Genomic DNA, 72,089 nt, shown 5'->3' on the forward strand with positions numbered 1-72,089 from the left:
TGGAGATCTCTTCTGAACAGCAAGTTACATCGCATCCCAGATATGCTCAATAATGTTCATGGTTGGGGAGTTTGGTGGCCAGCAGAAGTGTTTAACCTCAGAAGAGTGTTCCTGGAGCCACTCTGTAGCAAATATGGACGTATGGGGTGTCCTATTGTCCTGTTGGAAATGCCCAAGTCCGTCGAAATGCACAATGGACATGAATGGATGCAGGTGATGAGGCAGGACAGTTATGGACGTGTCATCTGTCAGAATCGTATCGAGACGTATCAGGGGTCACTCCAGCAGTTCACGTCCCATGTCGTTACAGAGCCTCCACCAGCTTGACCAGTCCACTGCTGACATGCAGGGTCCATGGACTCATGGGGTTGTCTCCATACGCGTATACGTCCATCCGCTCGATAAAATTTGAAACGAGACTCGTCCGATCACGCAACGTGTTTCCAATCATCAACAGTCCAGTGTCGGTGTTCATGGGCCCAGGCAGGTCGTAAAGCTTTGCGTCGCCCAGAAATCAAGGGTACACGGGCCTTTCTTGGGTTCCGAAAGCCCATATCGATAATGTTTCGTTGAATGGTTCGCACGGTGACACTTGTTGATGACCTTTCATTGAAATATGCAGCAATTTGCTGACGCTTTGCACTTCTGTCATATTTAACGATTCTCTTCAGTCGTCGCTGATTTCGTTCTTGCAGGATCTTTTTCCGGTCGCAGCGATGTCGGAGATTTGATATTTTATCGGATTGCTGATACTCACGGTACATAGGCCTATGGCCTATGTGGAAAGGTCGTACGGGAAAATGCCCAGTTCATCGCTACCTTGGAGACACTGTGTCCCGTTTCTCGTGCGTCGATCACAACACCACGTTCAAACTCACTTAAATCTAGATAACCGTCCATTGTAGCAGCAGTAACTGATCTAAGGACTGCGCCAGACACTTGTTGTCTTAAATAGGCGTTGCCACCGCACTGCCGTATTCTACCTGTTTACATATCTCTGTCATTGAACACGCATTCGTATACCAGTTTCTTTAGCGGTTCAGTATAGATCAGGTGTGATGAGAGATTAAGGACAGAAGTGATAGCACAGATCTTACTGAATAAGGGGTGACTTCAGATTTAATTTAATGTGTACACACAGCGGTAAGAAAGAGTCTGAAAACGCTGGGGGCTATTGCAATGTAGAGATAATGTAAGGGAAAATAAGCTGAAGATATGAATTGAAGTTTGTGTTGATGAGGGCACTCAACTTGGGTACTTCGTGCAGTGAGGTTGACCACTGTACTGCAGTGATATAATGGTTAGCATTTCTGCCTAACAAGCACGAAAACACGATTTCGAGTCCCAGGTGCCGCACAAATTTTAATTCATTTCTTCTACTTTGACAATTATTCTAGATAATGAAGAGTAATGTCTCAGGGAAATATTTAATTATAAGACTTGTAAGAGTGTAGCAGTGCAGGTTGTGCTCAGAAACAACTCTTAAGAAAAAAAATGGACTGGTTGTGCTATTTGCGACTTAATTAACATTGGAGTTTGCCAATCAGGTGGCTGCGTGGCATGCAAGAGACGTTGTCGCCAAATGTGTCCTTCATTTGCTTCCCTAAAACAGAACAATAGAGCAACACAAAAATTCTACATGCGACGGTAATAAGGACTGGACCTGAGCCAGAGGCCGAGCAGTCTCATACACTATCATCTTTGCCATGACAACGACTGACGCTAATTGTTCTTGGCGAGCCGCTTGAATTATCAGGTACAACGGCATGATTAGCTAACTTCAATGGTTATTAACACGGAAACGGCACAAAGTGCAGAATACTTTTCTTAACAGTTACCTGTAACACGACCTACCCCATAATATCCCTACAAGGTTTTCAGACAGTTTCTGACCACTCTGCATTTTGATAAAGGACCACAATTACTGGGTGTATTTCTGCAGACTGTCAACATGGTTTTGGAGAAGGTGAGCAGGGTTTTACTCTAAAGCTGTTTTATCAACATAACAACAACAGCGGTGCTGCTCTTTGCGAGTGTCGATGCATTAAAGGAATTTGGAGAGGTGCCATATCCAGTTTGGGATTGAAGAAAATGATTCGGAAGTTCGAAATAACTGGTGATTCGAGAATTGCTCCTCGAGGAGGCCGACAGCTAATGCTGCCACAAATTGCTGAAGAAGTTTTCATTGCCACATTTTTTGAACGCTGAATGCAATGTTCGATCTTGAATCAGGGCACGAGCTGACTCACGACAGCCGAAAATTCCATGGTCCACCGTTCGAAAGGCGTTACGAGCTGTTGTGAAGTGTTATCTGTACAAAATCTTTCAGTCTGTCCTGGATGCAGATAATAGTTACACTGAGCAACATTGCGAAGTCTGTGACCTGTAACGTGAACATGGTACGCAAATAACACTTTTACCATCTCATTGTTGTTGTTGTTGTTGTGGTCTTCAGTCCTGAGACTGGTTTGATGCAGCTCTCCATGCTACTCTATCCTGTGCAAGCTTCTTCATCTCCCAGTACCTACTGCAGCCTACATCCTTCTGAATCTGCTTAGTGTATTCATCTCTTGGTCTCCCTCTAAGATTTTTACCCTCCGCGCTGCCCTCCACTACTAAATTGATGATCCCTTGATGCCTCAGAACGTGTCCTACCAACCGATCCCTTCTTCTGGTCAAGTTGTGCCACAAACTTCTCTTCTCCCCAATCCTATTCAATATTTCCTCATTAGTTATGTGGTCTACCCATCTAATCTTCAGCATTCTTCTGTAGCACCACATTTCGAAAGCTTCTATTCTCTTCTTGTCTAAACTATTTATCGTCCACGTTTCACTTCCATACATGGCTACATTCCATACAACTACTTTCAGAAACGACTTCCTGACACTTAAATCTATACTCAATCTTAACAAATTTCTCTTCTTCAGAAACGCTTTCCTTGCCATTGCCAGTCTACATTTTATGTCCTCTCTACTTCGACCATCATCAGTTATTTTACTCCCTAAACAGCAAAACTCCTTTACTACTTTAAGTGTCTCATTTCCTAATCTAATTCCCTCAGCATCGCCCGATTTAATTTGACTACATTCCATTATCCTCGTTTTGCTTTTGTTGATGTTCATCTTATATCCTCCTTTCAAGACACTGTCCATTCCGTTCAACTCCTCTTCCATGTCCTCTGCTGTCTCTGTCAGAATTACAATGTCATCGGCAAACCTCAAAGTTTTTACTTCTTCTCCATGAATTTTAATACCTACTCCGAATTTTTCTTTTGTTTCCTTTACTGCTTGCTCAATATACAGATTGAATAACATCGGGGAGAGGCTACAACCCTGTCTCACTCGTTTCCCAACCACTGCTTCCCTTTCATGCCCCTCGACTCTTATAACTGCCATCTGGTTTCTATACAAATTGTAAATAGCCTTTCGCTCCCTGTATTTTACCCCTGCCACCTTCAGAATTAGAAAGAGAGTATTCCAGTTAACATTGTCAAAAGCTTTCTCTACTAATTAACTCTCTAAGTCTACAAATGCTAGAAACGTAGGTTTGCCTTTTCTTAATCTTTCTTCTAAGATAAGTCGTAAGGTTAGTATTGCCTCACGTGTTCCAACATTTCTACGGAATCCAAACTGATCTTCCCCGAGGTCCGCTTCTACCAGTTTTTCTATTCGTCTGTAAAGAATTCGCGTTAGTACTTTGCAGCTATGACTTATTAAACTGATAGTTCGTTAATTTTCACATCTGTCAACACCTGCTTTCTTTGGGATTGGAATTATTATATTCGTCTTGAAGTCTGAGGGTATTTCGCCTGTCTCATACATCTTGCTCACCAGATGGTAGAGTTTTGTCAGGAATGGCTCTCCCAAGGCCATCAGTAGTTCTAATGGAATGTTGTCTACTCCCGGGGCCTTGTTTCGACTCAGGTCTTTCAGTGCTCTGTCAAACTCTTCACGCAGTATCTTATCTCCCATTTCGTCTTCGTCTACATCCTCTTCCATTTTCATAATATTGTCCTCAAGTACATCGCCCTTGTATAAACCCTCTATATACTCCTTCCACCTTTCTGCCTTCCCTTCTTTGCTTAGAACTGGGTTGCCATCTGAGCTCTTGATATTCATACAAGTGGTTCTCTTCTCTCCAAAGGTCTCTTTAATTTTCCTGTAGGCAGTATCTATCTTACCCCTAGTGAGACAAGCCTATATATCCTTACATTTGTCCTCTAGCCATCCCTGCTTAGCCATTTTGCACTTCCTGTCGATCTCATTTTTGAGACGTTTGTATTCCTTTTTGCCTGCTTCATTCACTGCATTTTTATATTTTCCCCTTTCATCAATTAAATTCAATATTTCTTCTGTTACCCAAGGATTTCTATTAGCCCTCGCCTTTTTACCTACTTGATCCTCTGCTGCCTTCACTACTTCATCCCTCAGAGCTACCCATTTTTCTTCTGCTGTATTTCTTTCCCCCATTCCTGTCAATTGTTCCCTTATGCTCTCCCTGAAACTCTCTACAACCTCTGGTTCTTTCAGTTTATCCAGGTCCCATCTCCTTAAATTCCCACCTTTTTGCAGTTTCTTCAGTTTCAATCTGCAGTTCATAACCAATAGATTGTGGTCAGAATCCACATCTGCCTCTGGAAATGTCTTACAATTTAAAACCTGGTTGCTAAATCTCTGTCTTACCATTATATAATCTATCTGATACCTTTTAGTATCTCCAGGATTCTTCCAGGTATACAACCTCCTTTTATGATTCTTGAACCAAGTGTTAGCTATGATTAAGTTATGCTCTGTGCAAAATTCTACAAGGCGGCTTCCTCTTTCATTTCTTCCCCCCAATCCATATTCACCTACTATGTTTCCTTCTCTCCCTTTTCCTACTGACGAATTCCAGTCACCCATGACTATTAAATTTTCGTCTCCCTTCATTACCTGAATAATTTCTTTTATCTCGTCATACATTTCTTCAATTTCTTCATCATCTGCTGAGCTAGTTGGCATATAAACTTGTACTACTGTAGTAGGCATGGGCTTTGTGTCTATCTTGGCCACAATAATGCGTTCACTATGCTGTTTGTAGTAGCTAACCCGCACTCCTATCTTTTTATTCATTATTAAACCTACTCCTGCATTACCCCTATTTGATTTTGTATTTATAACCCTGTAATCACCTGACCAAAAGTCATGTTCCTCCTGCCACCGAACTTCATTAATCCCCACTATCCATTTCCCTTTTTAAATTTTCTAACCTACCTGCCCGATTAAGGGATCTGACATTCCACGCTCCGATCCGTAGAACGCGTTTTCTTTCTCCTGATAATGACGTCCCCTTGAGTAGTCCCTGCCCGGAGATCCGAATGGGGGACTATTTTACCTCCGGAATATTTTACCCAAGAGGACACCATCATCATTTAATCATACAGTAAAGCTGCATGTCCTCGGGAACAATTACGGCTGTAGTTTCCCCTTGCTTTCAGCCGTTCGCAGTACCAGCACAGCAAGGCCGTTTTGGTTAATGTTACAAGGCCAGATCAGTCAATCATCCAGACTGTTGCCCCTGCAACTACTGAAAAGGTTGCTGCCCCTCTTCAGGAACCACATATTTGTCTGGCCTCTCAACAGATACCCCTCCGTTGTGGATGCACCTACGGTACGGCCATCTGTATCGCTGAGGCACGCAAGTCTCCCCACCGACTGCAAGGTCCATGGTTCATGGGGGGATACCATCTCATGTGGAAACTAAAATGTGCGTCTTTCAGTTGTTTAACCGTTATTTCTCTTCCGCCTCTCCTTAAAAATTCCACGAAGTTTCATTGAGGTTCATTTACTTGTTTCTCATGGGGGCCCTTTCAAGCAGCGAAAGTTCAATTAGAACTACGTTGTACATTAATAATAAAGTTCACACAGTTGGATAATGTAGAAGGGCACTGAAATAAGCGGCAAAAGTGACTGGATAAGGATTGTTATTACTGGACTGGGAGATAACACTCAGTCGACCAATAAAAACCACATCCATAAATAATCAGAGAACATTTTTAAAATGAAGAAATAAAATAAGAAATTCAAAGCAAGCGAAAGATGCTGCCTAATGATGGCACATAGCAGTAAAAGTGACAGATCACCCTAGTTACGGCATGGAGGCGTCAGTGGTCCGGATGTGGTCGTAATGACGAGTTTACTCCATAACACCTCATGTTGTGGTTGGTCGCAACTACCCAGAGATTACGGCACTAAGGTGTTTCTGCGACTATACGTCAATCTTTCATCCACCTTCTCTGCCTGCAGGACTTTGTTGAATCGCTCAGCGGGGCAGAGCGCTTCCTGCGGGGTTTTAAATTAACCCTTGGGTTTCGAAGACAACAGCCGACTGAGCAGAGGGCTCTGCTTGTTATAGCCGACCTAGCTGAGCTCATCTCCGCAGTTGGCAGGTCACTGATTTCCATGAAGTTGCGAAACTGATTTCTATTAACAGCTAGGATCGCTTCTCTGGCGTCTCTCTTGTGTATCCATGCATGAAGGACCGTTAAAAATAAGCATAAAAGACCTTTTTACTAAGCTATGAAGTAATTGCAGTTAGAACCAGCAAAAAGTATGGACACGACCCTCATACTGGAACAAGATTGCTGTATATTTGGTATCTCCCGTGCATTCTTGCAACGCACATAAAATCACAAACAAAATTAAGGTCAAAATGAATTATTCATACAAGCTCATTATTGCTAGCTTCAAAAACTTCCTAAACTCTAATTAAACTAATTCTGATGTAGCAGCAATAGTTTACCACCTCTGGAAGGTTTCGTATCACATTTGGGTCGACAAACAAGCCCAAGCATTTAAAAATTCAGTTATTTTGTAGAGGAAAATAATGCAATACACAGCTACTACTTTTTACTCAATAACTTTATTTGCTGAGCAGTTTTAGAAAGAATATATTCATTGCCATGCAGTATGATTCGTTAGTATGACCCCACATCATAGACAAGACAGCTTCTGCTAAAAGCTCTCTGATTGTGAGTCTTCCTCATTTGATTGATGGCCAACTCACCATGCCTGATAAGACTCTCCGTGCACATGAAAAGCAGGCAACAAAGAGAGCATGTGACACTAAGGAAAAAAATATGATTGGCTGGCTGGAGTCCCTGCCATTCGACTCACTGAAACGTCAATCACAAAGTTACTGTAGTCAAAATATGTAGTGAATTCATTACATTGTTCGGAGAGTTTTTAAGATTACAGAACGTTCTCTTGTGGGCGGAGTAGTGATGATGCAGTAATCGGAAACCGACGAGCTCTGCACAGGGAGCCGAGTGCTGGCTACAGTGACAGGCCGACATGCACAAGTGTGCGAAGTAGCAAAGCGCTCTGATACTTAAAAGAAAGATAGTTCATTAGTTTTAACATCCCATCCCATTAGAGAGAGAGCACAGATCAATGGCAACTGCTGGAGAAGGAAACTAGCCGAATCCTTTTCAAAGAAACCTTCCCGGCATTCGGCTCTTCCGAAACAGTTAATTGTCGGTGGTTGGACGAGGATTTGAACATGGTTCCTGACGAATGAGAGTCCAACGCGCTGAGCACTGCACTACGTCGCTCTATGGCTAGTTATCAGCGCCAGTGTCAGCAGTGAGATTTGATGCAATGTTTACAATCAGAAACAGAGAATCATGAATGCAGAAAAATGAGGCTTTTGCCCTGGTGAAGGTTTTCATTTTGAGTTTAAGAAGTGGTAGCAGCTTACGAAGCATTTTTTCTGTTACTACCGTGTAATTAACTGTGTGCAGTCACCAATCCTGTCATTATACAGAAGTCCTTTTATAATAATCAGTATAATAGTGTAGGCTCTACTGCTGGCATAGGAAATGTTACACGGTTGCACCGTATGAGTCTTTCGCATCAGTTATAGGTAACGTGAAGCTCCTTCCGTCACAAATAATATTTTGCTTATAAATGATAAATTTTGTTTTATTTCATGTCTATAGCTTTATTACAAAGGAACAAAAGAAGAAATTACAGATTACATAATAAGGGAATTTAAGTAAACATATGCGGGTATAAGTGCAAGGAGGATCACATCACAGATAACACCATCAGCACTTGGAACCGCTTCAAGTGGAGCTTCCTCGCTGAAGGACGCTTGATAGAGCGACTGAGAGCTCGCCATGTACTTCCCTCCTCTTCGTGGCCATAGGGACAGTTTCAGATGGCTGAGGTCAACGAGGATTGTTTGCAAGTTGTGTTTTTCACATTAAAATTCTTGATTTGGATGCAGTCGGTTGAAAGATATTGCTGGTTTTCATGAAACTTTCTTGGATCTTTATGTCTGAATAGCTGGCACACAATTGTTCAATGGATGGCTAGGCTTGGCAGGCCGGTTTGTCCTTTCCACAGTGATAGCAATCTTACGACTGACGTCTGGCGAAGTAATACATGTTAGGTGATCCACCGTGGCAAGGAGTGCAGGATATTAATAAGCCTACACGTCTCATTCGGTATCTTGACGATCTATTTGACAAGAGCAGACCTGTACCAGCACGGGCATACATTTTCTCCTGTGGACTAACAGACCGATAATGCCGTTGTTCCTAAAATTTGTGCCACAGGAACCCTATCGATTAACTTCCTTGTGATGTAACATCTGACTTCATCTTCTAGCCTTGTGTTAGGGCAATGTTTCTTGTAGGTTAAGGCGCGATCGTATGTGACACATACATCTTCCGTCCACAAAATTCCGAAACTGGGTTTATTCCTGGCGTACAAACGACGCCAGAACAGTAATTACGGTGGCAGATTGAAGTAACTGTAAACAACAGACGTGCATTCGATCTTTCAAATGTGAGCAGTCAGTGTTAAGACGTGGGCGTGCGACCGTAACGTGTCAATGTTGTTGCGTCACAAATAGCAACGGAACATCATCTCTAAATTAGGTGTTAAAGGTATTGACCTGAATGTTTTGAAAAAGAGGAAAGTGTGTGGAGAGTTCGTCCTGCAGACTTTGACTCCCCAACAAAAACAACGGCGTTAACTCCGGCAGTGAAATTCAAAATGCGGACATTTCATTTCTGGAAAAAATCGCCACGGTTGACGAGGCTTGGCCTTATGAATATGAATATACTGTAAAACTAAAAAGAGTGGAAATTCGCTTGAGGGGTCAACGCGTTGACGACATAGCTGATAATTCAGCCAATGTGACATGCGACTTGAACAACATCCCAATGCAGGATTTTCCTGATAGTTTCACGTGGTTGTATGAACATTATTTATACTGTACTCGCGTGGGAGGGGGGTGGGTGGAAGGGCGGCATGTGGCTCTTTAAAGCCATCACTTTAACTTTTCTCTGGTTTTTATCAATCCACTCTTGAAACTTCTTGAGCTGACGGGGTAAATATTTTGAACTTGATGTTGCATCCAACTGCCTGAAAGAATCTGCCTACTGTAATTACCGTTGCAAGGGAACGCTTGTTTCATGTTAAAACAACTACAGGGAAACAGTAGCAAATCGTACAAATATGTTGCCAAAACTCAGTAAATAAAAATGTAAGAACAAGAATCGTAATGGCAGTCACCGATTTTCCCAGAAAATGTTAGTAAATAAAGACATTACTTACAAGGAAGCAGCAGGAGCTGCCTCGTAAGAAACAAGAACTGAAGTGTTAGTGGCTGCTTAGTCAGTTTACTCAAATGTGTTCACTTTTGTGTTTTTACTATCTTTTTTCTTCGTCTTCATTTATTCTCTGTTGTCGAACTGTGGCGTCTTGGGCCGTAACCAGTCTCCGAAGAAAAGACATAATATAACACAAAAGGCACAGTCCAAAACAAGAGAAGGAAAAAAGGAAGAACTATTAGAGTTTCACGTCCCATTGTCGTCGAGGTGCTTAGAGAAGGAGCCCAAGCTTGGATGAGGAGGGAAATCGGCAGTGTGTTTTTCAAAGGACCCATCCCGGCAATTGCCTTATGCGCTTCAATAAAATCACGGAAAGCGTAATTCTGGATGGCGGGATTGGGACAACCATCATCGTCCCGAATGCGAGTCCATTATGCTAATCACTGCAGCACCTTGCTCGGTTATACTGCTGGCAGAGTTAAATGCGTAATACAGTTCATTTTCTTCAGCAGTTTATGTACACCAAAAACTTTGTGAACCTGTCAGTTCCCAAAATTTTGAGGTGAAGCTGCTTCGTAGGATGAGGATCTGCCACGATGGAGCGGGGCACCAGAAAGTAATAACAAAAACTGTTCAGGGTGTCCGAAAAGTACCCAAAGTACCCGGGAGCCTTTGCACAGTTAGAGAAATATACAAGTATAGTTGTGTTATTGAAATCCCTGATTTGAAGTTGACGAAAAGCTTTATTATCTGCATTGTATTGCTTTCTTTCATTAATGCAGTTGATACGCTCCACTGCTGATCTGAGTGAATATAGATACACCGCTGAGGAGCGGTTAGTGGAGCGAGTGACCGGCTTAGTGGCCGAGTGGTTCTAGGCGCTACAGTCTGGAACCGCGCGATCGCTACGTTCGCAGGTTCGAATCCTGCCTCGGGCATGGATGTGTGTGATGTCCTTAGGATAGTTAGGTTTAAGTAATTCTAAGTTCTAGGGGACTGATGACCTCAGAAGTCAAGTCCAGTAGTGCTCAGAGCCATTTGAACCAGTTTTTGGAGTGTCTGTGGGCACAGGTTTACAGAGGGCAAACAGTAAGTGCATTTAGAGATCTGTTTGGCTAGAGACAACAGTATATTTTCGCTTGATGCCTTTAGATTGATTATTCTACTCATATGAACACTGTGCATCAGGTATCATTCGAATGATGCTAATAATGATTTGTTGCATTTTTATTATTTACCCAATATTGTTGCACGACACAGTTCCAACAGTTAAACGAGTGTGCTCCAACAGACCATGAATTGGACGAGTTGTGTGCTTGCAAACTACGGAGTGAGTCTACGAAAATGTTTGCGACACTTCGACAGCCTTGACAACGGTTTGTTCTCTGATCTTTCACTTACAGTGCCCTTGTTTTCATGACTGGACATACTTGTTTTATTTTGCACTATGGTTTAAAACGGCTGACGGAATGGCGCATACCAAAAGAGGAACTGGGCGGTGTGTTGATAAACTAGAGACTAATGCCGTGCGAAGTGGCCGCGCGGTTTGAGACGTCATATCACGGACTGCGCGGCCCTCCCACTGGAGGTTCGAGTCCTCCCTCGCGCATGGGTGTGTACGTTGTTCTTAGCATAAAGTAGTTTAAGTATTGTGTAAGTCTAGGGGCCGATGACTTAAGCAGTTTGGTTCCTTAGAAATTCACCCACATTTGAACCTGTTTTTACATAATATTGTAGTGAAATTGCAAGCCTGCTTCAGAAATTTGAAGTCTTTGGAATCTATTTGAAAAATCATTTAAGAAAACATGGCGCCACTGTAACAAAAAATATTGCTTAGTTAATGAGACAATAAGAAAGTGAACAGAGTGTTACATACTTTATTTGTCAGCATAAATGCATGACTTGGACGGAAGAAGGGCGTCAGTGAAAAGATGTACCAGTTTTGACATACTCGAGTTTCAGAAATTGCGGCTTTAAAAAGCTGTCCCAGGAGGTCACGTCTTATTTCTGTGATCTGCCGTGATAAGTGTGATTATTTGGAAGAATTCATTTTAATATTTTTGTAAATTAATTAATGTGCTGTTTGTTAGTTTGAGAAAGGCGCTTCACTCATAAATAGGTCCATTTTACACTACGTTCAAAAAAATAGACCATCTACATAAAAATGAACTTTTGTTGTTTGTCGATCTGTATATATATATATATATATATATATATATATATATATATATATATATATATGTGTGTGTGTGTGTGTGTGTGTGTGTGTGTGTACGTACGTGCGCGTTCATGCAACTAGTAAACCTCAAAGTTTTAATATTCTTATATGTAAGATACTTTTCCTTTTTTCCTACAATAGGTCCCTCGCTTTAGGAAAGTACCACATCGTGGAACAACTCCGCTTGACTACATTTCTTGAAGGTTACGTGAGTGCCCTTATAAATTCTTATATGAACATATTTCAAACATGGTTAATAACTCAGCTTGAAGATGAGGGAACGAAGGATTATTTCTGATTACAGCAGGATGTAGCTCCAGCACACTTTGCTTAATCTAGGTACGTAAGTTATTTGAAGTTGAGCAACATTTTCAACCATACAACAGGACCTCCTCAAGTCAGACAACTTGTTATAGGGAATAATTAAGTCCCACGAGGCTCGTCGGTGGTACAGGAGTAATTAAAAATATCGCAAAGGTGTTGAGGAAAGCCGCGCGGGATTAGCCGAGCGGTCTGGGGCGCTGCTGTCATGGATTGTGCGGCTGATCCCGGAGGAGGTTCGAGTCCTCCCTCGGGCATGGGTGTGTGTTTGTCCTTAGGATAATTTAGGTTAAGTAGTGTGTAAGCTTAGGGACGGATGACCTTAGAAGTTAGGTCCCATAAGATTTCACACACACATTACATTGTTGAGGAAGCTTTCGAAACATATTTCCTGAGATGCTCCGCAAGATGTTGAGATGAACAAGAAGCCGCACATACACATCAGTTGGATATATAGTTCTTAGAAGCAAACAATCCAATGCACAACATACTTTCTTGACCGTGGAGTACGGGACTTCTCAGATACGCTGAGCGGTGGTAAGCGTTGCATGTAATACTTTTACCACACTTAAGCTTGTTAGGAACTCCTATTACTCGAATAGTATATCGGTGCAGGAAATTACGTTTGGTAAAAGAGCCTACTAAAATAGGACGGAGATGAAGCTGTCTGTGGATTGAGAGATAATTGTTTTGTAAATTCGATACGCCGTGGCGGAGGCGCCGATGCATATCAAGCGGAGGACGGCCCGGCGCATGGCGCCTGCGCCTCCCCTCCCAGTATCTGATGGAAGGACTTTTTCGGCGGACCGCTGCTGGTGACGTCACACCAGAGATCCCCAGCGAGATAGCGGCGGTCGCACTGCACGGCACTATACGGGCATGTGGGCCCATCGCAGCCGGCTCCGTTGCGTTATTAACCCTAATTACCCGTGTACGCGAGTATTTAGGCTCGCCCGAGCTCCAGCGTAAGAGATGTGAGTCGTATAAATACCGCAATTTGATACGGGTATTAACGGCGGCTTTTCAATTTTATGGGAATCTCACCTTATCCGGCGAGTCTATCGAAACCGGCTGTTAGCAAGTAATTACAAAAACGGCGACTTGGTGCTCAGCGTCGCGTATGCAAATTATGCAGTCTGTGGAGTACTATGGAAGCAGTTACTGCAAATGAAAGTGGTTCTGTTGTGGTTTCACTTCGTTACATTATCGTTTCCTGCCGACACACACAGCGGCTGCTAACGACTATGTTGAACTATATTTTGCAGGTATAAAGATCAGAACTGTGTAAACGAAAAACGTTTTTCCCGCACAGTAGTATGGAGTCACGATCGTTCAAAGTTTCGAATGCACATTTCAGTCATCATGTTAACGGCGATCAGTCTTCTACTTAATTTTGATTCAGAGCTTTGTAAAGAAATTTCTTGCTCTTTTATTTGAAAATCGCTAATGTCAACTTTTACGACGCAATAATCAGAGGCGTTCAAATCGTAAGTATGTGTAAATCTTCCATTGAGGTTACGAGTCCCGAGACTTGATGACTGTGTAACACTAAACCTAAATGACAAATAAGAGGGTGCAAATTGGACTGGAAAATATGTATTTTCTCGCTTCCGAGACTTCACAAGAAATAATTTCGGAACGAAATTTATGCTGCTGTACAACTGTGAGCCGTACCGGAGCACGAATCAGCATTAACGACGTAAATATTTATAATTTTTTGTAGTGTATCTGCAGCTGTCTCTTTCTTACCGTTCACATTATACTTCACCGCCTTTCTCATTCCTGCGAGTGCATTACTTTGAAACTGCAAAGGAATGCCAGATTTTAATGTCCATATAGTGCATTCGAAATGGAAATTACAAATACTTGCGAAGGTTGAAGAAGGATATTGTCAGTTGTCTACTCAAAGTAACCATCTAGGCAACTACCTGGAACTTTTATTTATTTCATGGCAACCATAGTGCGTATTCTTGGTAAAACTGAGGTAGTGAAATGGAGGGAAAAGTTAATCACACAATACGTCTCTTGTCTTTTCAGTGATGTATACAGTCATATACAGGGTCGGTTCTAGAAAATTTTTACACACGATACAAGTATCATCTGGTACTTACGTACCTTCCCCAGCCTCACACCTTCCAAGATGCTACTCCAGGCGGGTGTAAAATGAATGGCCGGCCGGAGTGGCCGAGCGGTTCTAGGCGCTACAGTCTGGAAGCACGCGACCGCTACGGTCGCAGGTTCGAATCCTGCCTCGGGCATGGATGTGTGTGATGTCCTTAAGTTAGTTAGGTTTAAGTAGTTCTAAGTTCTAGGGGACTGATGATCTCAGCAGTTGAGTCCCATAGTGCTCAGAGCCATTTGAACCATTTTTGTAAAATGAATGTGCGCAACAGAAAAACTGAATGCGAAAATGCGATTTGGCCCTGTCTGACTACCCCCTGAAGCAGGTCTTAGGATCTCTTAATGGTGATATCTCCTCCTTGCTCTTTAACATATAAATTACAACAGAAACATAAATGAATGATTAAGGGAACTAGTAACTATAAAATGATAAATGCTGTTTCTGCTTGTACATTTATTGTAGATTAAAACCCCTTTATACATTACAAATGTTTATATGTCAATGTCCAATGGACATAAAGAGACACAAATGAGTTTCCTAAATAATAGCAGTGATCGTTTGCCCAAATATGCCCCTTTTTATGGCTATGCGATGTAATATAAATAACGCGAAGTGACTGTCTTCTTCTACGTACCAAACACTAGAAGACACTACTTTCAAAGATTATCTACAGTGGTGTGCAACCTCAGTGGAAATAAAACTTACGTGATCACAACTGTTTAGCCTTATGGCCCTAATAAACCGAAGCAATTAGCAATATCAGGAACTCCAGCAACAAAATAAACTCTTTCAAACACTAGGACGGCAGAAGGCGGTCCTCTGACTACTATACTCTAATACTATCTTCTCCTCTCTATGTTCTACAGACGAGAAACGCGAACTCCCAGCCACAAGGACGGAGTTCAGGTAACGCCTCAACTTGAGTATAGGCAGAAGAAGTGCTCTCAATCACTGAACGCTACGCACTCAACGACGACTCCCTACCCAGAGGCAAAGTCCAGAATCGTGTAAGTTCGCAACAGTACAGTGCCTAACCCTTCTAACTATAAAATCTCCTGAGAGCAAAGACAGCAAATCCGTCTGTACCAACTGAGCGACCATCAAACTCGGGCACTCAAAACGGAAGACTTCGTCTCTCCACCACTGGCTTCCCAGCAAAGCTCAGCTCCCCTCCCTCGTAACTCAGAAGGTGAATCATATTCTCGAAACCACGGAATATTCTCCCTCTCTACAGATTCTTCCGAACGCCGACCAACCATATTTTAGTCTTTTGTCGTCCAGCGCACGAAAATTTAGTAGGAAATACCTACACTCATACAATGGTATGCTTCTCAGAGTAAAAAATCCTCGGAAATAACCCAGCCTGTGATTTCCAAGGTAACGCTTCCTCGTTCCTCTTTGCTGCGTCCAAGATTTTCAGTGTTTCCGAAGTGTCATCCAGTTATCCTTCTGGACCCCGCTACTAACCGGCCGGCCGCCGCTGTATTGTGCTTCCGCGCTCAGGTGCCCAGACCGTCCGTCTTGGCACATTCTGTGTGAAGCGGGACCACCACACTTGTGCGGGCTTTTCCACCGAGGGCTTGAGTTACGCCTGCCGTTTCATTTCCACTGGCGTTCCACTCTCTACTAGTACAGGCAATCATTCATTACCCCGTTTTCATAATAAAGACACTCCGTCACCTTTCATACAACAAGCGTTAACAATTATTTACAAGGTGTACGTGACGATGTCAGTCTTCTTTAAATATTCATATATACGATGTACATCCTACCAAATGATACCTAACTCCGGTTGTAAATCACGGCAAAGTATGTAGATGAGTGCTTGTAAGGTGCTTAATTATAGCCACCTTACAACCTTAGACATTAGTTGCCCTTAGGCTTTTACTTATTTTATTCAAGTTGTAAATATTGTTACCCCTTCCATAGCCGATAGGTAACGTTTACGCTTTTCACACAGTGGAGCCGGATTAAATTAGGAGGAGGTGGGGTAAAGTGACTATACTAAGGGAAGTTAATACTCATGAAACCCTGGTTACTGACAGAAACTTCCCTCTTACATATTCTAAAACTACCTATTAGATGATGTCAGACTGAATATTGACGAATGAAAAATATAGAGGGTCATTCTTTTTAGCGTTTAAAAACCCCCAAAGCGATGCAGATGCGCTGAAACAAGCAATTTAATGTTAGACACATGGGGCCACAAATGTCGGGAAATACCCAAAAAGGGGACGACAAATGATGAACGTGTGACGTCACTACAACATACTTCGCCTCGCGTTCACCGGTGGAGCCTATCGGTCTGTCGCACCTGGTCATCTCAACCCAAGTCTAGTATTCACGTCGATGTGGCTCCGGGCCTGCGTGCGCCACTTTAATGCATGAGGCTCAGGGTTAAAGTCTTGCACCTGCCAGGAAATATATATTTTGCATTGCGTTAGAAAATTAAAAGTTTACGATGAGGTAATATTCATTATTTTACTTGCTAGTCTCGCTGTCTCCACTGTATAATGTAAAAGTACAGTACACTAAAAATCAACCGTATTGTGTCTCAAGTAAATAAGCATAAGATTCCAAATTGCATGGCTACCACTAAAAGACCTAACGTTCTTTGATAAATAAAGTATGTAAACAAAAAAAAAAGAAGGTACGAAAGGAAAGAAACACAAAATAACTATAGCCTTTGCTTGGCCACAGCGAGGACAATAATTTGCAACTTTCACTCTTACAAGCTACCACACTTAGCAAATGTATTCGAAAACAGAGTACCCCAGCGCAGCGATGTGTAGCACTGCTCCCTTGCGGTGACTGTAGACAAGTCCAATAGCTGCCCGTGCGGAGAGGTACGAGTATGTCCTCTGGTCACCTCACACGTTCAGCATTTGCCGTCAACTTTTGGAGTGTTTCCCAACATTTGGGGCCGAACGTGTCTTGTATTAAATTACTTGCCTCAGCGCCATCTAAGTCACTTCGAGGGTTTTTCAACGTTAATAAGAATAACCATGCCTAATGAATAAGATCTATATATATTTTTCTGAGGCCTTAGTGGTCATTTTCCCAGCCCAACTGGGTAAAGTGGACAATGTGGACATACAAACTCCGAAAGTGGACAGCTACACTCTTTCACTGGTGTCTTCCTTTAAACGAAAATGTTTAGCTGCTCTTGGACTGAACTGTTAATGGTTCCATCCAATTTACAAATATGGTGAGCAAGATGAAACTGTTTTTCTTGCACTGCCTTAAGGATATCCAAAAACTTGTTTACGTGGACATTGTTAAAAGCTTGTCCTCTAGCCATTGAGGTATGCTTCCTAAGACTGACATTAGGGTACTCTCTTCGCCGCCATTTCTGGCTGTTTGTTAGAACGATGCAGTATTTTGTTGCACTGCACCAACTGGAATGCTAATCTCCATAGATGCTTCATTATAAATCCATGAAATCGCTTTTTCACTTGTAATGCAAAAGATGTTGTTTAGAAATTGATATTGTAAAATATTCTTCCTCTTTTATAACCACTCCCAAAAGTGGTTCAAATGGCTGTGAGCACTATGGGACTTAACATCTGTGGTCATCAGTTCCCTAGAACTTAGGACTACTTAAACCTAACTACCCTAAGGACATCACACACATCCATGCCCGAGGCAGGATTCGAACCTGCGACCGTAGCGGTCACGCGGTTCCAGACTGAAGCGCCTAGAACCGCACGGCCACACCGGCCGGCACTCTCAATAGTGATGGTGTATATAAGAACTAGTTTGAGCACCGCCGCAGGCAGCAGCACTGTTCATCGAAAAGGGTCTGATTTGACCACTTTCCTCTCTCTGGTCACTTTGCCCTATCTTTCCCTACTGGTTACAGTACCAAATTAAACTGAGACCGCTGTCAGTGAAATGGCATAACACGAAAATATTTGCACTAAATTTTGAGCTACATGGGCTTTATTATTTATCTGACTACAAACGTTACAGTAAAAATACTGTTGTTATTATGTTCGTACAGAGTAGATCAAAATTAATAAAGGAAACTGACACATGTGGAACTATACAATAACATGCCATAAACCTGGGTCCGCAAACGAGCCATTTGCAAGATAGTTGCGAATGAGTGGTTACCAGTTGTCATTGACTTCAGATTAGCATGAATTTATACCAGACGTAAACTTTTCGATTATGTTTCCATCTAATTTCGGTGAAATTTCACCTATGCGCTACCATACCGTCGCAGGATAGGTGAATGTGGTAGTAGGATAATGGGGAGCAGACGCATGGTGTTGCTTATTTAAGCCGACGTCGTACTCTCTGGTGCAGTACATGAACTATACCGGGGCCTTCAAGGTCACCTGATCTCATCCTCTTTGTTTTTACTGTCCTGCGTCATCTCAAAAGTGAAGAGCACAGCACTCCCGATCACGGTTAAGGAAATGGAGCAGTCTTGTCAGGCTTTACGAGATGATACCGGGGAAGGGGGGCGTTTAAAAAACTTGTACCATAGTATAGAGACTATAGTTGAGTTGGCGTAAGATAGTGCTTGATAACTACAGTAGGATGGATGCAGCAGCTTTGCGGACCTACCTCAATAAACAACGTACCGCGATTTCGGGAGTGTCTCTATGGTGACGCTGTAGTATTGTTACGAGTCTGTAGTCGGCTAATGTTTTTGCCTACACCCTTTAGCGCTTCGCAGTTGAAAGTTGGCAACTGCGCTTCGAGCAGCGTTCCTTTTACTCCATCTCGACTATAGTACCATATTTTGTTTAATGCAAAAACGACATGTGGTTCACTGCTTTAAAAGATTCGAGCGAACATAGAGTGTAACATACAAAGTGCAGAGGCACTATTATATTTCTTATTGAGGTAGACCTTGGGTGAAATTGAACCCAATGAGATGGATGCTTGCTCTAAAAGTTTTCATATCGAATACGATTATACTAACCAATATTCTAAATGTAAGCTTTTCGGTCAAGCCCCAGTCTCATCTGATTAAAATTTCACCCAGTGTCTACCTGAATAAGAAACATAACAGTACTTCAGCACTTCAGATGTTACATTTAACCAGGTCCCTAGGAACCAAGGACCTGCTGTTGTTGATGGGGTGGCATGCGTGCCTCTGCGATGCAGATAGCCATACCGTAGGTGCAACCGCACTGGAGGGGTATCTCTTGAGAGGCCAGACAAACTTGTGGTTTCTCATGAGGGGAAGTAGCTTTTTTAGTAGTTACAGAAACAACAGTCTCGATGACTGGCTGATCTGGCCTTGTAACATCAGTGTTTATATCTGCTCTTAATTATTCATTTTTCGACACAGCTTCGTGCAATGCTGGCGTATATTTTTTTTGATTCTTGGAAGCAATGATAATGCATTGGAAAAATTCTTTAAAATTGAAATGAATGCTTTTCTTTAAAAGAGTTGCTTTATATTATAAAAATTATTATTGGGGCATTTTTTTCGAACACATTAAATTACAATTAAATATGCGCAAGGCTGCTTCTTTACCTTCTACAACAATACTCATCCACCAGAGTCCTGACCAGAGTCGCGAGCAGAGCACACAGCCGACGCATGCCGACTCCCGCAGACTACACCAGACTACTACCGCATCCGACTGACTACTGCTGTCGACTTCTACTGTCGACTCGCGCAGACTAGCACTGTCCACTCGTGCAGTCAAGCGCAGACTCGCGACAACCATAACTAACAATAAACTACTCTCTGGTCAGAGATTCTGTCATGCCTCGCCCATCGCCGGCGAAGCATACGCCTTACATCCTCTGTTGGCACTACATACTCTTATGATGGCAGGTAACGTTCTCCAGGCGACCGCCAAAATCAAACCCTTGTCACACCTTGACTACGGCAGTTAGAACATGGTCGAAACGCTACTTTTCAGTTAATAAATGAAGTATTTTAAACAATACGTAGTTAGGCCTTCCAGCGGATTACTACACGGTATAACGTGGTTTATCACTCCAAACACTCATTTCCTGTCATCCACTGTCCCATAATATCGCTCTTTATATAACATCAAGCGTCGCTTAGCACTGACCACAGACATGTGTGGTGTCAGAGAAACTGCTGGACCAATGTAACCTATTCGTTTTAACTGCGCACGCAGAGACATTGTTCAACCTGGACTGCTTGTAGCGCTTTGGAACTCACCAGCGATTCGTTCCATTGATTTAAGGTGATTTTTTACAACCACCATTCACAGTGCTCGACAGCCCCTGTACGTATTCACGTGAGGACTCGTACTGATTTAACTGTGGTTGTTCCTTCGGTTTCCACTTGACAGGCACGTTAAAAAACAGTAGACTAGGGCAGCTTTATAAGGGTTGAAAAGTCCCTGATAGATCTCTTAGTCAAGTGACTTCCAGTGGTTAAACCAAGTTTAGAGTCAATGAGCCTTCCTGAACGACCAGTTTTGCCGTTACTGCTATTTTACCAACAATACAGTTGCTCCCTTCCTTTTATAATGGCTGGCCCACCTCTCGAGATATCTAGTGGTGAACTCCGCATTAGATAAGGTTTCTGGACACTTTTAAACAGATAGTGTACCGGCAGACAAATACGACGTGCTATCCAAAAGTTTCCGAAATTTGTACGACCCGCGGTTACAACCGGTAACAAAGACAAACGCTGCTACTAGCAGCGTAATACAATTACCTTGTGTCAGTATGCCTAGAGGCTTCGATCTAAGTGGACGTGTCTATTGTTGGTGGGCAGTTTGAAATGGTTCAAATGGCTCTAAGCACTATAGGACTTAACATCTGAGGCCATCAGTTCCCTGGAACTTACAACTACTTAAACCTAAGGAAACCTACAGAGAAGTGGCGCAGGAATGATTGGGTTCTTCACCATGACAACCAGAGGCCACATACAGATTTCATCGTGCAGCAGTTTTCGGCGTAAAACAACACAGCGGTTCTTCCTCATCCAACACATTAACCCCTTTTGGCTCCGTGCGATTTCTTTCCCATCCCAAGTTGAAAATGAAATTGATGGACTGAAGATCTGACAGGATAGAGAATATCAAAACAGAATTGCAAATGGTGCTGAATGCACTGACTTTAGACTTCCAGGTTCACGGGGATCGATATCTGAGCTCCCAGGGGACTACTTTGAAGGTGATCGTGGCAAATAAAAATCTTTTAAGATGTGATTCTATTTAGCATTAGATTTTGGGAACTTTTGGGTAGCACCTCTTACAAAGCCTTATCTTCTTGAGCCGACGATTTAAAATTCATGATAATTCCTAGACATTTCACTGATGTTGTGAGAGGCCCGTATCTCGTTGGCGACGGATAAGTCGATGTGCATTTGGAGGTTCATGTATTCAGTTGTCCATATTCTTCGTGCGCTGTCATCCCTCCCCCGCGTGAGACTCCCTCTCCAAAGACTGGCCATTCTACACAGGCAACGCTGCCTTCTATTTTTCCGTTAGAACCACACATGAAACATAGGAAGATTGATTACTTAGCTGTCTCTGTGGACTCATCGCAACGAAAAAAAAGATACAGTTTTGCTAACAGTCGGTACACTACTGGCCATTAAAATTGCTACTCCAAGAAGAAATACAGATGATAAACGCATGTTCATTGGACAAATATGTTATACTAGAACTGACATGTGATTACATTTTCACGCAATTTAGATACATAGATCCTGAGAAATCAGTACCCAGAACAACCATCTCTGGCCGTAATAACGGCCTTAATACGCCTGGGCATTGAGTCAAACAGAGCTTGGATGGCGTGTAAAGGTACAGCTGCCCATGCAGCTTCAACACGATACCACAGTTCATCAAGAGTAATGACTGGCGTCTTGTGACGAGCCAGTTGCTCGGCCACCATTGACCAGACGTTTTCAGTTCAGAGAGATCTGGAGGATGTGCTGGCCAGGGCAGCAGTCGAAAATTTTCTGTATTCAGAAAGGCCCGTACAGGACCTGCAACATGCGGTCGTGCATTATCCTGCTGAAATGCAGGGTTTCACAGGGATCGAATGAAGGGTAGAGCCACGGGTCGTAACACATTTGAAATGTAACGTCCACTGTTTAAAGTGCTGTCAATGCGAAGAAGAGGTGACCGAGACGTGTAACTAATGGCACCCCATACCATCACGCCGGGTGATACGCCAGTATGGCGATGACGAATACACGCTTCCAATGTGCGTTCACCGCGATGTCGCCAAACACGGATGCGACCATCATGATTCTGGAAACAGGACCTGGATTCATGCGAAAAAATGACGTTTTGCCATTCGTGTACCCAGGTTCGTCGTCGAGTACACCATCGCAGGCGCTCCTGTCTGTGATGCAGCGTCAAGGGTAACCGCAGCCACGGTCTCCGAGCTGATACTCCATACTGCTGCTAACGTCGTCGAAATGTTCGTGCAGATGGTTGTTGTCTTGCAAACGTCCCCATCTGTTGACTCAGGGATCGAGACGTGGCTGCACGATCCGTTACAGCCATGCGGATTAGATGCCTGTCATCTCGACTTCTAGTGCCACGAGGCCGTTGGGATCCAGGACGGCGTTCCGTATTACCCTCCTGAACCCACCGATTCCATATTATGCTAACAGTCATTGGATCTCGACCAACGCGAGCAACAATGTCGCGATACGATAGACCGCAGTCGCGATAGGCTACAATCCGACCTTTATCAAAGTCGGAAACGTGATGGTACGCATTTCTCCTCGTTACACGAGGCATCACAACAACGTTTCACCAGGCAACGCCAGTCAACTGCTGTTTGTGTATGAGAAATCGGCTGGAAACTTTCCTCATTCCAGCACGTTGTGGGTGTCGCCACCGGCGCGAACCTTGTGTGAATGCTCTGAAAAGCTTATCTTTTGCATTCACAGCATCTTCTTCCTGTCGGTTAAATTTCGCGTCTGTAGCACGTCATCTTCGTGGAGTAGAAATTGTAATTGCCAGTAGTGTATATAAGATGGTAACGATATTGTAGCGACAGAAAATTTTCGAAGTTGCTGACTGCAGTCCGAGCGTCCGCCGGAAAACGAGCAAGACGTGCGGAAGGCGGAAGCGGCAGGCCGCGAGCCGCCGCGGCGCCGTGCGTGCGGGCCGGGCCGCGATTCCCGCTGGAAGCGTTGACCCCGCGGCGCGCCGCGCGGCGGCCGGGATCAGCGCCGGGTCACGCCAACAATCCGCGGGGTCAGCCGCCGCCGGCGATCGCATCGCGCGCGCACAATGCGCGCCGCCGAGCCGCGGCTCACACGCAACCGGCGCCAGCCGCAGCCGCCAGCGCCACCGGCCGCGCACGGCCCACCCCTGCGCCGGCCAGACCCACACCTCGCGGTCGCGCTGCTTGCGCGGTGACTCCGGCTTGATATACGGGGTGTTCGGAAACTCCCTTTACAGACTTCTAGGACTTGTCGAAGGGAGTGAGTACACAATACTGTATTTTGAATGGGAACCCAAGTTCTACGGCAGCTTCAGTTCTGATGTTTAACTCCTCCTTTTTTGCTTGAGGAACTGAATTGCACGTAACAGTACAAGTATTAGGTAACAGTTCGGAAGGACACATAACGAAACTTCAGTTTATCACTTAAGCCTCTTTGTTTATATACTTAAACATTACATGTTTACGTTATTCCAAAACAAAGAAGAACCCAGAATACTGTAGGTACAGAACAGTACTGGTACAGTACAACAGCGGCTCCATTTGGCGTCCACCATCGTTGGTACAGACATTGTACACACTCTCCATCCTCCCGGTGTCTCTTCAGTTTCTAGTGTAGCACGCAGAACTCGTGCCTCAACTCTTTCTGTGTCTCTACAGAAGTCTCGTAAAGTAAACTTTGCATACGACCCCCCAAGAAGTAGTCCACAGGAGTTAAATCTGGGGATCGCAGTGGTCACGCAGATGGACAACCTTGGTCTGTTCATCTTTTACCATTTCATTTGCTGAGATGTCTCCGAACCGCAAGTGAAAAGGGAGGTGGTGCTGGAAACACATTTCCTGATGGACATTCAGCGGCACAGCCTCCGAGAACGGGTTCAATATGTTTTGTAGAAAGAGCAAGTAAGCAGGTCCAGTTAGCCTGAATGGAATCAAACATGGCCCATTCATATGACGTCCAGAATACCTGTCCACACGTTAATACCGGAACTGAAATCTCTGTACACGCGTGGCACGACGGTTTTCGTCTGCTCAGCAATGGCTGTTTCGCAGGTTCAGTACACAGTCCCTATTGACTTTCAAAGTGATTGAACGCAGCAATCAGTCATCCTTTTCCTTGAGGCTTTATTAAATCAAATCTAGATTTCGGCTAGTATCTAGCCATTATCAACTAACCATTTTATAGTTTCAGTATATGTCTTGATACGTCAGTTACCCTGTTTTTCGGGGTCCTGTCACAGGTCATTCAGGACGTGAGTGGTCTTGAATGTACTGTGACAAAAGCCCGAACAACAGAACACTGACGTACAAGGACATGTATTGGAACTATGAAATAGTGCACTGATAATGGCTAGGCAGTAGCCGAAATCCAGATTTGCTGATTGCTGTGCTCCATCGTTTTGAAAGTCATATCACAGTCGTTGAGTGCATCCCACATTCCTAGTGGGATGAGTCCCTAATGAAGTTACACTCATCTGTGAGCAGAATTCTATGGGTGAACGGGAATGTCCCGATACACTGGTGCAGGAGCCACGTGCAGTAAGCCACGCGTTGTAGAAAATCGGCTGAATCCATAGCGCGTGCCCTTTGTAAGTGGTACGGATGTAAATGCTGCTTACGGAGATCGACCCGGCCGATACTGTGACTAAAGCCCACTGCACGTGCGAACCGTTCGAGTACTCCTTGACAGGTTCTCTTCAACGCGATGTAGTACATCTTCTTAAAGATCATGATTTACTGTGGAGCGCGACAGTCCAGCCTCCTCGTGGCGAAGGCACCTGTCTCTCGTTTCCGCTACATAACTTAGGCAAAAAGGATGTGCGTGATACAGCAGACTAGCAGTTCTTCCGTTACCTCGAGGAGCATATCTGTTCGTTCTGAAAACATGTACCGATCCAAGTTTACTGCATTTGAAACGCACAGACATTGAATAGGTTTCGCAGCAAGGCAGACGTTAAGTGACATCAGGTGACCATCAAACGTCGTACACGTCATCCTGTATACCCTATTGCTTACCAGGACAAACAATTCTGGGACTTCCCCCTGCAGTCATCAATGCGTTACAAATGTGAACTAGACATGGGTTTCTGTTCAAAATATTGCAACGTCCGAAGGCTTGTTTCCAAGTATTCAAGAGCCAACTGATATACGTTAGCAAACGAGAAGCTGGTAGTGGTAAGCTGACAGGACACAGAAAACAAAACACGTCATCCAGAAAAGACAAATATATTTGAAAAAATTCCCCAAACCATTATTGTGTATTTCTTTAACCGTGCGAATTTCAACAAACACAAGTAAAAGGGAGAGGATTACCTATAAGCCATTTATATTTCAAATTTGATCTTTCAGTTACATTACGTGGATCTGCTGTCTCAAATAAATTCACTGAACCACAATATGAATTCAGGCATTACTAAAACAGACCAAAAAACATTTCGGTTAACACATGTTGCAAGGGGGAGAAAAAGGCATCTTTTAACATTCAGTTAAGGCATCACTCAACACCTGTAAGCATAGCAGATCAGAACAACCGATGGGAAGAAGCTTTATCTAACACAGAAATGATATTTGAGTACCCACAGTTAGGCAACAGCTGTCTTATCGAAATAGCCCAACACAGTTTTTAACTCGACTCCAAATCACTCACTCTAGTTCTGTAAAGGTATGTACAAATAAAATCTAAACAGTATCTTCAGATAAAACAAGTAATAAAGCTGAACTTACATTAATCCTGCGTACAAAACAAACTACATAAAACTAGCACAAATAGTATTCACAAATCTATAACCAATCTTAAACACACCAGACAGAAACAACTGTGGTATAAACAGATAGAAGACTTTTAACAACTAATGCTTGCCAATTTGGAATGAATAAACTCTTCGATTGAATCGTGGATAATACCAACCTAAAACGTATAGTACAGTGGAATCCTGTGGCGCAATGGACAGCTCCAAAAATTGCGCAGGGGTCACCAGCATTGAGTAAAGGATCAGGGTGTATACTACCAACTTCTGTGGTAGCTTCCACAGCGACATCAAACGCATGATAAGATTATTATTACAACTCTCACAGAGACATGGAAGCAATCATTTGGCTTTCATTATGTGAATGGAGCACAAGGAAATCCTTATAAGCAGTAGAAAGAGAAGTAACCTCTGCCATGCACTTCATATTTTGCAGATTATAGACGTAGTAGAATAATTTTACATATTTCTTTTTTCGCCTGTTTGCGTGTTGTTTCCGTGTATTGTTCTTTCTCTGGGTGCAATTCGTCTCCAATTTCTTCCTTTTCGATTTGCCTAGTTTCTGTTTCACTTCCTTCAAGTTCTCCGCTCCACACGTTGAACATCAGATTCTTACGGCGAGGCCAATATTTGGCGTTACAACGAGCCATGTACGTTGGAGCAGTTACGCTACTCTCAAGGCAGATTAGTTATGTCTTTCATACGTTTGTAAGGTTTGTACTGAAATTACGTTTTGTTTCTCTAGACGGTTCATTTCAAATACTTCCCCTTCTTCTGTCATCAGTCCATCACCTCGCTCGTTGTTCCAGATGCAAAATCAGCCGCCACATTATGTGGGAATGAATCGATTTCCGAAGTATCCGACCGAGCGAGGTGGCGCAGTGGTTAGCACACTGGACTCGCATTCGTGAGGACGACGGTTCAATCCCGTCTCCAGACATCCTGATTTAGGTTTTCCGTGATTTCCCTAAATCGCTTCAGGCACATGCCGGGATGGTTACTTTGAAAGGGCACGGCCGATTTCCTTCCCAATCCTTCCCTAACCCGAGCGTGAGCTCCGTCTCTAATGACCTCGTTGTCGACGGGACGTTAAACACTAACCACCACCACCGAAGTATCCGTCCAACTTCTAAATCGGTATTAATATAGAATGCGAATAAGAAAAGCAATGCAACAAGCCGAAATACATGTTGTTAAGTTGAAGATCCACTTAATAGATAGCCGGGAAGAATGCTTAAAATAAGAAGACTAGGACATCTAGCCAAAGCAGCACGCGTTAAAGGAGACGTCTAACCTTACAAGTAAAGCACCCTTTTATAATATCCCAGAATAAGTAAGAATTAAATTACCTGAACACTTGCTCTCACAGGGAACCTTCATCCGAAAACAGCCAGAAGGTGTCAACAGAGTCATACCCTTGTATGTATTGTATGTTAACCGGGCACCCAGAAACGACGGAGAGGCTCCTTCCCCGCTGCCTCCGCAGTGGTTCACAACCCCACGATGACTACCGCAGTCCACTTCACACCTCCGCCGCCCCACACTGAACCCAGGGTTATTTTGCGATTCGGCCCCCGGTGGACCCCTCAGGGAACGTCTCACACCAGACGAATGCAACCCCTATGTTTGCATGGTACAGTAATGGTGGTGTAAGCGTACGTGAAGAACTTGTCTGCGCAGCAATCGCCGACATAGTGCAACTGAGGTGGAATAAGGGGAACCAGCCCGCATTCGCCGAGGCAGATGGAAAACCGCCTAAAAACCATCCACAGACTAGCCGGTTCACCGGACCTCGACACAAATCCGCCGGGCGGATTCGTGCAGGGGACCAGGCGCTCCTTCCCGCCCGGAAAGCCGTGCGTGAGACCGTACGGCAAACCGGGCGGGCGTCATACCCCTACTTGTGGCAACAACCACTAGATGGAACTGCATTTGGTATACTCTATGGCAGCCTTGGCCATGAATTATTAGTGGTACAAGGAACAGATCATCCATGGCTGTTTTTCATTTGCAAGCGCTTCTGTGCGGATGTAACGAAAATTCTGCACCACTTCGAAGAAAAAACGCGTTCTGTGATGAAAAGTTTATTGTTTCCCTGAAAGTTACTGATGCTCTCAGTGTTTCATCCTGAGTCCCTCACGAAGATCTGCAGATATCAAATTTACTCGCAAAAATAACTGGAATATTGTCCTCAAAAAGTCAGCCAGTTTGGCTGAACACGACGTTGTATTAAGCACCCTTTACGTCACTAAAATGGCAATGACACATTAACTTCGAGTGCAGGTAGGCCATATATTGGTTACTAATTTCATTAGTGTTCCATTTATGGGGCACGACTTTTTCCATCGACAAAGCTCTGTGGAGTTCTGCTACGGTAAAACACTCGTTCGGAAAAAGATGGTTTTCTTCGAATGACCACAAGTTGGTCAATTGAACCTTTCAGAAACATTTACGAATGTATTAATTTAAATCGTCGGAAGTACTGGTGTACTGCCACTGTTGCAGGTTTTACGTATTCGCTTAGTGGTTAAACTAAAATGTTTTTTGTTAAGTAGTTGCAAGTTTATCCATGCAGATGTCTTCTTTTTTCTGAACAGTCTTCTCGTTTTCGTCCGCAACCTATATAACTCATCACAGTCCGGCTGCAAAGCATGTCGTCTCTGTAATATTTTAGGACATTGCTGGATTCTACTAGTAACTTATTGTACTCGTCACCTCACCACTCAGGTAGTAATTAAAGACAAGAACGGAAAAACGGGCTGACCCACAATATTTAGAAATAGAGAAAATGAGACTGGTAAAAATATATAAAACTAGTTTATTCTTATTTTTATATCGGAGCTCCATAAAGTATGGACCAGTTGCTTCTGATCTGCCGTATCCTTTACATTGGAAAGTAACACGAAAAATAATATTGAATATAGAAGAACAATAATATTAGTCTGTGAAGATTTGTTTTGTCCGTTATCAAATATTCACAACCATTAACCGTAGTAAAAAGTACTCTATAAGGGAAATTTGGTGATAACACATCACATATGGCTCAAGTAGATGGAGCCGTTGGCCACTGTCATAGTCTGATGTTGAAAAACAATATATTCATTGATGAAAGTTCAAAAATGCTTCAAATGGCTCTGAGCACTATGGGACTTAACATCTGAGGTCATTAGTCTCCTAGAACTTAGAACTACTTAAACCTAACTAACCTAAGGAAATCACACACATCCATGCCCGAGGTAGGATTCGAACCTGCGACCGTAGCGGTCGCGCGGTTTCAGACTGAAGCGCCTAGAACCGATCGGTCACAACGACCGGCATTGATGAAAGCAACGACCAAAACTGAATTATAAGATTTTGAATATTCTGAGTCCGTTTTCAGCTTTTCATGGGCAGTACTAGCCCATTAACATGGAAGTTCTGTTTTGTTTCTAGTTCTTTCTTTTTCTGGCCGTTTTTCTCATATGAAATTTGCGTTTTAAGGTGATAACAAACTCGACACGTGCCACTACGTGGGTTTGCCAAACCAATATTGAAAACCTGATAAAATATTTTATAATACATGCCAAGGCTAAGACGTCCCTTGTTGCTGTCGTAGCGCTTGTCTTGATAAAGACTATATATTGTGTTAATGTTTGGATCTGCACACAGATGCGTCATGTTGGGATTCGTTTTTCTGGAGTAGTGACTTGACTGCGTAAGAAAACTATTTACTCGTACATGAGTCCATGCAAATTCCTGGTTCTCCTTGCTGCATTTATTTGGGTGATTGTTACGCCCCCCCCCCCCACCTTACCCACCTTAAATAAAATGTCTGACTTTTAATGTCATGTTACACATAGATCATTCATTGTGAATGAACGTCTAGTGTTTTGCTGCCAAATGAAACACAGAAACTAACTTAAGAAGTTCCAGATGTTTAGTTTTGTTGATTGACGTGGGAATAGGCGTCCATTGCTTATACCGAAGGTTGCTACAGAAGCTTTCTTACAAATCTGAACGTCTACTTCATCTACAGTAACGTAATAGAAGTTGGTTGTCTACCGCCAACTCCTCGCTGGATCATCAATATACCTCCGCTTGACAGGATTCAGATTCATACATCCAAATAAATAAGAATTTTCAAAATCATTGCTTTAGATGTCCACTGTTTGTATTCTGTACTGAATGTGCCAAATGAACACTTCGAACAATCTAAACCTAAACCAGGTTAATAAAATGATTAATATTACATGTTACACAAGGATTATATTTCGTGTTTACACATTTATTAAATCCTCTCTACCTCAGCCCTCAAACCTTTTCAGATTACACTTAATTATCTGTTGTCTGTTTATCATATGGCACAGTATCGGCTATCCTGCTACCCAGCTATTCAGCTTCTTTCCGTTGGAGGGAATCCGGAGAGTAAGCCGAAGAGTAGCGGAAGAATAGCCCGTTTTTGACATTACAGAAATCACATCCACAGAAAAGTAAGAAATTCTCTGCGTTGTATCACATCCTAATGTGATATTTAGGGGTGAGACCAATGTCAGTTTTGATAGTTTCTATGCCCAGCAACAGATGGCAGCACTTATCTCTAAGTTTTTATAGGCCGGCCGGTGTGGCCGTGCGGTTATAGGCGCTTCAGTCTGGAACCGCGTGACCGCTACGGTCGCAGGTTCGAATCCTGCCTCGGGCATGGATGTGCGTGACGTCCTTAGGTTAGTTAGGTTTAAGTAGTTCTAAGTTCTAGGGGACTGATGACCACAGCTGTTAAGTCCCATAGTGCTCAGAGCCATTTGAACCATTTTTAAGTTTTTATATTTCAGGGTTAGCCCGTTTTCCAGCGCCTGTTTTCAATTTCATTTACAGAACAAAAATGAATTTTCTGGAATACACTTGGTTTCAGGTTGTTAAATACACACTATGAAATTCGAGCAATCCATTCCACTTTCCCCACATTCTGGAAAAATTCCAAATTCTCAGTACTTTACACAAAATTTGTTCATAAGAAATGAAATGATGGTATGGCAATGGATGGCCGGCAGTCCCGAGCAGGGGAAGTTCGGCCGCCGAGTTTTCAGCTTTTTTCAGTTCACGTCACATTGGGCCATTTACGAGTCGACGAAATGATGACGAGGACAATACGACACCCAGTGGTCGAGCGCAGAAAATCTCCTACCCGGCCGGGAATCGAACCTAGGTCCGCTACGTGGCAGTCAGAAGCACTGATCTCTCAGCTAAGGACTATTTGTGCATAGATAGGCAGAATCAAAACAGTATGGAATTTTTATGTATTTAAAGAATTATACTCAGATCATTTACTTCGTTAGTGAATGAAAATGAGTATAGTGTTTCTATTACTGATGAGTCGAATTTTGGATATGGTATGTGAAACTTTTGTGGTATGTTGCTATGGGACCAAACTGCTGAGGTCATCGATCCCTAAACCTTTTCTGTGGTCATCAGTCTACTGACTGGTTTGATGCGGCCCGCCACGAATTCCTTTCCTGTGCTAACCTCGTCATCTCAGAGTAGCACTTGCAACCTACGTCCTCAATTATTTGCTTGACGTATTCCAATCTCTGTCTTCCTCTACAGTTTTTGCCCTCTGCAGCTCCCTCTAGTACCATGGAAGTCATTCCCTCATGTCTTAGCAGATGTCCTATCATCCTGTCCCTTCTCCTTATAAGTGTTTTCCACATATTCCTTTCCTCTCCGATTCTGCGTAGAACCTTCTCATTCCTTACCTTATCAGTCCACCTAATTTTCAACATTCGTCTATAGCACCACATCTCAAATGCTTCGATTCTCTTCTGTTCCGGTTTTCCCACAGTCCATGTTTCACTACCATACAATGCTGTACTCCAGACGTACATCCTCAGAAATTTCTTCCTCAAATTAAGGCCGGTATTTGATATTAGTAGACTTCTCTTGGCCAGAAATGATTTTTTTGCCATAGCGAGTCTGCTTTTGATGTCCTCCTTGCTCCGTCCGTCATTGCTTATTTTACTGCCTAGGTGGCAGAATTCCTTAACTTCATTGACTTCGTGATCATCAATCCTGATGTTAAGTTTCTCGCTGTTCTCATTTCTACTACTTCTCATTACCTTCGTCTTTCTCCGATTTACTTTCAAACCATACTGTGTACTCATTAGACTGTTCATTCCACTCAGCAGATCATTTAATTCTTCTTCACTTTCACTCAGGATAGCAATGTCATCAGCGAATCGTATCATTGATATCCTTTCACCTTGTATTTTAAATCCACTCCTAAACCTTTCTTTTATTTCCATCATTGCTTCCTCGATGTACAGATTGAAGAGTAGGGACGAAAGGCTACAGCCTTGTCTTACACCCTTCTTAAAACGAGCACTTCGTTCTTGATCGTCCACTCTTATTATTCCCTCTTGGTTGTTGTACATATTGTATATGAACATCTCTCCCTATAGCTTCCCCCTACTTTTTTCAGAATCTCAAACAGCTTGCACCATATTATATTGTCGAACGCTTTTTCCAGGTCGACAAATCCTATGAACGTGTCTTGATTTTTCTTTAGCCTTGCTTCCATTATTAGCCGTAACGTCAGAATTGCCTCTCTCGTCCCTTTACTTTTCCTAAAGCCAAACTGATCGTCACCTAGCGCATTCTCAATTTTCTTTTCCATTCTTCTGTATATTATTCTTGTAAGCAGCTTCGATGCATGAGCTGTTAAGCTGATTGTGCGATAATTCTCGCACTTGTCAGCTCTTGCCGTCTTCGGAATTGTGTGGATGATGCTTTCCGAAAGTGAGATGGTATGTCGCCAGACTCATATCTTCTAAACACCAACGTGAATAGTCGCTTTGTTGCCACTTCCCCCAATGATTTTAGAAATTCTGATGTAATGTTATCTATCCCTTCTGCCTTATTTGACCGTAAGTCCTCCAAAGCTCTTTTAAATTCCGATTCCGCCCGCATCTCGTGGTCGTGCGGTAGCGTTCTCGCTTCCCACGCCCGGGTTCCCGGGTTCGATTCCCGGCGGGGTCAGGGATTTTCTCTGCCTCGTGATGGCTGGGTGTTGTGTGCTGTCCTTACGTTAGTTAGGTTTAAGTAGTTCTAAGTTCTAGGGGACTGATGACCATAGATGTTAAGTCCCATAGTGCTCAGAACCATTTAAAATTCCGATTCTAATACTGGATCCCCTATCTCTTCTAAACCGACTCCTGTTTCTTCTTCTATCACATCAGACAAATCTTCACCCTTATAGAGGCTTTCAATGTATTCTTTCCACCTATCTGCTCTCTCCTTTGCATTTAACAGTGGAATTCCCGTTGCACCCTTTATGTTACCACCGTTGCTTTTAATGTCACCAAAGGTTGTTTTGACTTTCCTGTATGCTGAGTCTGTCCTTCCGACAATCATATCTTTTTCGATGTCTTCACATTTTTCCTGCAGCCATTTCGTCTTAGCTTCCCTGCACTTCCTATTTATTTCATTCCTCAGCGACTTGTATTTCTGTATTCCTGATTTTCCCGGAACATGTTTGTACTTCCTCCTTTCATCAATCAACTGAAGTATTTCTTCTGTTACCCATGGTTTCTTCGCAGCTACCTTCTTTGTACCTATGTTTTCCTTCCCAACTTCTGTGATGGCCCTTTTTAGAGATGTCCATTCCTCTTCAACTGTACTGCCTACTGCGCTATTCCTTATTGCTGTATCTATAGCGTTAGAGAACTTCAAACTTATCTCGTCATTCATTAGTACTTCCGTATCCCACTTCTTTGCGTATTGATCCTTCCTGACTAATGTCTTGAACTTCAGCCTACTCTTCATCACTACTATATTGTGATCTGAGTCTATATCTGCTCCTGGGTACGCCTTACAATCCAGTATCTGATTTCGGAATCTCTGTCTGACCATGAAGTAATCTAATTGAAATCTTCCCGTATCTCCCGGCCTTTTCCAAGAATACCTCCTCCTCTTGTGATTCTTGAACAGGGTATTCGCTATTACTAGCTGAAACTTGTTACAGAACTCAATTAGTCTTTATCCTCTTTCATTCCTTGTCCCAAGCCCATATTCTCCTGTAACCTTTTCTTCTACTCCTTCCCCTACAACTGCATTCCAGTCGCCCATGACTATTAGATTTTCGTCCCCCTTTACATACTGCATTACCCTTTCAATATCCTCATACACTTTCTCTAACTGTTCATCTTCAGCTTGCGACGTCGGACTATCGTAGTCCTTGTTGGTCTGCTGTCGATTCTGAACTGTTCACAGTAACACACCCTCTGCCCTACCTTCCTGTTCATAACATCTGACCAGAAATCCTTGTCTTCCTTCCACTTCACTTCACTGACCCCTACTATATCTAGATTGAGCCTTTTCATTTCCCTTTTCAGATTTTCTAGTTTCCCTACCATCTTCAAGCTTCTGACATTCCACGCCCCGACTCGTAGAACGTTATCCTTTCGTTGATTATTCAATCTTTTTCTCATGGTAACCTCCCCCTTGGCAGTCACCTCCCGGAGATCCGAATGGGGGACTATTCCGGAATCTTTTGCCAATGGAGAGATCATCATGACACTTCTACAATTACAGGCCACATGTCCTGTGGATACACGTTACGTGTCTTTAATGCAGTGGTTTCCATTGCCTTCTGCATCCTCATGTCGTTGATCATTGCTGATTCTTCCGCCTTTAGGGGCAATTTCCCACCCCTAGGACAAGAGAGTGCCCTGAACCTCTATCCGCTCCTCCGCCCTCTTTGACAAGTTCTTATGCCTGAAGTCTTCGGCCGCCAATGTTGATTATTTATCAAAATTTAGGCAGTGGCGGGGATCGAACCCGGGAAGGAATACGTTTTGATTATGAATCAAAGACGCTACCCCTAGACCACGGGGACCTACACCTAAACCTACACACTACTTAATGTAACTTAAACTAACTTACGCCAAGGACAACACACACACCCATGCCCTATGGAGGACCCGAAATTTCGACGGGAGGAGCTGCGCGAACCGTGGCAAGGCGCCTAAGAGTTTGATTGTGGATGTACTTTTCAACAACAGACAGGAGCACTGTGATGCAGAAAACCGAATGTTAATGGTATAGTAATCACACTAAAAAGTGCCCGCCGGCTGAAGTGGCCGTGCGGTTAAAGGCGCTGCAGTCTGGAACCGCAAGACCGCTACGGTCGCAGGTTCGAATCCTGCCTCGGGCATGGATGTTTGTGATGTCCTTAGGTTAGTTAGGTTTAACTAGTTCTAAGTTCTAGGGGACTAATGACCTCAGCAGTTGAGTCCCATAGTGCTCAGAGCCATTTGAACCATTTTTGAACCAAAAAGTGCCCGTATACTTGTTCACAACCACAGCGCATGAGTACTTCCAGTCTGATAAATTTATTACTACACTCCGCAGCAATTGTGATGCAGGAATTGGAGAGATGTCGTTGCCTCTATTGGCTAACAGCTACCTGCCGTGAAAGAGCAAACTGGGAGGCAAGAATAATTGTTAAAGCACTGTGTCAGCGGTAATCAAACTTTCTAGAGGTCTTTGGACTGTTCGTAAGAAAAAATAATCTGCTTTTGACAGAAAACTAATGTTTCCTTACAGTTGCGTTCGTGCAATATGCGTTTAAACCGAAGCTTTAAATTCAAGGAAAGTGACAAGAAATGGGAAGTTTCCCCGTGTCATACCTCAGATCACTGTGTTCAGAAAATGACGGTGCTTAAAACTGTAACAAATGGGCCTCTAGAATAGCATGTCAGCATACAGCAGGGAAATGTGGCCAAGAGTGTGTAAACTATGCGACTGCAAAAATCGGACAATTTACCCAGAAGTTATTATTGCACTATGGCCAGCATACACAAAAAAAAATGGTTCAATTGGCTCTGAGCACTATGGGACTTAACATCTATGGTCATCAGTCCCCTAGAACTTAGAACTACTTAAACCTAACTAAGCTAAGGACAGCACACAACACCCAGTCATCACGAGACAGAGAAAATCCCTGACCCCGCCGGGAACCGAACCCGGGAACCCGGGCGTGGGAAGCGAGAACGCTACCGCACGACCACGAGCTGCAGACGGCCAGAATACACAAGTTAACTTGGGAGACACGGTATTAATCTTTACTTTTCATTTAATTCATATATCAATTCCGTTTACGTAATTGTAAGTGCTGTCTGCACAGTAGAAATAAACTTCATACGTAAAATTACCACAGTAATCTGTGTTTACCCGGTAAAAGTGGCTCCTAAGAAGCCAAAACCGACATTATGCTATAGTTAACAGTGGACCGAATCGACATCGTTTATAGTGCTAGGGCTCAAGAAACTCTGGCTAGCTGCTGCTGGCTTCCACTAGACTGCAACTAATCTCTCATGGGTTCGACAGTTCACTGAGGAAAGGAACAGTATTGTCATTTCAGCGACATCACACTGTTCAGCGTTCATAACACTTTAGCGATGCATGCTGCATCTGTTGAGTGATGGCAGAACTATTTATGATGTTGCCTGTTCCATTGGGAGAACGGGGAAGCAAATTAGTACAAATACCTGATGTGGTGTAGTATATTGTTTCGCATCTTCCAACACTAACATTTCAATGAGGTGACACAAGTAAGTGTCAGCGATGTGGTTCAAATGGCTCTGAGCACTATGGGACTTAACATCTGAGGTCATCAGTACCCTAGAACTTAGAACTACTTAAACCTAACTAACCTAAGGACATCACACATATCCATGCCCGAGGCAGGATTCGAACCTGCGACCGTAGCAGTCGCGCGGTTTCAGTCTGAAGCGCCTAGAACCGCTCGACCACACCTGCCAGCGACAGCGATATGCACATACAGTATACTGATGGCAGTATCGTCGCGTACACAAGGTATGAAAGGGCAGTGCATTGGTGGAGCTCTCATTTGTGCTCAGGGGACTCATCTGAAAAGATTTTCGACGTGATTATGGCCGCACGAAGAGAATTAACAGACTTTGAACGCAGCATGGCACATTCCATTTCGGAATTCGTTAGGGGATTCGATATTCGAAATCCACAGCGTCAGGAGTACGCCGGGAATACAAAATTTCCCGCATTACCTCCCACCACGGACAACACAGTATCAGACGGTCTTCACTTAACGATCGAGAGCAGTGGCGTTTTGAGTAGAGTTGTCAGTGCTAACAGACAAGCAACACTGCGTGAAACAACCGCAGGTATCAATATGGGACGACGTACGACAAACGTATCCGTTAGGACAATGCGGCGAAATTTCGCGTCAATTGGCTATGGCGGCATGCGACCGACGCGTGTGCCTTTGCTAACAGCACGAGGTCGGCAGCAGCGCCTCTCCTGGGCTAGCGACTACATCGGTTGGAACGTAAATGACAGGAAAACCGTGGCCTGGTCAGATGAGTCCGGATTTCAGTTAGCAAGAGCTAATGGTAGAGTTTGAACGTGGCGCAGACACTACGAAGCCATAAACCAAGTTGTCAACAAGACACTGTGCAAGCTGGTGGTGATTCCATAATGGTATATGCTGCATTTACATGAAATGGACTGTGTCCTTTGGTTCAACTGAACCGATAAATGATTGGAAAGGGTTAAGTTCGGATACCTGCAGACCATTTGGAGCGATTCATGGACGTCATGTTCCCAAACAACAATGGACAACACTCTATGTTACATGGGCGAACGCTGATCGCGATTGGTTTGAAAAAACATTATGGACAGTTCGAGCGAATGATTTGGAACCCAGATCACCCTACATGAATCCCATCGAACATTTATGGGACATAATAAAGAGGTCAGGTCGTGCACAAAATCCTGCACCGGCTACACTTTCGCAGTTATGGATGGCTATAGAGCCAGCATGGCTGACTATTTCTGTAGCGGTCTTAGAACGATTTGTTCAATCCATGCCACGTGGAGTTGCTGCACTACGCCAGGCAAAAGGAGGTCCGACACGATATTAGGAGGTATCCTGTGACTTTTGTCACCTCAGAACATTAATGTTGGAAAACACTTTATTCAAGCTATTGCGCCTTTACGACACACAATTTTCTAAAAGACGTTATTTGTGATATCTGGACGATTAAGAGTTCGGTGATTTGATCCACAGTTGATTATAGAACACTTTATAGAAGTTATTTAGACTTTTGGATGTGGTAATCACACTGGATTTCGAACTGCATAGTAAACAGTACATTCCCAGATGAGATGACTCTTACGTCAAAGACATGGGAAATAGAACAATGGCTAGCACCAACTGTGCTGTTGAAATCTTCGGATTGATTACAGCCTTACTTCTATTGTTTAGATTCCTGAGGAGTCAGAGGCAGCTACAAAGTACGAGAGCAAACTTGACCAGGCCAACTGACACAAGGTCGAGATGTTTCCCTCGACATCCAGCCTAAAACACGTTCACTGCGGAACTGATCATTGAGATAGCAACATAGCGCACCACAAGAACTACGCTGTTTTGCGACAGATCGTGTCAAAGATCTTCTATCAATAGAGTAAGGCTGCTATCATCAAGACAATGTCCGTGGTTAATAAGGTTAGGTGGATAAGAGATTTCTGTTGGCTGTTACAGACTGAAACAGGAAGCTGGCTCACAGTGAACTGCCATATCTTATTACAGTAACAACACCTTGTACTATGGGATTACAATTAGCCCTACACCGACGTTTCTTATAGGTCGTAACAACGAAGTTCATGATGAAGTAATTTCTCATACGTACTTTTTCGGCTTATACACAGCCTCTCTAGTTTCCTTTCCTTATTAGAAGCTATCTGCCACTTGTTTAGGTCATAGCTCATTTTCCGATCAGTCCAAAATAGCTTTCTATTTTGTTGTTAAGTGCTGTATTTCATCTTTTGCAGTGTTTCTTTCCCTACTTATTCATTCCCTACCCGTCTAACAGCGTTAACCATAGACTTTTCTCGAGACTTTCATTTAGGCTAGACACAACCATTGACTGCTGAATTGTTACAGGGTGTCCTTCCTGGTCTTAGTCTTTAGAGTCGCTGTATTTCATCACATATGTAATGTGGTGTCATAGATAGATACCACCCCAACCGGCACCTCACAGTTGGGAACGGAAACGCATGTTTCCGACAGACGCCGATAACGGAAGTGCAGAGTCCTGGAGGATCCAATGAATGATGCGCGCCTGCTGAGCCAAACACTCGGCAGCTGCTAATCGGCCCAGTCACAGTCGCAGTCTTCGACGGTCTTTAGTCGTAGTCAGCATTGGACAGTTTGGTAGTGCATCACACTGCTTCTTGTAATAGGTGGACTTCATTGCTGTCTTTTTTTTTTAACTTCTTCGGAACACTTGGAGAAAGCTACAGGTTAAGTAAAGCCGCTGTTTACGGTATTTACGCGCTCACTAATCATTTCTACTCCTGCCCAGCATCCCTATGACTACAGCTACTGCAGCACTCTGTAGCCATCCTCCCCTTACCGTTGTGTACGAAGTAGCACACAACTTAACGGTGAAATCAATACATTTTATCTTACATATTATACCCTTTGCCACAGCAAGTGAATGAAGTCTGTTTCAGTAACCTTTTATGAAATTATCACTTTTAATGATTATCTTGGCTTTATCTAGTCCAAGAAATTGCTCTTCTCCTACTTGTTTATCATGTAGTCATGCTTGGGAAAAGAACTGTATAGGCAACCAACTTTACTGATTTTTAATCCTCATTATTTTCATATCAGCATCCTATTCTACCCTTTATTCATAACCTAATCACAGTTAGTTCTGTGATGTGTGAATGTGTGATTAAATCGGGAATGCAAGTGCAACTTTCATAGATGGCTTGTGGAGTGACCAGACAGGAGACAACAGTTTGTCTCAGTCATTGTAAAAGTTCGTCTTACGATTGGTCAATCAGACCAACGGGCAAATTGTGTAATTTTCCACCGAACTTTATTTCAATTTTGTTCAGTAAACTGGTTGGAGACTTGAAAAACGACCGCTGGCAGTTTTACTAATTTTTATTACTATTTTTATTTTTTTAATTTTATTTATTTATTTATTTTTGCATCCACCCGACTGGGCAAAGCATTTGGCGCTGAAGGATCGCTTTTCGTGACGATTTGCCTCCCAACACCTACACGGAGGGATGTTGCACCAGACCAAAGCATCTGGGAAGCAGTAAATAGTTTTTCGTGGTCAGTGTTGGTCTGATGGAGTGCTGAGCAGAACGTGTTGCTTTCAAATCCACTTGTTATAAAATATTTTGGCTGGGATTCTCGTTAGTCGTTTAGTCGTTAGTCTGTGCAGTCATTAAACTCAGTTATCAAGGGAATTATCTAACTAAACTTTGAATGTGTCAATATAATCGATTTTCAATTCAGTTTTTGGAAAGGCGAATTGGTTTCATTATCCAGCCACGTTGCGATCATAGCATTGTGCTCTTGAGTATAATGAAAGGTTCCAAGTCAGCTCTGACGGCAACCGCTCGAAATTCGTAGGAATTGTTATGATTCTTTTGACGTAGTGAACTTATCTTCTACTGACTTCATTTCACACCTGTAGCGGTTGTTTGAGTTTTAATGTGTTCACAAGAGCATCCGTGTTCTGTCCTGATGACATGTTCCGTTTGCTATGAGAAGACAACGAAGTGACGAAAGTCATGGGATACCTATCGTCAATATCCTTTTTGCCCGGCCTTGTGGCATGGCCTCAGAAAGTCATTGTAAGTCCCCTGCAGAAATATTGAACCACGCTGCTTCTATAGCCGTTGAAAATTGCGAAAGTGTTGCCGGTGCAGGATTTTGTGCAAGTACTGATTTCTCGATTATACCCCCTAAATATTCGATGGAATTCATGTCCGGCGATGTTGATGGTCAGATCATTCGCTCGAATTGTCCACAATGTTCTTCAAACCAATCGCGAACAACTGTGTGATCCATAAAAACTTCGTCGTTGTATGGTAACACGAATGCCATGAAATAGCTTTAAATAGTCTCCATATAGACGAACATAACCATTTTTCAGTCAATTATCGTTTCATATGGACCAGGTGACGCAGACAATCCCATGTATACACAAACCACACCTTTATGGAGCCACCAGCGTTGTTGACAGACTCATAAGGACTACGCCACACTCTAACCCTACCGTCAGTTATAGGCAATTGAAATCGGGACTTATCTGACCATGCCATGGTTTTCCAGTCATCTAGGGTCCAACCGATATACACTCCTGGAAATGGAAAAAAGAACACATTGACACCGGTGTGTCAGACCCACCATACTTGCTCCGGACACTGCGAGAGGGCTATACAAGCAATGATCACACGCACGGCACAGCGGACAAACCAGGAACCGCGGTGTTGGCCGTCGAATGGCGCTAGCTGCGCAGCATTTGTGCACCGCCGCCGTCAGTGTCAGCCAGTTTGCCGCGGCATACGGAGCTCCATCGCAGTCTTTAACACTGGTAGCATGCCGCGACAGCGTGGACGTGAACCGTATGTGCAGTTGACGGACTTTGAGCGAGGGCGTGTAGTGGGCATGCGGGAGGCCGGGTGGACGTACCGCCGAATTGCTCAACACGTGGGGCGTGAGGTCTCCACAGTACATCGATGTTGTCGCCAGTGGTCGGCGGAAGGTGCACGTGCCCGTCGACCTGGGACCGGACCGCAGCGACGCACGGATGCACGCCAAGACCGTAGGATCCTACGCAGTGCCGTAGGGGACCGCACCGCCACTTCCCAGCAAATTAGGGACACTGTTGCTCCTGGGGTATCGGCGAGGACCATTCGCAACCGTCTCCATGAAGCTGGGCTACGGTTCCGCACACCATTAGGCCGTCTTCCGCTCACGCCCCAACATCGTGCAGCCCGCCTCCAGTGGTGTCGCGACAGGCGTGAATGGAGGGACGAATGGAGACGTGTCGTCTTCAGCGATGAGAGTCGCTTCTGCCTTGGTGTCAATGATGGTCGTATGCGTGTTTGGCGCCGTGCAGGTGAGCGCCACAATCAGGACTGCATACGACCGAGGCACACAGGGCCAACACCCGGCATCATGGTGTGGGGAGCGATCTCCTACACTGGCCGTACACCACTGGTGATCGTCGAGGGGACACTGAATAGTGCACGGTACATCCAAACCGTCATCGAACCCATCGTTCTACCATTCCTAGACCGGCAAGGGAACTTGCTGTTCCAACAGGACAATGCACGTCCGCATGTATCCCGTGCCACCCAACGTGCTCTAGAAGGTGTAAGTCAACTACCCTGGCCAGCAAGATCTCCGGATCTGTCCCCCATTGAGCATGTTTGGGACTGGATGAAGCGTCGTCTCACGCGGTCTGCACGTCCAGCACGAACGCTGGTCCAACTGAGGCGCCAGGTGGAAATGGCATGGCAAGCCGTTCCACAGGACTACATCCAGCATCTCTACGATCGTCTCCATGGGAGAATAGCAGCCTGCATTGCTGCGAAAGGTGGATATACACTGTACTAGTGCCGACATTGTGCATGCTCTGTTGCCTGTGTCTATGTGCCTGTGGTTCTGTCAGTGTGATCATGTGATGTATCTGACCCCAGGAATGTGTCAATAAAGTTTCCCCTTCCTGGGACAATGAATTCACGGTGTTCTTATTTCAATTTCCAGGAGTGTAGTTACTAGCCCAGGAGCGGGGCTGCAGGTGATGTCGTGCTGTTAGTAAACGCATTCGCATCGGTCGTCTGCTGCCACAGCCCATTAACGCCAAATTTCGCCACACTGTCCTAACGCATACGTTCGTCGAACGTCCCACATTGATTTCTACGGTTATATCACGCAGCGTTGCTTGTCTGTTGCCACTGACAACTATGCGAAAACGCCACTGCTCTCGGTTGTTAAATGACGTCCGTCGGCCACTGTCTTGTCCGTGGTGAGAGGTAATGCCCGAAATCTGGTATTCTTGTCACTGTGAATCTAGGAATACTGAATTCGCTGTCCATTTCCGAAATCGAGTTTTCCATGCGTTTAGCTGCATCTATCATTACGTGTTCAAAGTCTGTTAATTCTCGCAGTGTGGCCATAATCATGTCGGAATCGTTCTCACGTAGCTAACTTGAGTACAAATGACAGTTCGCCAACGCACTGCCTTTTTACGCCTTGTGTACGCGATATTACCGCCATATATATTATTGTATATCACTATCCCGTGGCTCTCTGCTACCTCAGTGTAATGTTCAGAGTGTTTGTTATGAAAACATACATTAATATAATGTTTACCTTATTAAATGATTGCTAACATTCGGGAGAGTATACGAGGGTTGTTTTTTAAGTAAAGGCCGTTTTTATTTAAAAAAAAAGATACAAATACTTTTGTAAAAAAACTTTTATTTTCTGATTCTACACACTTTTACCTATTTTTCTACATAGTTGCCTTGTTTATTTAAGCACTTGTCATACCGTACAACTAAATTTTTAATTCCCTCTTCAAAGAATTCGGCTGTCTGCTCTGACAGCCAAGAGTTCACGGCCGCTTTCACTTCATCGTCGTCATTGAAGCGCTGCCCGCCAAGATGGTGTTTCAGGTACAGGAAAAGGTGAAAATCGCTAGGAGCAAGGTCGGGGCTGTATGGTGCATGGTCCAAAACTTCCCAGCCAAAAGAATCAATCAAATCCCGAGTCTTTTGATAGGTGTGAGGCCTCGCGTTATCGTGCAGGAGCAAAACTCCTTTGGTCAGCATGCCATGCCTTTTGTTTTGAATTGCTCTGCGGAGCTTCTTTAGAGTTGCACAGTAGGCATCTGAGTTGATTGTCGTTCCTCGTGGCATAAAGTCCACTAGCAAAACACCGCGCCGGTCCCGGAACACAGTTGCCATAATCTTGCGCTTTGACAGCGTCTGCTTGGCTTTGACCTTGACGGGTGAGGCTGTGTGTCGCCATTCCATCGATTGTCGCTTGCTTTCGGGAGTGATATGGGATACCCATGTTTCATCTCCAGTGACAATTTGACTCAACATGTCATCCCCTTCTTCCTCGTAACGAATCAAAAAGTCCAATGAGGTGGCAAATCTCTTCCCTTTGTGGTCCTCTGTGAGGAGTCTGGGTACCCACCGAGAACACAGTTGCTTAAAGTTTAGGTTTTCAGACACAATTTTGTACAAAACCGATCTTGAAACTTGTGGAAATTCCAAAGAAAGAGTGGAAATTGTGAATCTTCTGTCCTCACGAATCTTTGTTTCGACTGCAGCCACCAAATCATCAGTTATCACAGAGGGCCGGCCTGAGCGTTCTTCGTCATGGACGTTTTGACGGCCATTTTTAAACTCTCTAACCCATTGACGCACTTTACCTTCACTCATTGCATTCAAGCCATAAATTTCTGTTAACTGACGATGAATTTCTGCAGCTGATAGGCTTCTCGCTGTCAAAAAACGTATCATTGACCGTATCTCACACGCCGCGGGCGATTCAATAATCGTAAACATTATAAAGTAGCACAGCGATGCGTACACGTCAGCTACAGAGCTGCAACTTGCATCAGTGTGAACGGGAAGGATGCCGGCAAGTGACGCGGTGGCTTGTTGCGGCGTCCGCGCGAACTACGGGACTATACGCGCGAACGGCCCTTACTTAAAAAACAACCCTCGTACCTCTCGTTAATAACTGACCTTTTTCATGGAGAATAGTTCTTTAGACTTTTCGCTCTTATGTATTCCATCACGTGATTAATGAGAATAGCTGATATGATTGACAAAAGTTTTTTTAAAAAATTGCTACTGCCGTTAATGACAATAGCCGACATGACTGACAAAAGTTTTTTTAAAAAAATTACTATTACCGTTCGTTCTCTGATGAATCTGACTGACGTCGCTCAGTCAAATTTCATTGCACGTTATAGATAAACTATTGTGTCAAAATCCATAAAATTCTCTTACAAGTTCATGGGACTTTCCACTCAATGAAACTTACCAATATGCTCAGTCCGGAACCGCGCGACTGCTACGGTCGCAGGTTCGAATCCTGCCTCGGGCATGGATGTGTGTGATGTCATTAGGTTAGTTAGGTTTAAGTAGTTTTAAGTTCTAGGGGACTGATGACCACAGAAGTTAAGTCCCATAGTGCTCAGAGCCATTTTTTTGAACTTACCAATAGAGAAGTACTGCCTGCTCTTGATACAAAGCACAGTGACTTTACGTAGTCCTCGTTACGTGACGAAAGATGTTTCTGGTGTTTAAATATAACCAAAGTTCTGAATTAAACAGAATCAGAGAATAGGCAGTATCAGTGCGTATGGCATATTTAATTGATAGAACAATGGGCATCTTTTGCTACACAGTTGAAGTGCGTAGCCTCTAGTGCTGACTGATCATCAGTGCAAACTTCTCTTCTCATTAATATACCCACGCCGGTGAAGGCCATTACATTCTCTTTTTAACTTTTTTCTAGAATAAATACCACATGTGGTGGAACAAGAGCTGTATCATTTGAGAGATACAGAGTGTGCCGGGACTTACCCCAGTTCACTACTAGTAGCGCCACGTCACCACAACGCGTCTGTGCGTAGTACACAACTATTGCACCATAATTTAAAAATAAAATTAAAAGTTAAAGTTGCTTTTCCAAACTTTTTCAGTATGTGCTTTAACATATTAATGTTCAAACTGTCAAATCTCAGTTGGTCAGATGAATATTTACTCTAAATACATCGTTTTAAGAAAATATAAGTGGCGCTAAATAATAAAGCTAGGAACCCAAAAATTGGTCATAATGTGCAGACGTATGTCAAAATAACTGGTACAAGTCTCAACATGATTAAAGCAATATTTTGGCCAGAACCCACGTTTTTAAGAAAAATTGAAGGCGATAAATATTAGACTTAGAAATGTAAAAATTTGTTAGCTTAAAAATAATAATTACGTAACCAAATTGAGCTACCTGTAATAGTTTTCGTGTAATTTACTGAAAACTATATTTGGAACAGAAACGTCCTTTTTTGTAGTAGATGAAGTATCTGTTAGAATAATACTAGAAAGCTTTGGTTACAGCATGTGATGAAACCTATTAAGTAATAGACTTATAACAAGTTTCAAGGCCTGGATGTAAATAATAACAAATATAAGTTCTCTTAAAGTTTTAGTTCAGAAGTCATTTTCTACTGTCAGTTCCATTCTAAAAAATTCTAGACGGCAAAGTTTATATGCAAGCGAGCTAAAACTGTTTCTGTGATTTTATCCAACTTAACTACATTCATACAAAAATTACGAGGATTCTAAATTGATTCATGACAGTGTTATAAAATAATATGTGTCCGAGAAAGCGGCCGTTTAGAGGCTGCTGCCGTGGGCATAGAGTTGGTAACAGCAGATGTTCTCTTAGCCGTTCGAAGCCCCCGTATATACGTAACTACAGCCTGGGAGGCAAGACGAGTCTTCACTTCGCACCCAGGCACCGTACGACCCACGTCAGTCAAACGCCGTAGTACGCGATGCCTCGGACGACGTCACAGCCGGACCGCAACTATACTCCAGTTTTCGGTACAAACAGGAACTGAAATCGTGAGGACTGTACACCGTCTTGGATCGCTTAGATTTCGCAGAAGTAACAGTGTTCCGCCCATAATGTTAACAAATCTTCAAGGAAACCGGTACAGTTATTTTCCAATTTTGTGGCGAGCAATTATTTTGATTAGCCGAAGTCAAGACGAAAGACAATTTAATAGGAACCTACCGTAGAGGTCGCCTCTGAACTGCTCATAGTGCTCGTTTAGGATAGAGAGATTTATTATTAGTGTGGTGTCACCGCCAGACACCACACTTGCTAGGTGGTAGCTTAAATCGGCCGCGGTCCATTAGTACATGTCGGACCCGCGTGTCGCCACTGTCAGGATCGTAGACCGAGCGCCACCACAAGGCAGGTCTCGAGAGACTTACGAGCACTCGCCCCCGTTGTACGACGACTTTGCCAGCGACTACACTGACGAAGCCTTTCTCTCATTTGCCGAGAGACAGTTAGAATAGCCTTCAGCTAAGTCCATGGCTACGACCTAGCAAGGCGCCATTAGTTACTTCATGAATCTAAAGAGTCTCACTTGTATCATCAAGAATGCTGTATACCAAAGGACGATATAAAAGTTAAGTGTTCTAGTAGCTACGTTCTTTTCTTTATCACATTCATCACGTATCCTGTTTCAGACCTCACTCCATCCTTCGTGAGTTAGCGCATGCATCTTGGCCGCCTCTTTCAATTAGTGTGCGTAGTGTTGGCAAGTCTGCCGACACTACAACATTGGCGACGAGGATGGGATTTTAGCGTTCGTATTGTATTAATTTGCTTGTGTCATGGCTTCGCCACATTCTCCAGATGTACTGTCCGAATTTTATCGCTTGCAGAATCAGCAGACGCAGGCGTTATTGGATGCCCTGGGACAGCTCGTCCAGGGTCAACGTGCGCTGCAAAACGATGCGGCCGCCGCCGCTTCATCGCTACTGCAGCCACAACATGCGGTTGCAACCCCGTTTCGTAGCTTTGATGCAGCCGTTGAGTCTTGGACAGAATGGTCCCGACAATTTGGATTTCATCTCGCCGCCTACAGAATTCAAGGTAATGAGCGGCAGCCGTTTTCGCTTTCGTGTGTAGGTGTGTCCACCTACTGTGTGATAGTGAAATTGTTTCCCCGGCGCGACGTAGCAACTCTGTCATACGAAGAAATTTTGTCTGCTTTAGATGCCTATTTCAAGGAAACAGTTAATGTAGTTGCAAAAAGGTATACGTTCTTTTGTACAAAACGTACGGCCGGTCAAACTAATCGGGAGTGGGTTGCAACTTTGCAAGGACTTACTAGGGATTGTGCATTTGAATGTAACTGTGGACTCCCTTATTCAGGTACTATGGTGCGTGATGCAATAGCACAGAACGTTTCTGATGTTCGCATACGGGAACAGATTTTGAAACTAGTTAATCCCTCCCTTCAACAAGTGATAGACATATTAGATAGGCAAGACACACTTGACTTTGCTCAGGAATCATTTGCAACTTCGCCAGCCATGTGTCACATTATCCGGCCCGCCGGGCCCGCTGCACGGAACGCTGAGCTGCCCTCGCGCACATCCGCGCAGCTGCAGCCTAGCTCGCAACCACGTGTGCCGCGTAAGCAAGCAAATGCAGTGAAATCATGCCCGCGGTGTGCAACTCGACATTCGCGTGACAATTGCCCGTCACGCCAAGCTATTTGCTTTTACTGTCATAAGAAAGGACATGTTCAAAGTGTTTGCCAGAAAAAGCTCAGATCAGACAATCACAACCATTCCAGGCCCTTTGCTTCGCGCCGGAATCGAATCAAGGACACTCAGGCTCGGGAACCTTCGACCATGGACATTCATGTAGTTACTGCCACTCCGCCCAGTGTTCCTCTCTCTAACAGTGACAGTGTTCGTCCCACAAAAAGTGTGCGTCGACGTCGACGGCAATCCCGTCACGTCGCACGTGATTCTGTACCAGTGTCTGTTCACGTTGCACAAAACAGTCGCTCTTGTCGTCAGCAGGACAATAAACTTTTTGTAGATTTGGACTTTGCCGGACAAGTGATACCGTTCCAGCTCGATACCGGAGCTGCAGTTTCATTGCTCAATCACGTCACGTACAAACAACTGGGCGCACCTCCGTTGCGTGCAGCCAATGTTCAGCTCACGAGTTACTCAGGACAAAAGATCCCTGTGTTAGGACGGGGCACTCTTCTTGCAACATACAAGGGACAAACAAAACTTGTGTCATTTTAAGTTCTTCGTTCTTCTTCGGCAGTGAACTTGTTTGGTTTAGATTTATTTCAGTTGTTTAACATGTCTATAGTCAATCAGGTCCTATCGGTGAACGAGACTGTGCCTTCAGACAGTGTTTCTAGTCTATGTGAGGAATTTGCAGACATTTTTGCACCGGGCCTTGGTTGCGCTAAGAACTATGAAGCACATTTGGAACTGAAAGTGAACGCGCAACCGAAATTTTTCAGAGCGCGTAATGTTCCCCATGCCTCTTCCATTTCAGCTCCGCTTCATCGCTTACGCCGTAAAGGTGTTCCGTTCGTTTGGACGACGGAATGCGAACGCGCCTTTCGCCAGTTGAAATCGGCGTTGCTTTCACATACTTGCCTTACGCCATTCGATCCCCAGAAACCCCTTTTGTTGATGGTAGATGCGTCGGATTTCGGGATCGGTGCTGTGCTTGCGCACAAAGATGGATCGCATGATCGCCCTATCGCCTTTGCGTCCAAATTGCTCTCGTCTGCGCAACGCAATTATTCACAAATAGAGAAAGAAGCTTTGGCTCTCGTGTTTGGTGTTACGAAGTTTCACGATTTCTTGTATGGTCGTCACTTTACCATCATCACCGACCACAAACCTTTGACATCGCTTTTCATCCGAACAAGCCTGTACCTCCACGTACAGCACAGAAATTCATTCGCTGGTCTCTTTTTCTCTCGCAGTACCGCTACGATATCTTGTATCGGTCCACTGCTAAGCACGGCAACGCTGATGCGTTGTCCCATTTGCCCATTGCTGAGGATAAAGCATTCGATTCTTCCGAACTTGCTTGCATGTTCATTGATTCGGAAACCGATGACGTGGTCGAATCGTTTCCGATTGATTTTCGTCGTGTAGCTACAGCCACAGCTGCTGACCCTGTCCTTGCTACTGTTTTGCGTTTTGTTGCTGCGCAATGGCCCTTGTCGCCGTCACAGATCGAAGATCCGCTGGTTCGCCGATTTTTTGCTCACAAGGAGAGACTTTTTGTACGATGTGGTGTTTTGTTGTTGCGTTCTGATAATGATCAGAGTCGTGGTCCCGCGTTCGTTACAGTCCTCTGTCTTACGGCTCCTTCACCAAGGACATTGGGGTATAGTGCGCACGAAACAACTTGCTCGTCAGCACTGTACTTGGTTCGGAATCGATGCTGCGATTACGAATATGTGCTCTTCTTGCATGGCGTGTGCCGAACAACAATCCGCGCCGCCGCGAAAATTCTTTGCATGGCCGAAAGCCACTTCCCCTTGGCAACGCTTGCACATAGATTTTGCCGGTCCATTCTGGAATGCTCGATGGTTGGTTGTGGTCGATTCTTTCAGTAATTTTCCTTTTGTTGTCCGGATGTCTTCCACGATGTCTTCTGCCACCATCCAAGCGTTATCCGCTATTTTTTGCATTGAAGGTCTTCCGCAGACTATTGTTTCCGACAATGGCCCACAATTCATGTCCGCAGAATTTCAGTCATTCTGCAAGGCCAATGGTATTCAACATCTGACATCTGCGCCGTTTTCGCCTCAGTCAAACGGTGCCGCTGAACGGTTAGTCCGGACTTTCAAGTCACAGATGTTGAAGTTGAAAGAGTCGCATTCTCGGGAGGACGCGTTATTGCTCTTTTTGTCCTCGTATCGCTCTCAGCCCCGAGATGGTCGCTCGCCGGCTGAGTTGCTCCACAGTCGTCCTCATCGAACCTTGATGTCTTTGCTGCATCCGCCGCACATAGGTTCCTGTGCAGCGGCAGACTACTGCTTTTGCTCCAGGCGACGTTGTATTTTATCGCAACTATCGAGGTTCACGGCGTTGGTTCGCAGGGCGCATTCTTCGCTGCCTCGGCCGCGCGATGTATTTGGTTTTGGGGGCCTCTGGTGAGGTGCGTCGGCATCTCAATCAGCTGCGCCTCTGTCGTCGCCCGGGTTCTGCCGCTCCCCGTCTGCTTTCAGCGACGGTGCCGTCCGGTCGGCGCCCTGGGGTCCCATCTACTGGCTCGCTTCATCCCCAGGTGTTGCCGACGATGCCTTCCATTTTGCCTCATGGCGTCGCGCCGCCGCCGCAGCCGCCGCCGGCGCCGCCCGCAGTGGACGCTTCGCTGCAGCCGCCAAGCGCCTCCCTGGGTCACTCGCCGCCGTCCGCTTCCCGTGACCAGCTGTCCTCCGCCATGGAACTCTTGCCCGCTCCGGACCAGATGTCGTCTTCGCCCGTCGGGTGCCCCGACCAAATGGAGGTCGACCCTTCGGCCCCTCCTGTCGCTTTACGGGCGCATACACCGCATGTTGACGTGCACCCTGGACTAGGTTTTCAGGCGTTTCCTAGCTCCCCTCGGACCGAATGGCAGGGTGCGGGTGGCACAGCCTCGCCTGTTGTTAGGCTCCCCACCTCATCGCATACGTCAACATGGGGTCCTCCCCACGGCGGGCGGAAGCCTTATCACACGACCGTTCGCCGATTTGCGGGGGAGGAATGTGGTGTCACCGCAAGACACCACACTTGCTAGGTGGTAGCTTAAATCGGCCGCGGTCCATTAGTACATGTCGGACCCGCGTGTCGCCACTGTCAGGATCGTAGACCGAGCGCCACCACAAGGCAGGTCTCGAGAGACTTACGAGCACTCGCCCCCGTTGTACGACGACTTTGCCAGCGACTACACTGACGAAGCCTTTCTCTCATTTGCCGAGAGACAGTTAGAATAGCCTTCAGCTAAGTCCATGGCTACGACCTAGCAAGGCGCCATTAGTTACTTCATGAATCTAAAGAGTCTCACTTGTATCATCAAGAATGCTGTATACCAAAGGACGATATAAAAGTTAAGTGTTCTAGTAGCTATGTTCTTTTCTTTATCACATTCATCACGTATCCTGTTTCAGACCTCACTCCATCCTTCGTGAGTTAGCGCGTGCATCTTGGCCGCCTCTTTCAATTAGTGTGCGTAGTGTTGGCAAGTCTGCCGACACTACAATTAGCATCATAATTAATATTACAGTGTTGTGTGCGTGAAACCTTACGAAATATATCTATCAATTAGAACTCAAAATCTTCATTTATAATCATAGTCCTGATCCCTCTGAGTAAATAGAGAATAGGAACTTTTTTTTTCAGAGGGCTGGACAATATTTTTCAGAGGGCTGGACAAGAATGTGGACTTGTAGACTGGGAACTACGCTGTCAGCATGTTCTCCATCGCTTTGTGACAGAACACAAAAATAATTTCCAGGCTCTCGTAAAAGACAGCGAACAATATTCCAATGTCCTACTACTTATGATTTATGACCAATTATTATTATTAACCCCCACCCCCGCGCACCCCCACACACACACACCAAACAGTATAACGATAGAATTGTATCTATCCAAATTACACATGAAAGGTTTTGCGACATTGCGTTCACTTTGGGACAGGATTAAAATTCAAATAATACAAGAAATTCTGAACAATGACATCGGTGATTTATAATGCTATGTAACATACAATCTGAGACGTTACAACCTGAAGCTATTGGCCGTGAGAGATACACGTGGAGCTAGGAAAATACGAGTACACGTGCAGCCCCACAAAGAAAGAGCTCCAACACTTAACGGCGTTGAGGATAATTGAGCTCAGTCGGCACTGCGCTCGTCCGGCGCGGCGGAGAACTGGAAGCATAAGTTTCGTAGCGCGACAATAGCCGGACTCGGCCGTGGCAGCCATCCATTGTGCGGTCCACTCCAGGGGCATGTTCCTGACCGCCGGCCGCGCCAAGGAAATTAATTCTGAATTTAATTTCCCTCCTCGCGTTGCTGCTTTCATTGTACCAAACGTATTGCCGGTAACGGCGTGCAGATGCAAAGAGTAATACGTTTGCGACGACCGCGACCGCTCTGTAAGTACGAAGCTGTGTTAGCTTTTATTTCCCATTCTCAGCCAACACTTTTCATTCGGAATTGTGGGCCGTATTGTTAAAAGTACAGGAAGAATGTTTCGCCTTACATTTCACTGCATTTACCTATTTGTATGGCAACATTTCAGTAACTCGAGAAAAGTGAAACAGCCAGCACGCGTTCCTGTTAAAAACTGTGTAGGTACAGTACTTACGAACAGTACTGAGATTTTATTCCCGCCGTTATGACCAATTATTATTATTAACCCCCCCCCCCCCCGCGCCCCCCCCCCCCCCACACACACCGAACAGTGTAACGATAGAATTGTATCTATCCAAATTACACATGAAAGGTTTTGCGACATTGCGTTCAGTTTGGGACAGGATTCAAATTCAAATAATACAAGAAATTCTTAACTGTGACATTATGTAGACTGAACTATGACAGCAAGATAAAGTTCTTTCTTTGCCACAAAGATGGTGTTAATATGAACGTTTTGCTATGTTGCTATGTTAATTTATGTTGTGCATTTGTTAAAATAAAGCGTCAGCTTGACGATCGGAGAACTTCTGTTTGACACTTCTTTTTTATGTAGATGTGTTACGCATGTTGCAGTGTCAGCAACTACTCTGTTTTGGACGCTCCGCCGCCAACAGAAATTCGTCAAGAGTTGGTGAAAATTTGTGAAGAAACTTCTCTTTCAGTTCCAACTGTTAAGAAATTCGCTTCTGAAATCAAACTCTGGTGTACGTCTCCTAAAGATGGACCAAACGAAAGACGTACATGGCAGTCGTAATTGTCACCACCGACTGGTCAGAAGAAAAAGTGTGCTATGCTCTGTTTAAGAACAATTAACTATGAGAAAGAATCATGCAAGATGAATGTCGCATATGTTCAATAATGCCGAAAAGAAAATATGAAAAAGATTTTCTGAGAGAGGTTTAAACCATTTTAAAAAGAAAACGCCTGCGTTTGTGAACAGTCTTGGGTCATGGATCCGTTCTTTTTCAGGATTATAATACATTAGCCCAAAAATTTTCTTTGGCGATAAAGGAACTGATTTGAATATATAAAATCTGTTCAAACACCAACGCTTCTCGACAGATTTGCCACACGCTGATGTACAACATTGTGTAGGTCTAAAGCAGTTTGTGACTGGGAAAGGTCTGAGTTCAGTGATTACCTACTGGTCATTTCAAGAAGTTTTCAGAATCAACCTTAAGGGATAGTGTAAGAGTACGGACAGAAATGACTAAAGAGTAAACTACGCCTGAAAGAGCGTTCTGGACCTAAATAAAGTAGTCCTTACGAGGACAGAATCTCAAGGAAAGGAATCCACTGTTGCAGGTTTCCGGTCTCATAAATGACCTTAAACGTGATATTAGAAATACAGAAGAGGTCGACTATTTACGAAGTATTTTTAGCTAAACTTTGCTGCGAATAATGAAAAGAAATTCTATAGCTGCCATGAAATGAGTATTGTTGGTGTAAAGAGAGAAAAAGAGAATTTAGTAAAATAGCCACTTTTTAATAGATATTTTGAAGAAAAAGAAACGTTAGCAGTATGATTGCTTATGGAAGAAATACGTGAAGGGGATGAGAAAACGCAACGTATACAATATTTTAGAGTAAGGAGATAAAACGGAATAATTCTTATGCGACAAAATTGTCACAGGTGCATCGTTTCCCTGCTACAGGCCCATGAACGTTATGACGCTAGTGATGGGCAGAGATGCTGTTCAGATTGCCGTGTGATGAACATTTTTAGCGATATTGCTGAAAATGTCGACCGTTTATATTAATGCACAACTGGCACCTGCGTGCAAATGTTGTCTAACATGCCCAAAACTATCAGATGTTTCACGAACAACGCCTGCAGCGTCCACGAAACGGGCAACCAACTCTTCTGGAGTGTTTATCCATGTCTCGTCCACCCAATACAGCCCTCGCTCCCCTCATAACAACAAATCCTTAGGAAACCATGGTCTAGGAGTAGCGTCTTTGATTACTAATTAAAATGTCCTCGGTCCCGGGTTCGAACCCCCATCACTTAAACTTTGATTAACAATCGGCACTGGCGGCCGAAGGCTTCCGGCATAAGAAGTCACCCTAATTCTGCCAACGGCCTTGTCAAAGAGGGTAGAGGAGAGGACAGAGGTTCAGGACACACCCTTGTCACTGGGATGGGAAACAGCCCCTAAAGGCGGAGGGAACAGCAAAGATCAACGGCATGAGGACGCGAAAGGCAATGGAAACCACTTCATTAAAGACACAACGTGTGGTTCCTGATGAGGGGCAGCAGCCTTTTCAGTATTTGTGGGACAGCAGTCTGGATGATTGATTGAACTGGGCCGGCCGGAGAGGCCTAGCGGTTATAGGCGCTACAGTCTGGAACCGCGCGACCGCTACGGTCGCAGGTTCGAATCCTGCCTCGGGCATGGATGTGTGTGATGTCCTTAGGTTAGTTAGGTTTAAGTAGTTCTTCTATGTTCTAGGGGACTGATTACCTCAGAAGTTAAGTCCCATAGTGCTCAGAGTCATTTTTTTTTTTTTTTTTTGTATAACTGGGCTTGTAATATCAACCAAAACAGCATTGCTGTGCTGATACTGCAAACGGCTGAAAGCAAGGTGAAACTACAGCCGTAATTTTTCCCGAGGGCATGTAGCTTTACTGTATGATGAAATGATGATGGTATCCTCTTGGGTGAAGTTAGCTGGCAGGAGGAACGCGACTTCTGGTCTGAATGTAGGGTTATAAATATAAAATGAGACAGGGGTAATGCAGAAATAGCTTTAATAACGTATAAAAAATAGGAATCCGGATAAGCTACTACGACCACCATAGTGAACGCATTATTGTAGCCAAGATAGACACGAAGCCCACGCCTACCACAGTAGTACAAGTTTATATGCCAACTAGCTCCGCAGACGATGAATATACTGTAGAAATGTATGTGAAGTAAAAAAAAAATTATTCAGATAGTTAAGGGAAATGATAATTTTATAGTCATAGGGGACTGGAATTCGAGAGAAGGAAAAGGAAGAGAAGGAAAAGTAGTAGGCGAATGTGGACTGGGGATAAGGAATGAAAGAGGGAGCCGCCTGGTAGAATTTTAGACGGATCATAACTTGTCATAGCTAACAGTTCGTTTAAGAAACATGAAAGAAGGCTGTACACGTGGAAGGGATCTGGAGACACCGACGGTTTCCGATTGATTACATAATGGTAAGACTGAGATGTAGGAACCAGGTTTTAAAATGTAAGACATTTCCAGGGGCAGATGTAGACTCTGAGCACAATTTATTGGTTATGAACTGTAGAGTAAAACTGAAGGAACTGCAAAAAGATAGGAATTTAAGCAGATGGGACCTGGATAAACTGAAAGAGCCAGAGATTGCAGAGAGTTTGAAACGTCCCCTTTGAACAATTATACAAGACTGTGCTTAAACTGACACACAATATTTTTTAGCGCAACGCAATCTGACTTTCAATAATCCCTACAAAAGAATGGCCCTGACTAACATTAACCTATACCTTTCACAAATCACTTACCTCACAAAAATCTTCGTTACTCGAACTACTGCAATACAGCGAGCGCCACTACTGCCAGCTAAATAAAAGATTCAAACTACGGAAGGCACTAACTACTGATGGGCATAGTTAGCAAAATGAAAGATTTTAATAGAGAACAAACAATGTATTTACCTTAATAGTCATAATATATATAGCAGTTCATGACATCCAGTCTTACAAATTTCAAAACTCCGCCATCTCTCTCCCCACATCCACCACTGCTGGCAGCTCACCTCCAACTGCGCAACGCTACGCGCTGTTCACAGCCAACTGCCCAACACTACACTGGCAGACAACAATGCAAACTAGCCACAGACTGCACACAGCACAGCCAGTGATTTTTATGCAGAGCGCTACATAACGTTTCCAATAAGAAAACATAAACAGCCTACTTACAAGTTTCATAGGAAGCGTTAGGGTAAGATGGACTAGAACAGAGGAAAGGAACACAATAGAAGAAGAATGGGTAGCTTTGAGAGATGAAATAGTGAAGGCAGTTGGTAAAAAGACGAGGGCTAGTAGAAATCCTTGGGTAATCTAAGAGATATTGAAATTAATTGATGAGAGGAGAAAATATGAAAATGCAGTAACACTTCAGTTAGGTTACGTCATGGTCAGACAGACATTCAGAAATCAGATACTAGAATGTAAGGCGTACGTAGGAGCAGCTAAACAGTCAGATCACAAGGTAGTAACGTTGAAGAGTAGGTTGAAGTTTAAGAGATTGGTCAGGTAGAGACAATAGGCAATGAAGTGGGAAACGGAAGTACTAAGGAATGACGAGATACACTTGAAGTTATCTAAGGCTATAGATACGTCAATAAAGAATAGCTCGCTAAGCAGTACAGTTGAAGTGGAATGGAGCTCTCTAAAAAGGAAAATCACAGAAGGTGGAAGGAAGAACATAGGTTAAAAGAAGGTAACTGCAAAGAAACCCTGGGCAACAGAAGAAAGGTTCACTTGATCGACGAAAGAAGGAAGTACAAAAATGTTCAGGGAAATTCAGGAATATAGAAATACAGTGGCTATTAAAATGGCCGTGTGCTGTTAACATCTTTGCATTTCCAGGGCGCCTTGCATTGCAATATGTGGAGTTAACTGTGGTCAGACGCAAAGTTTGATGATCAGCTATTAATGTTGGTGCTCCGCAAAGATATTTATTTTTAACATTGATCGTGGGACCTTGATTATTTTTCTTTATTTACCAAGTTTGGTGCACTTGTACGATAATATCAGCGTGTTTCATACGAAACAGTCAAAACAAATGTGAATTTTGCCTAAGCAAAGTACAGCTTTAAACCCTTGAAGCACCGCACCCTAGCGGGGAAAAGCTGCGCCTGTGCCATTTCCGTCACATAACTTTTTTTCTTCTTCTCTCCTCTACTAACTCCACAGACTTTGTATACGTTTTTTATACCCCGTACAGTGTCCGGGCTAACCAGATTAGAAGCAATAATGCTCCTGGCATTACGGTAAATGGAACAACTGCGGATCGCGTAACTAGGATGTTGCTGGACTGCAACAAGATATCTACCGAGATTTTGTGTCCTTCGTCCTTAACTTGTCGTTACACCTGATATTAATCCTCGATCAGATAACAGACAGTAGAGTCGGAAAGATGGGCGGTATCCTCCCACTTGATCGCGACCAGCTACTTCTGAGGAGTTTTTCAGCCAGTTAGACTACGCGTACCACCGCGTGAAGAGTGAAATAGGAGTTCCTCTATTCAGGGAAAGCCACCACCAACAGAGTCTGTTATGGCAGGCAACACGGTGTTGAACACAGAAACCGCCGTCGAACAGGCAGATTGTAACAGTCAGCAGACGGGAAACAGTGTAGCTAATTATGCTCCAATTCATTTCCAGATTTAAAGTTCTTATGTTTATTCTCTCTATTATTTAATGAGCGCTTTATTAATGTGGTTGCGTATTATTATTAATTGATTTTTTCAAATGGTTCAAATGGCTCTGAGCACTATGGGACTTAACTTCGGAGGTCATCAGTCGCCTAGAACTTAGAACTAATTAAACCTAACTAACCTAAGGACATCACACACATCCATGCCCGAGGCAGGATTCGAACCAGCGACCGTAGCGGTCGCTCGGTTCCAGACTGTAGCGCCCAGAACCGCACGGCCACTCCGGCCGGCTAATTGATTTTTTATTTATGGTTTGGTTTAGCGATTCCTTTTGACTGTTTGCTCCTTTTATTTGAGTCCTTTTAATTATGTTTGCGGTGGTTATGAAGTCTATTTTGCTTATTGTTCTCCGTAAGTTAAAGAATACGGTAACACTACGCTTCGCAGCAGCAGATCCGGTTGTCTCCTTGCTAGAACTTCTCCACCTGAAATCGCTATAGATAATTTATCGCTCTATGGAAATCGATCGGTACAGTCGAGTGCTATGCTGTGTCATGCGTATGGAATGTGGCGTCCAACTTTAGTTCGTGAAATTGTTTAGGTCTTCGGAGAAATATTCTCGACGAATCCCAAAACCGTGTAAAACTGCAGGTTCGTACCACCAAACCACACAACACTTCCGAACGACTTGTCTTTATAATCACTGAATATTTCTTTCGAAATGATTAATGGTCATGAACTCTACACACCTGATACTCCTTTTGTGCGTTTATATGTATTTATTTTCTTCAATACCATAAAACATAGATTACTGCCTCAATGGCGGCTTCCAACAATTTCCTCTCAATCCGATATAAAACATCTCTCTTCCAATGTCCAACACTGATTAATTATCTCTTTGCCTTAAGAGCTTAATACCGTCTATATATCTGTATTATTGAGTTCGCGCGGAGATGCTTAAATTCCGCAGAGTATATATCTCTCGCGCAGGTATTTTACATTTATCGTCATATTAATAGTCCGTGGTACATTATTCATGGGATTATGGATCACGTAATGGTACCCAGACAACTGTCGATAAGCATCTAAAGTATAGAACTCGCTACTGGATAGTAAATTGTTGCTCGGTAACCTGTAGGACAGTTCTGAGATTATAGTGGATGCAGGCACATCATCCACCTCATTAGACGCATGGAACGGGGAGAAAGATATGGCAATGCATCCTAGCTGCTAACAATGCCCCGTCAGGGAAGGTATAGAAGTATTCTCCGATGTGAGGATACTTGGACGGAATGAAATGCCGCTTCTCATACAGTTGAAATTGTCCCACAGACTAATGATACGCTTGTTTGATAGTCGTTCATATGGCAGAAATGAATCACCTACTATGTCTAGCATCGTGTCAGAGGTGAACGGGGGACAGACAGTTCGATCACGTGTATCCCCGCAGATGACTTGCACCGTCAACAGGACTACCTGCCACGCCATTTTTCCTGAACAATGCCCAAATAATTTGATGAATATTGACGATTGTGAGGCATGGGATCCCATTTCTTTTGAAAACGTCTGAGGTTCAATTCCGCGCAATGTGCGCACGTTGGACACAGCTCGGAACAATCTCACCAATACTGGAATGATGAGCGATGGTTGAGCGGTAATCTAACAGGCAGGATGGATTCCCAACAGTTTCTGTGTCTCACAGTCTCTTGACGAAAACGCGTATCCGAAGGCATCAAATCGCGTAGCTATGAAGTAAGTAACTAATTCAGTGGCTCATGAGTGTATCATGGCAATACGATCACCACAACGGATCGCATCTGACAGTCATCATCACGTCACGGGTAGGGGCAGGCCTCAGAAAATGGAAAGATGAAAGACTGATTCTGTAATAATTTTACGTGGGTTCAGCAGTGTACAATACTAGTGAGCCGCAAATAAATTTATGCGGCTGACAACAACAAAAGTTATGTACTTCTTTACTTCCTGCACCGCAGAAAGATGAAAGACTGATTCTGTAATAATTTTACGTGGGTTCAGCAGTGTACAATACCAGTGAACCGCAAATAAATTTATGCGGCTGACAACAACAAAAGTTATGTACTTCTTTACTTCCTGCACCGCAGAAAGATGAAAGACTGATTCTGTAATAATTTTACGTGGGTTCAGCAGTGTACAATACCAGTGAACCGCAAATAAATTTATGCGGCTGACAACAACAAAAGTTATGTACTTCTTTACTTCCTGCACCGCAGCGATGAGTTTTGTTGTGGATAGCTTGTAAGAAAGCGTCAACTGCGGTATTGCAAACAACTTTTCTAAAAATAATTGTACGTACGTTCTGATATATTATACAAATCTGAAATATGACCATTCTTGTATTCTTGGTATTTTTCACCGAGAACTAGTAATAGCTGCACCATAGCAACCTCGAAACAGAAAAGAGAAGTAGTTCAGTTAAAAGTTAGCACAGTTTAATATTTTATTACAACCGTGGCTTCAGGAACTTGTATGTCTGTTGCAGTGAGTGATGGACGTTTTATCAGTGACAACTTTACACTTAATACATATTTTGCGCAGTCTACACTAAGCGTCTTTAGTAAAGGAGAGGCGTAGCAGAAAATTACAATCAGAATTTCTCGTTTTCTAAATCGAACTTTCGCGCATATAGGAAGCAATACTGTGACGTTCTTTTACATTGGTAGAATTTTTGTCATATAACTGAACCAATGAAGCTGTTTTTACTAACAAGTTTATTGGAAACAGGAAAACAACTTTCATAGCTTTATATTCCGGCAACAGATAAAAGCGCAGATCATTACTAAGCTTTCCAGTTACCTACAAGTAATACGTAAAAGTGAATTGTCGCTGTGTTTTTTTTATGGAAATCAAATCTCACTGCCGATATTTTTGAGTGTACAGTTAATTTTTGATTATTTCCGATGTATGTACTCTTCTTATCATGAATGAATTCGCTAATATCTCTCAAAAGGTTGGCTGCGTGCATTCTGATGAAATGTGATTATTCCTCTGATAAGCAGTATGATGATGATGGACTTACAGTGCTCACCAGCGCGGTCATCAGCTGATCCATGCTGAATGAAACTTTAGTCATTTCTTCCTCTATGGCTGTGCTCAATCAACCCAAATCAAAGGAGCTTATTTTTTCCGCTTTGTGCTGTGGCAAGACATGGTTCATGTTATCAGCTGCCCATAACACATTTTGCCGCCTTCGTCCAAATAAACACTTTTATCGAGGCATACCATTAAATCCATTACTCATCCGCGAAATACTGATGACGAAATTTTTTTGTTTCCTGCAGTCGTGCAGTGATGGAAACCAGCAGCAGGATGACATAGTCAACGGTACTACGCATACCTGTAAAAGCGGATACACAATAGGCCAACTAATGTCAACCAGCGACTACCAACCGTTTCGCTGGCCTAAATGTGCTTAGGGCGTGTGGGCGGCAAATCGGAGCCGACGAAGAGGTTTGCCTTGGTTGCGGTTCTTAATAGCCGGCGGTAACATCAAAGTGTTAGCGGTGAGTCGATCTTGGGGCCCATGAGGACTCCTGGTCGAATGTTCGTTGTTTCAGCAGCGATTTGCTGTGTCTGTTGAACAGGATGTATTTATTGTGTTAAAAACTAATGGACTATTGAATGAAATAGGGAGACAGCATTAAAGCTGGCAGTTTTATAGTGAATGGTATTATGAGACCTTACGAACTGCGACTGTAGAACCAAACCGTAAAGAATAAGCGCTTGGAGGGAAATAAGTGAGTTGTTAGAAAATATTATACACGAAGTAAAAAGAAAATGGTTCTTTACGGATACCTTTTAGTGCAGGCTGTCCTGAAAGAAGTGCCATCTTTGGAGCTTTTAGGGACTACGCACTTCAATAACAATTCGAAATTTGTAGCTCTTATTCGCAAAGAATTATGAAATAGCCCATATTCCAGTTCAGCTTTAACGTCAGACACTAATTTTGTCCCATCATACTGCTCCCTATTTTTTAAAAGAGAGGTTGCCGACAAGCCTCGTTTCTCGTTCTATTTCTTTTTCTGACGACCATCTTCTTGCAGTATCATAAATTCTGCACACGCGACGAAAGTTAAATCCTCTTATTCCCTCATAAATCGGCCGTTGAGCGGTTACTAAAACTCTAGTTTATAACAGTAAAAAACGGGAGCTAACTCGACAAGTTGAGAAAACTACGTTTTCAGATGGGCGGATATCCTGGTTCCAATCCCTTGATTTGATGAGGATGACGGGCCCGACGCCGATGCGTTGGCGACCAGCGCTCGGCCAAACCCATTGCTTGTAGTTCGTTTACCTCCGTTAAGTTAGTGTGTACGTGCCTTTAAACTCTCACATTGACGAAACGATCTAGTGACGAAATGTGCCGCTCTTCTTTGGAACTTCTCTCTTTCTTCCAACAGTCCTGCTTGATAGTGGTCCCATTTCCTTAATATTCTTCATATGAATCTCAGTCTGGCATTTGATTTTCCTACCGTTTGTTTCGCGTGAATATTCCGCTTAAAGTCGATCTGGATACCTTGTCCTGGATATTTTATGGTAGATATTGTTTCCAGCATTTTGTCATCAATAGTACAGTTCTGCAAAGCGGCTTTCTTTTACTGTGTATGTGCAGTATGTGACATTTATATACGTTCACGGACGACTAATACTTCGTGCATCATTAATCAATACACTTAAGGTCTTCCTGCAAATCGCTACAGTCTTCCGGCGTTGCCACCTTCTTGTAGACAACTGCATCATCTGCGAACAGTCTCATGGAGCTTGCAACGTTTTCTACAAAATCGTGCATTTATATGTTAACATAACGGTCCTATCACACTTCCTTGGCGTACTCCTGAAATTGCCGTTACATCTGTTAATTCTGACCCGCTATGAGCGACATTTTGAGTTATATCTGGAAGTCATGAATCTAGTCGCAAATCTAGTCGGATACACTATAAGTTCGTATTTATTCCACTATCAGCAGTGCAGAACGGTGTCAGAAATCTTTGTGAAGTCAAGGAACACGCCATTAGCCTCAGAGCCTACGCCTACAGTACCCTAGATCTCATGCAGGAACGGATCGAGCTTAGTTTCAGAAGACCTCTGTTTGATTTTTTTAGAGGAGCTTTCCATTCTCCAAAAACGTCATAATACGTGAGCGTAAGACATGTTCCATAATTTTACAATAGGTTTATGTCAGGGACATAGACCTACAATTATGCGTACGTCATACGGCCATTCTTGAAATCGGGAATGACCTACGAAAATTCGCTATGGCTTGGTTGCTCCAGCGACCTACGATAAACTCGTCCTAGAAGGCTGCAAGTTATTTCTCGTAATCTCTACAGAATCTTACACGTTTGTCATCTGTTCCAGATGGCTTTCCACAACTAAGAGATTCTAATTGCTTTTCTATTCCACGTTCACTTACCTCAGTACCTTCCTTTCCAACGTTCGTAAAATGATATAAGAACCATATTACCTGATCTTCCGCGGTGAAACAAAACCTTTTCGTGTTTTTAGTCAATTCGATTGGAGAAAATATGCCGTTACGTTCAATGCACCATGTCTCTCTCAGTCACGTCTACGAGTCTCTGCACTGCTGTTCAGACGTTTTGCTACCGGTTCACGTAGAGACCTATGGATACATTCCAACCCTCCTCTCTGTCACAAATTATTATGTAAATTACAGTCTACTGTACTTTTCACGCGTATATACAGTTTTTTGCACGTATCAGTATTTTCCTCAAAGCTAAAGATATGTTATTAAATGTGTGAACAGGTATCAGCACAAAATTAAAAAAGAGTCCATAGATTCCATTGATGGTATTTACAATTTGTATATGGAAAGAAATATAGAACCAGCACTGTTGCAACCCTGTGTTCTATTTTAAAGGAAAATCAAAAGAATTTTAACTGGTTACCGAAATGTCTTCACAAGCGGGACTGTTTCTGCACCCGTGCTCCGCAGTATTTGTCAATATTGCCGGGTTTCTTGAAAGAGAGAAAATCCAGAAGCAGACCCAAAGGTAGAAGAAAAATCACTCCATAGAGATTAACAAACTCAACTAGCCACCTGATAAATTCTTGCCCCTTGAGAAGTTATCGTACTAGAACAGGACTGAACAATCATAGTAACCAAAACGGACACCGGCGAGATACACTCGTTATGTCATCGAATGAACAGCTATCTGTCAGTATATACTCCGTGGGACTTCATTAGAACAAGATATTACGACACGACGTATGCAGAAGACTGTCTATAGTGCTTGAGAACAATTATTCCGTATTGATACAGTAATTTTGTAAACGGTTAACTGTAATTTTAATTAAAATAGTATATCATGTAGTTTAAATGGTGTTAGTTCAATTTAGGCATTACAAAAGTTTCCGCTTGAGGGCATTGCTGCAACGTAGCTCGTCTTTGAGGCAAGTATATAAGCACAGACATGTAGGCATGGGATTGTTGTGGCATTTGTGTCTTTCCGACGTGCTTGTGATAAGTGTGGAAACTTGATTTTTTTATTTTTTTTTATTTTGAGTCATCAGTTTTCAGAGTGGTTTGGCTCAAATGGCTCTGAGCACTATGGGACTCAACTGCTGTGGTCATCACTCCGCTAGAACTTAGAACTACTTAAACCTAACTAACCTAAGGACATCACACACGTCCATGCCCGAGGCAGGATTCGAACCTGCGACCGTAGCAGTCGCACGGTTCCGGACTGCGCGCCTAGAACCGCGAGACCACCGCGGCCGGCAGAGTGGTTTGATGCGGCCCCCTACGAATTCCTCTCCTGTGACAATCTCCTCATCTCAGAGTAGCACTTGCAACCTACGTCCTTAGTTATTTGATGCGTGTATTCCAATCTGTCTTCCTCTACAGTTTTTGCCCTCTACAGCTCCTTCTAGTACCGCGGATGTCATTTCCTGATGTCTGAACAGATGTTCTATCATCCTGTCCCTTCTCCTTGCCACCTTTTTACTCATATTACTTTCCTCTCCGATTCTGCGCAGAACCTCCTCATTCCTTACCTTATCAGTACACCTATGTTTCAACATTCGCCTGTGGCAGCACATCTCAAATGCTTCGATTCTCTTCTGTTCCGGTTTTCTCACAGTTCATGTTTCACTACCATACAATGCTGTGCTCCAAAAGTACATTCTTAGAAATTTCTTCTTCAATTTAAGCCCTATGTTTGATACTAGTACGCATCTCTTGTCCAGGAGTGCCCTTTTTGCCAGTGCTACTCTGCTTTTGATGTCCTCCTAAGTCCGTCCGTCATTGCTTATTTTGTCACATAGGTAGTAGAATTCCTTAACTTCATCTACTTCGTGACCCTCAATCACAATGTTAAGTTTCTCTCTGTTCTCATTTCTGCTACTTCTTATTACTTTTGTATTTCTTCGATTTACTCTCAATACATATTCTGTACTCATTAGACTGTTCATTCCATTCAGAAGATCATGTAATTCCTCTTCACTTTCACTGAGAACAGCAGTGTTACCAGCGTATCATATCATCGATATCCTTTCACCATGAATTTAATTCCACTCCTGAACGTTTCTTTTATTTCCATCATTGCTTCTTCTTCCTCTTACACCTTTTTTAATCTGATAACTTTGTTCTTGGTCGTCCACTCTTGTTATTCCCACTTGGCTCTTGTATATATTGTATATTTCCCGTCTCGCCCTATAGCTTACCCCTATTTTTCTCAGAATTTGCATCATTTGACATCGTCGAACCGTTTTTTCAGGTCGACAAATCCTATGTACGTCTCTTGATTTTTCTTTAGTCTTACTTCCCTTATCAACCACTACGCCAGAGTTGCCTTTACTAAAGCCAAACTGATCGTCATCTAACACCTTCTCAGTTTTCTTTCGATTCTTCTGTATCTTATTCTTGCAAGCAGCTTGTATGCATGAGCTGTCAAGCTGATTGTGCAATAATTCTCGCACTTGGCAGCTCTTGCAGTTTTCGAAATTGTGTGGATGATATTTTTCCGAAAGTAAGACGGTATGTCGCCGGACTAAATGGCTCTGAGCACTATGGGACTTAACTTCTGAGGTCATCAGTCCCCTAGAACTTAGAACTACTTAACCCTAACTGAACTAAGGACATCACACACATCCATGCCCGAGGCAGGATTCGAACCTGCGACCGTAGCGGTCGCGCGGTTCCAGACTGTAGCGCCTAGAACCGTTCGGCCACTCCGGCCGGCCGTCGCCGGACATACACTCTACATGCCAATGTGAATAGCCGTTTTGTTACCACTTCTCTCAATAATTTTACAAATTCTGATGGAACATTATCTATCTCTTCTGTCTTATTTGATCTTGAGCCCTCCAAAACTCTCTTACATTCTGATTCCAATTCTGGCTCCCCTATCTCTTCTAAATCTACTCCTGTTTCTTCTTCTGTCACATCAGACAACTCTTCCCCGTCTAAGAGACATTCACCTATCCTCTCTCTCCTCTGCATTTAACTGTGGAATCCCCGTGAACTATGGCGACTTTTTTACCATACGCTTCCACACATGGCCAACGTGCTGTTATTCTTTTCTTGGTTGTCGAAGGACAAACACCAGGAGACATCCGTTGGAGAACGAAGAATTTGTATGGGGAAGCACATGTTTCGAAAACCATCATTGGGTGATGATGGTACGCTAAGTTCGTGATAAGGCACGTTTCCATATCGCTAACGTTGTAACGCAGAAGTTACACCTGCTTAAGTGGGAGACACACGCGTCCCTGCCTTGTAGTCCTGATCTCTCCCTACGCGATTATGACGCGTTTGGTCCCTTAAAAATGGCTTGAAGGGTTGATCATTCCCGTCGGGCTAGGACGTGCGTCAGGCGGTTACGAACTTCTTCACACACCAGAATACGGTATTTTACCAAACAGGTACCAATGGAATAAATATGAAAAAAATAAAAAGCTCTGGGCGATTCCGTACAGGTCGGAAGCTCCAAGTCGGCCACCAAGGGCCTTTTGCAGATCCTCAGGGTTTGAAACTCTCAAGCTCCGAAACGTGTGGATGACTGCTGGGCCTAATTGCGCATTGTGTTAACGGTCGAATGCACGCGTTCGTATCGATCGGCTATTGTGTTGCGAGGGTTCCTCTGGCGTCACGCGGATCGCCGGCGAAACTAACGCAACTACAGGCGCCGGCTGGCCGCTGGCTATTGTTCGCCTAATGAAGAGGTCCCGGGTTCGCTTCTCACGCTCGGACCTCGTGTTTACAAGCAGCAGTGGTTTGGGGGCACCCGTGTCGCGAACCCTGCGTCTTCTTCCCTGGCTCCAGCTAGGCTCACGAGTAGGGGTATCGTGAACGTTCAAAAAATTTTATGAGATGGTTTACAGTTTCAGATTTTACTAAAACCTCACTGCTAACGTTAGGGTATTATAGTCAGATTAAAATTACTTGATGGTTGACGTCTACTTGCCGCCACCGCGTTGCTACATCGGCTGCCGGCTACCGCTCGGCTGCAGCTCACACACAAACACGGGGCGTCACTTGACAAATGGTCGCGTCCCACGAGAAAGACAGACTGTGGTGAGTACGTCATAGCACGTGACACTGCACGTCGTAGAGTGCCAGCAGCCGTTTCCGGCGGGAGCGATAACTATTTCAGACGAGTTAAATAATTCTTAATTGCACGTTTAAATGCATGCAAGCCCTCGACAGCACAAGACAAAACTAAATAGTTTAGTGGGTATTTTATCAGTTAAATATTGATTTACCATGGGCCCTACACGAAGCTGAACGTTCCCGAAGTGTGGCGGACAAGACTACTTGTGTAACGTCACAACTTACTTGTAGCGACCGTGTATCTCGTTGGCTCCAACAAGTGCTGTTAACGCGTAACGCGGAACAATGTTGGAACTGGCAGCCGCGAGGTATGATGGAATTGCGAGTTTCTCTGTTGAAAGCTGATTTTAAGTCACCAATTACAGAACTACGGAAGACGACGCGTTTTGTAGCCCTGAATTTAAACTCATTTCATAACCTAACTACAACCTCGTGATGTGGAAGGATTCGATAAAACGGTGGTCAACAATCAATGGCAGAAGTAAAGTCACGATCGCTGTGTTCATGGCGATTAAAGCTAACGTCTACTAGAAATCGCAAGAAAGAAAAATTTCAGTTTCAGCGCTAAAAAACAAACAGTAATTTATCGTTATCATTCGTAGGTCATCGAAACTACCCTAACACTGGCTATATGAATTGCCGGTTTACCAACCGATGGCCCTGGTTTGTACTTGGTTGTAGATTATAGACGATACTGGCAGATTCCAAAAGAAAAAGAGAATATTAGGAAAAAACAAGGTCAAATAAAAAAGCCGATACTGAGCCGTGGTAAAAAACTGCTGTTTTGAAGAGCGCGGCGCAGCGTGTAGTGTGAAGCAGTCGCCCTCCGTTTCTGGCGGTGGCCCCGCTGTGGCAATCGCAGCATTGGTGTCTCCCTGTGGTGAGAAAGGGGTAAGGTTGCCTGTTCACGGACATTTAAGGGGCGCTATGAGCTCGCCAGTCGGTCACTCTGGGTCAGTCTCTCGTCCCCAGCTTGCTAGTCTGTCTCTCGTCCGCGTTTGTTAGGCAGTTAGTGTCTGTCTGTCGTTCGGAGTGCTAGTATGTCTGTCGTTCGGATCAACCTTTAAAGCCGGCAAAATGAGAGTCTTTCCACTCCGCCAATAAGAGAACTCAGCGAGTGGCTTAGTTCCTGCATCTGAGTCTGCGCGTTAGGCCGCCAGTCTGCTCGAGTTTGCTCAGGCAATGGTCATTGGCGGTTGGGTCGATCGGTTGGTCGGTCGCGCACTGAGACACAATATGACTTGTCCGTCTTGAGCGTCGGCGCATGTGAGGTCGCCACGTGAGTCCAGTGGGCAGCGGCGTGTAGCAAGGGTTAGTGACTTCGCGGTGGACACGAGAGCAACAGGAGTCAAAATGGTTCAAATGGCTCTGAGCACTATGGGACTTAACATCTGAGGTCATCAGTCCCCTAGAACTTAGAACTACTTAAACCTAACTAACCTAAGGACATCACACACAGCCATGCCCGAGGCAGGATTCAAACCTGCGACCGTAGCAGTCGCGCGGTTCCGGACTAGAACCGCTTGGCCACTACGGCCGGCGAACTGGAGTCAACCCACGACATTAGTCTGGCCGGTGCGAGCTGCGACGCCGTGAGACGGGAGATCGGCGCGCCTTCCTGCGTTCGTTGAAGCGGCTGGCAGCGGACGGTTCGGGAGAGCAATTTGGGGGTGCTGCGCCAGGTCTTCTCGAGATATCGCAGTTTATTAGAAGTTAAGTGATTGGTGATATGTTGTTTGATTTACTCTTGTTAAATTCTACTTGTTTTCTTGGTGAGGTCACCAGCCGTTTACTTTGGGGTCGTTTGCCCACCCGCGGGAAGGTGCTTGTTTATAAATTGGGTGGTCCGTTTTTCCCTTGTGGAGAAGGGGCAGGTTAGAGCAACCTGCGGTTCGAGTTGTTCGGTAATCTCCCTATCAATCTACCGTTCGTTAGTAGCTGCCTCTGTTATGTTTGTCGGATTTGGTGTGTTAACGAATTTATTTATAACGGCCTAATACCTGAAATATATTTTGATCTTTGGAAACTGATATTATTGCCTATGATCTTGAGAGCCGTTATATGTTTACTGTAGAGCATCTTAACTATTGTTTGCCCAACCTTGTAGAATTTTATATAAGATTGAATTTCATGGGCTTTTATTTAAATGATCATTTTAGTATATAAAGTTGCCACCCTTTCACCGTAAGACTTTTCTAAGAAGTTAAAATCAAGTTGCACCTTTGGTGGCAAGGTTAATATTTTAATTGTTAGAGTTTTGTACCATTTCCATCCCTCCTACGGGGGGTGCATAGTTTGTGTGCTTGTTTAAATTGTTAAAACTGTTAATTTAAAGTAATCTGGTGTGTTGCAGATTTTCACCACTGTAGTCTTTCAGAGGCTGTTGTGAGCAGTCGTAACTACGACCGTGTCAAAAGGGAGCGGCAAGGTTCTCTGCCCAAAAGCTCATACAGTCAAAACTTGTTTCTTTCTGCCTCTGAATAAACTGTAACTTTGATATTTAGAGGGTGCTTTCTGATTATAATTTTAAGTCGGTTTCTTTTAAAAAATGCTTTTTGGCACTATTAAAGTGAATAAAATTCCCATTTGTTAAAAGGAATTTGGTTATGATTTCATTAGTTACTCCCTGGCAACTACTTCCACGCTTACATAGTGTGTTTAAATGTGTTAATGTTCTTGATGAGTCGCTATAAATAAAATAAATTCTTGAGAATATTCATTGTAAATAAATCACGGTTCAAATACGAAATTGAAAATGACGTGTTCAAGTATTAAATTTTTTTAAAATGGCGTTTACGTCAGTTAACTGAATAAAAATGACAATGAAAGTCTTTTGGTTAGACTTAGAAAAAAAGTTTCGTTGTGTTCACGAGATTCTAACCTATGACCCTTTGCACGGCAGTCCAATGTGACAACCACTGCGCTATGACACCACGATGCGTAATGCTGTTAAATTTACTATTATAAGATTCCAATAACAACGATGAATTGCAGCCTTCAAAAATTTGACTTCACGTAATGTCGTATGAAGCTTTACTAATGTAAGCCGATCTCTTTGGTTATAATAACTGTATATGTGACGCTTAATCGCATCTGGTGCAGCAGGATCCGTAGAGCTTGGCTAGAGCACTAGGAAATAGGTATATACCGTTAGCATCGTTGTATATATGAATGTGTGTGTGTTTGTGTGTGTGTGTATGTGTGTGTGATAGAGAGATAGATAGAGAGAGAGAGAGTGAGAGAGAGAGAGATGAAATACCAAATTAATGGGCTAGATCCACGAATCCGTATTCAAAAACAGCAGAAAAGTAAATCGTTTACGTGAACTGACCAACTGTTGTGGCAGTTTAGCAACAGTGAACGGTTTAGGCGTGAGGTTGAGCGATCTGATTGGAAGACACCAGTTCCAGCCCAAAAGGTGTCAACTGTCAAGTAATTTTAATCGGACTGCTGTTAAGCTTCGCATGAATTGCTATATAGTGAGACTTAATGTGGAACTGTAGTGTCGGGTCTTATCATGATCACAAGAAGTCCGTGTGTAGTTTGAAGCAGACACGGCCTCACGTAGTTCCAGCAGCGTGACGTCCGCTCTACAAAAACGTTTATATGCCAGCGGCCGGCGCTGCCCGAGCTACCAATCTTGTTAGAATATTGTTTGAGGTTGCCAAAAACCCTGAAAAACGATTTTAAAGACATTTCTAACTCACTATTCATTTGAGCTAGTTTTACAACTTCAGCTTTGAAGTGTACACGAATTAGGACCCCACATTTCAAACGCCTAGAACCGACTCTTGGACGTCAGTATCCAAGACCTGACTTAACACAGCAGGGGTGATAACTACATAGAACTTTATTAGTCACCCGTGTTTGATAAAATAGAGATCAGCACTATTTATTTATTCGTTCATTCAAGTACACTTTCTTGATGATAGCAAGGGGTTGCTACATGTAAATTTACGTTTATGTGAATCTTCACCATATTTTTTTCTCTCTTTTTAACGCTGAACTAAGTTTAGTGTCTGCCTACATCTACATCAAAATACATACTCGTCAAGTCACCGTATTGATGAAGCCGGAGGATACCAAGAATTACTACCACTCGTATCGTTTCCTGTTCCGCTCGTAGGTAGAGCGAGGGTACGACGACTGAAAACCTCCGCACGAGCCCCAATTTCTCTTATGTTCGTGTTCCTTAAACGAAACGCACGTTGACGGTAGTAGAGTCGTTATGCAGTCTGCCTAAAATGCCGGTTTTCTAAATTTCCGCAGTATATCTCGCGAAAAGAGCGTCGTCTTCCCTCCAGACATTCCCGTTTTAGTTCAAGAAGCAT

This window comes from Schistocerca nitens, chromosome 4 (assembly GCF_023898315.1).
Source record: "Schistocerca nitens isolate TAMUIC-IGC-003100 chromosome 4, iqSchNite1.1, whole genome shotgun sequence".
Taxonomy (NCBI): Eukaryota; Metazoa; Arthropoda; class Insecta; order Orthoptera; family Acrididae; genus Schistocerca; species Schistocerca nitens.